The following is a 70,181-nucleotide window of genomic DNA, read 5'->3' as shown; positions in this document are numbered from 1 at the left end:
CACGTACTCCCAACTCTAGCCGTCAGGTACTTTAACCAAAATCCACTCGTCCCAAGGGCCAGATATAAAGCCGCAGGGGCGATCCCTCTAGTCAGGCTTTGACAATGGAACAAACTTCCTTTGTTTTTCAAGGGGGCAGGTCATGCAAGATCCACTTTTTTTATCCATTAGATACATTTTGTTGTGTATCTGGTGTCTCTAGGAATGAAAAAATTTTTTTTTATGTAGTCCGTTCAGGAGCTGTGTAGAAATCTTCATATTGTTCGATTATGTTTTTCAAGCCATTTCGTTTTCTTTGTTCTCTGTTACATTTCTTTTAACAATTACATCACAGTATTTGCTGCGAGAACTGCTGAACAAGGTCATGGACTTCCAGCTTACCAATTCTGCGAATCTGCAATTTCAGTTTTTTTGCTGCAATTATGTAATCCAAACTGAAGGATGCTGAAGCTACATACAAGTGGAAAAGTCAAAATGTTTGCCCGTGGGTTGTACAAACCCTCACAATTCATTACATCCAAGCATACCACAAAAATGGCCGAGTGGGGTGGAGTGGAATGCTCTGCGACCTGCAGGGTGGCGGGAAGTGAAGTGCCTCGTTTGCATTTAAAGAGACAGCACCAAAACGAGTTGCTCTCAGACGCACCTCAGAACAAGGGTAAAAGAGGGGAAACAATAACGAGGAATTCAGACCAAAGCATTGCAGTTCCACTTTGTACAGACCACAACTGAATGAGCTAAATGTGAAAAGGAAGAAATTAAAGGCATGATTATTCCCCTTTAAATTGTCTTGAGAGTCTGGATTCTTAGAAAGCAGTTAAAGACGCTCTTATTCAAAACAGTTTTTTTTCCTAAGCACATTAAATTTAATAGTGTAGCTTTTTTTCCAATTATCTTTACCATTGTTTTGGTTTTCTGCTTTTCATCATGTTTCAGCTTTTATACTTTGTTAGTCACTTAAAGGTAAATACGTTGTAATAAAATTTGCTCTCCTACTTACAAAGTAATTTAATAACACCATAGTGCAACACGTCCAGTGCTACCCTTTGTACTTTTACATATTTGAGTAAACCTTTCTTACGTAAATAAAGTTATATGTCTCTTTCTAAATAGATATACCTTTCGTTTAGTCATTCAAAGCGTCTTATTTAGAAAACTGATACTTTGGCGCCCTCTTGTGGTTTCATTGGGTTTTCAGTTTTCTTTTTTATACCAACGCTTGAAGTGTTCCTTGCGTGTGGCTCCTTTGGTTATCTACAATTAAACATGTTGAGGGAAAGCAACAGTGACTCCCTCAGACGCGCATGGATGCACAGGGAACCATTTTTAACTCTTTTGGTGTATTTCACTTGTGGAAAGGTTTTATCTCCTTTGCAACATCCTACTGATTATGTTTTCTAATATAGTACGCAACACTTAACTGTCACTCACAAGGACGTTTTATTTATTATTTGCCTGGTTATGTTCATTTTTAACTTTTTATTTTCACCTTTTACCTTGGAATTTGGTTAATGCTCAGAAGTGCATTAGTCAGTATAAAAGCACTGTTAGGTTAGAAATAAGGTGTAAAACTAAAAGAAAGGTGGAAAATTGCTTCCCCTAAAAGCATTTTGGACTCTGTAAGGATGACAAAATCAAAACAAACACACAGGGACCATACAGATTCCCAATCAGAAATCTATTTTACACAGAGGACAAAGTGTGCTGAACCACTAGAGCTGCTGGATCCTGCAGTCTAGTCACTCAATTTCAAAGTGAAAAAAAAGAAAAAGATAAAGACTGACCACTTTCCTTATACAAATAAAATTAAAATGAGAGTCAGTATGTTAAGCGATAACAATCCCTTCACAGTGGGGGAAGACAGCTGAGCTGGGAGGAGTTAAATGCACCACAGTTCAGCTGCTCTCCTCCTCAGATCAGAACACATCAGGAGAGAGTCAGAAAGAAGCGATGAAAGAAGACGGGAGAGACCAAAAGCTGCTTCCTGCCTGATCCCAGTAAGGTGACAACCCTGTGGCAGTTTTAGTTCTGGGCACTGAAACCTGCAGGAGCGGTGTTGTCCTGCAGCGAGGAAGAGCTGCAATGAGACACGGAGACTGAACCTTTGAACAAAAAAAAAGGTAAGAACTGTGTACTGAAGCTGGGAATGTAGGAAATCCTGGAAAGCCTAACTCTCCCAGGCTCTCTAGTAAAAGAAATGAGAGATAAGACTGGTTAAATTATGCATTTTGGATCAGTTTCACAAACTCTTAAAATGTTGTGAAGCCAACTAAACAATGTCCAAATTTCAGGATAACTAAATGAGTCAGACTTTCTTGTTCTTTTGATCAATAGTTCTCTTTAAAAAAAAATTTCCTTGGTTATTGACCGCTTCTTCACTGACCTTTGCCACAGTGGTGCTCAAAACTTCCCATTCCTTCCTTCAGTTCGCAGTGAGTCATTAAAATATTTCAGAAAACTGGACAAGAATCAAAGTATTACATTATGGCAGAGAAACTGGACCAGGCGAGGAGAAATGACATCTTGTTGCAGACAAAAAAAAAAACACAAGTTGCTACATAACTTTTTCTGTTGTTGGTGGCGGTTTTAGTTACAAAGTCAGGATTTTTGTTTCTACTTGCTATAACATTTTTAAGTCTACATGATAAACTTTATTTTTGTGCAATGACGTACAACGGCATTAGTGTGGAGAGTCATAATCTCCACTGAGGACCAGTGGTAAAATATCAGCAAGTACACAAAATCTGATGATCAGTCAGTAAGAGGGGGAGTGTTGCACCTCACTGCCGGCACACTGTACTGATCCCTTTCTGTCTTATCTTTTTTTTTTTTTTTTTTTTTTTTTTTGCTGTACAGTAGCATTATTCAACATTCCTAAATGATTAAAGTCACATAATTTAATATGTAAAGAAGCACAAACATTGTAGAGCTTATCAGATGTCTCTTTTCTTGGCTAAGAAATACTCAAAGAGGTTAATATACAGTAAGGAGAAGATTTTTTTTTAAATAATTTTTACATTTAAAGGACTAATCTCTAAGATATGATATAACATTTATTCAGTTTGTGCTAAGATTTAAAGAATAAATGTGAACAAGCTGAAGTTATGTTCAGCAGCGTTACTAAAAATCATGCAAAATGCACACAAATTTATTACGCAGACTACTTAAAAATAACAATATAGCTTTCTTCTGTAGCATATAAATCTGTTTTGTGTTTAAATGTATCTCCCTATAGCACTAACAGGGAAGGAGCATGACATTTTTAATGTATGTAGTACTAAAACATATATTGCTCTATATAAAATAACAATGATTGTCGACATATTACTTCTACCTTAATAAATCACACCCACAAAACTTTGATTTCAAAGTATTCCACATTAAATTTACTGTATTCTTTTATTTTCAACTTGCCAAATATTACAGATTTTATTTGTTAGAAATTAGACATATTGAATCCATCTGTTATGTTTATGTGAGAAATACAGAAATTGGGGACTATCAATTGGATATATAATTTACTGGAGAATATTTCAGGTATCATGAATTCAAACTCTACATGCCAAATGTGATTCACAGGTTATTCATTTATGTTAAACCATTTTTTATTTCAGAATGTCAGCACCCCTTCAACTGCTCCAGACTTGTACCAGAGCGATGTCATGTCATGTAACCTGCAAATAAAGTGCACTTTAGACAGTTTTGATAGATTACATCTCTTATATGTATAGTATAAAAAGCATAGGACCTTGCGGTACTCCACTGCTAAACCTGTATGAATCTTTTTTAACAAATCTTCTAATAATAAAAGGACTCAATGTTGGAATAATGTGTCTCTACCTTTTTTTTTTTTTTTTTTTGCTCAATGACACTATATAAAAATTGTCCTATGATCCTGTGACAGTGGTAGTCTCTATTATTTAATCTAGAAACACGATGATACAGCTTCATGTGGTGATAGAAATGTTTTGAAAACCAATGGTAGGATTTGCGTTAGCATAAAATTCCTCCCAAATTTGCTTCATTATGCCTGCTTTAAAGACAGCAATTGTTTTTGGTTTCTTGCGTGAGTTAAGCAACTGTAGTCATACTCAAAGATTTTAGCACGCTGGTATCCATGTAGCCACTCTTAAGAAGTGCATCCTGGTTGTTTCCTAAAGAAAGATGCAAACTGGGATGAATTTTCTTTTCTCCTGAAAGTCATGGTGTTTTCACACCCTGATTGGTCCTTCAGGTGTGAAGATCTGCTAGCTCCCGACATGTCCATGTGGGCGATCCTTCCTGTCAGCCTGCCGGTCTTCACCATCACAGGAATATGGGTCGTGTGAGTATATTCAGACGTATTCATAGGTACTATTCCGCAGTGGGGAAAGTAAAACAACAGGTGCAAATTTATGACAATCTAATAGTCTATTAAGTACCTTAAGGTTGGCAGCAGTATGTAAGAAAACGTACTGGAACAAAAGATGTATATTGCTAAATGATGTTCCCAAGGTAGCCATCTGGCAGCAGAGAAAAGTAAAAAAAAATAGGCACAGAAAATGCATTTGTTAGTTTCTAGTTAGTTTTTTTGAATACTTTATTTTTAGCAAACATTTAAGTCTAACCTTAATCTTAAAAACTGGTAAAGATACTGTAAGAACCTAGAACTGACATGGGGTGTACTTTTTTTTTTTTTGCTTTAACTGTGCTGGTTAAAATACAGCCACTGATATTTGACTAATTTCAGTGGGAGAAGGTGCCGCAGGGCATGTGGTATGTAGAGCTGTTTTATGAAAATGGTGAAGTAAACAGAATTGCTAACACAACTAAAGAAAGGAATATTCTTTTTTTTTTTTCTTTTTTTTTTTACTGTTCTGTCCCACTTTTTTAAGCTAAATGTTTTTATTTTTATTTTACAGATATGCAATGGCCCTCTACAACCAGCATGTCTGCCCTGTGCACAACTGGTAAAACACACAAACAGTATAACAATGTAAATAGTGCAATAGTCTTCAGTCGGCCCTCCAAATTTGCTTATTTGTTGTCGGTTTTTTACTCTTAGCAGTTAGACAATTATAATTTTGTGACCCCGTCCTTATTAATAAATAAAATGTCTGACTTTATTGTGGTAAAACATACAAAACATGCAATAAGTGTGCCCCCCCTTAACCTAACACATTGCTAAAAGATGCTTTCAATTCAGTTTCAGCATGATTTCACACCTGACATAATTAATAGGAAATCTGATGAACCTGAAATAAATTTCAGTTGTCCAAGCAAGAGTTTCTTGACATTTGCACGTTATACTTTAGCTAACTATGTAATTAGTAAAACTGCATGTTTCTACTAAAAGACAAGACAGGAACTAATTAGGGGTGGCCAGGAGCTGTGACACTGAAGCTAAGGGTTCATATTGTGGTTACTCAGCCGGTGTTTGTGGGTCTTGTGGACCATTTGATTGCTTGATATTCAACACAAGCAAACTATTTTACATCAAAATACTAACCACATGTTTACTTCCCAACAATTACATCCATTAACACCATACGGTTGAGTTTTCCCTTTTAACTTTCACTTTCAGACTCCCATTTCAGAAACAAAGTCCTGACATTCTAAGACATCCCCATATATATAATGTTATCAGAAAATTCTTCACTTCAAAACTAATGCAAGACAATTTCTGCAGAAATTATTGACATAACTTTGATCTGATACAGGGTTGCCCTCACTTTACTGTTAATAAAATGAGAAAACCCTGTGAAATGGCCAGGTTTTGGATGTTAAGACGGAGCAGCTGAACTTTAAAACCTAACAGTCGATTAAAAAAAAAGAAACAAATATAGGTTGTCATTCAGTCTGGCTCTTTTCTGCTTTAGAAACACAGAAAAGGAGCTAATGACACATTTATTTGCTGAACAATCCATTCTCAACAAGTCCTCTCTGGATGGTTAAATTATGAACTTAATGCAAAGGAATGAAGGGGAAAAAAAACACAGGTTGAAACTTTAAGAAAGGAAGAGTTTTTTTTCCTGAAAAGGTTTATGTGAGTGGGTTCAAAAGAGGGAGTGATCCTTCGGGATTCTGTAAACCAACGTTTAGATAAAGAATGTAAGCAGATAGCTCTACAGACAAATTCGAAGGAGCTCTGACATGGAGGAAATTGTGTTGTATGGGAAGCCTGAACATTGATTTAAGTAACTTGTCAGTTTAGGCAGAGTTTGGAGACAAAACTTGTTTAGTTTACAGTAATTCTGGGGTTTTAATGCGGAGTTGTGGGTTGAAGGTATGAGTAGTCAGTATCTTATCAGCTGTACCCATGATCACAGTTTGAAGAATCAGGGAGACAGTTAAAAGCTACCAAGAGCAAGGAGCAAATGCTACGTAAGAGAAACAGGGCAAAGATCGTGTCCTGGGGTTCTTTAAATATAACCTCAGTAGATGAGGATTTGTAATGATCAAAATGATGACAAATAAAAAAGCAATCTCTATAAGATGTCCATAAAGAAGGATGTCTGGTTAATTTTCTACTGTCATTTGTGTAAAAATGGGAGCTGTGATGACATAAGTGTTCAAACCCATCTTTTAACCATTAACAGTGTGTTCAAACATTTGTTTCCTTCACCTGTTCTGCATCATAAACTGTTTTATAGTGAGCCTTTGAAGTGAAAGTATAACTGGATATTCAAATGATTTTCTTCGGCGTAGAATTATCTTAAAATGTGTTTGTTTTCTTCTCATCTGCTGGACATATGGGGAGACAAGCTAAATGTAAATTTGATGCAAACACTTTTTACTGAAAGATGTCTGAAAAGCCTAGAACTAAATTCAGCTTTTACTGCAGCTGCTTTTTTTTTTTTTTTTTGCTCACAGAAAAATCTGGAAAAAAAACACCTTTAAGTGGAGCACATTTGTTCTGTGAAGGACAAAAAAACAAGTTAAAAAATAATTGCCTTGAGCTGACTATGGAGCAGTAGACACTGTGGAACGTTATTTAGAAAAGTTATGGTGGCTCGTGAATGATTAACTTATACTTTGCTTTTCGAGTCGATCAGATTTTCTCCATCTGCAGCATCCTGGCATCAAATTTAGGTTTAAAGTAATCATTTTAATTTGAACAGGATCTTTTTTCTGACTGGAAGTTATTTTTGGTTTTAATTTGGGAAGTAATATTTCGGTTGGCTTAAGTAGTGGCCCAGTCTTGTGATAAATCTGATAGAGAATCTGTTTAGGAGGATAGAGATTAGGGTGTTTAATGAGGCATTCAAGCCCAAAGACTTGGTGCTCAACACCATAGATAACTTGTAAAAAAAAAACAAAAAAAAAAACACAGTGAAAACAAAGAAAAAGACAAAATAAAAACCCCAAATAAACACCAGTAGGAACATGCAAGAAGCTGATCGGCAATCATAACAAGAGCTTTATTGCTGTAATACCAATAAAGAGATTCACATTGATTGTTGAGAAATGTATAATTTATCAACAAGCCATTTTATAAAAATGTTAAATACAATCTAAAACTGATACTCTTATTGTTTTACTGTTTGTTCGATTGTTTTTTGAGAGATGCCTGTCTCATTTCCTGTCGGAAACAAACTGCTTGGTTGGATATAAATCATTAAAATTTTAAATGAATAGATTTAATTTTTACGAGAGCCTTTCATCTTCCTTTTAACCTTGATGTATCATTTACATGCCAGACGGCTGATTTGGAAGTGATGACAAAACATGTCCTTTTCTGTCCTACCCGCACAAATGCAAAATTGAAAGTGATTTATCATTGCATTTTGTTAAACAAAAATGTGATGCAGAATATGTTGCCAAATCAACAGAGACTGTTTATTTGAACAAAATCAGCCTTCTTGAATAACCAACACAGTTTTCATACATAAATTCTATTAACCTATGGGATAAAGTGAGGAGAAGAGAGTGGACCCTGTACTCTCCAAAATGATCTAAAGGGATTGAGAGTGTGCCTGTATTTCTGCATTTATGTTCCAATTTATTATTAAGCCCAACCCTGAGGACGAAAGGGAGCGTTGTTAGGGCTGGGCGATAAATTGATTTAATCGATTAATTTGAATATTACAATTCTTTAAGATTTCATTTTTGGAAAATCTGGATTTTATTTTGTCAATACACTCATTGGGTTTCCATGAAGAGAACAGCATGTGATGCTGAATTTATGTTTAGGCAAATAAATTGTCAAAATATTGTTAAGTGGAAACTTTTTTTTTACCATAATACAAGGTACTTCATTTACTTATTTACCTTTTTTTTTTAACTTAGTTTGAAGTTCACAAGTGCAGTGAAGCCTGTTCTTAGCTCAGTGTGTAATACCACTAGCAGCAAATGTTTTGTTATATTTTCATTGTTTATAATGGCACGGCTGCCATCTTGTTTTACAAGCATGTTTCAAAGCTTGTTTTTAGTTGCACTTTGAATTCAGGTCAACTCCCTGACGAAATGCTTGACATAAAAGCAAGGTTTTAAAATAATTTCTTTAATTTCTTTTTATGAAACAAAAAGGAGGAAAAAAATCGATTAATCAGTTTTGGTATGATAAAATCCGAGATTTAATTTTTAATCCATATCGCCCAGCCCTAAGCGTTGTACAACATACTGATAGCAAAGATACTGTACCAACAATTGTGCAACCAATGATTTTCCTTAAAAAAAAATATTGACAAGGGGTTTAATCAACATTTATTAGATGTATTGAAATGAAGTGATAGAGTTTTCTTCAGTTTACTACAATCTTCTAGTCTCAGTGAGATCCGAATTTACATCCATTTAAAATTCAACTCTAATTATGATACAGTACAATCAACTCTAGCCGATAAAGCTGTCTGTCTGGGGAAGGCCAGCTGGTTGAACTGAGATATTCAGTAAAAAAAAAAAAAAAAAAAAAAAAAAAAAAAAAAAAAAAAAAAAAAAAAAAAAAAAAAAAAACTGGCTCAAGCACACAACTCTGCTGTACTCCAATAACTGACTGGTGTGGGAGATTTATCATTGATGTGTCTAGTACGATCTGATCCAGTCAGGAGCTCATGTTGAAATTATGCTACTAGAAAAGGAATTAATTTTAAAGGCTTTAAATACATCTTTATTAATGAACCACAATTGCAAACTGAAAGAGTCGCCTACAAAGATATGTGTCTTTGCAGGTTGTATAACGACTCCTGTGAAGAACAGCTTCCAACACAAAGAGGACCTGAACTGTGTTGCACCCTAGACAACATACCACTTATCAGGTCAGTAGTGTCAAGCTTCTTACGTAAAGAGTTCAGCCCTGCTTAATGTGTATTTAAATACAAAGGCAGCAGTTTTATTCCAATTCCTGTTATGTTTCTTTTTTTTTTTAGTCAGGGGGAGCACATTATGGGCACAAACTGAAAAAAAAACCAGTTCAATAATGCTGCCTATCATCTGACATGGTGGTTTGTTTTGGTGCAGTGCGTTTTCTGGTCACTTTATGTCTGCTGATTTCTTAAAATGAAAATAAATGGGTACTTGGATATTTAGTCATTACGATTCCTCTTCCACAACCCCTCAGATCCCTACAGCTGCATAAGCAAATTCAGCTAGTCTCCTGGCTTGCAACTGGCGCACTATCAAGCCGGGTAGAACGTCCTTTAGAGTTTCAACCTTCATAATAAATAAAATTCCATAATGAGACCAAGGATGCAGGAATGAGGATCACAATATTGGGGCAGATGAGGGACCGTTCTACCTCCACAGGAACTGGAGCTCCTGTTGTAAATATTAGATCCTTCAGCAGTCTTTGAAATGCCAGCACAGAATGCAAACAATGATGTTCCCCCTGTAGAGGAATGAACGACTAGTTTATGTTAGACACATTTTCAGTTTTCTTTTTTTTTTTTCAACTGTAGAAGCAGGCTGCCATAATGATGCAGTTTGTTCATACTTCTCACATTGCTGTTGGTAAAGACATCCCTCAATATGTTCTTTAAATACAACTAAGTGGCCCTTTAAAGCCAGATTGACGAAGAATGTATAGAAAAAGAGTTAAACTAATGACTATATCCAAGAATGCTGCTCAGTCTGATTTAATCTGTGTCTAACTGAACTCATACTTTAACCTACAGCACTTTAGTTTCCGCTTGTGTGATTCTCTCTTGCAGTAAATGTGGAACTCTGCCACCTGAAAGCTGCTTCTTCAGCCTGATATGCAGCACAGGAGCATTTATGGGTAAGTGTCTGCTAAATGTGTGGACAGATATGATACACATCAAACCCCCCCAGACTTGTTTTCCTAGCGGCAGCAACTCCAGCCTACTCTTTTCTCCCCAGAATCCAAATCTAGATCCAAATCTCAGTCCACAACCTAAACGGGAAGAATGTACTCAATTCCTTGAAAGGGGATTTTTTTTTATGCCCCGCATGAACCACAAACATTCCTACTCTGGACAAAAGGGGCAGCTTTTCCATTCCACTGTGTGCCAAAACGTCTTTAAAACATCTATTTTGGGTGGTCCTCTCCAAGTTCAGGACCCATTCTGCTCTGTGTATGTTGGTTTAATGCCTTCAATTTACGATATGGTCCACATTGATTTTTTTTTTTTTTTTTTTTAAGGGAGGCCTTTTTAAGAGTTGGCAAAGAGAACACAGGAGCTTTATGAACATGCTTTACACAGCATTTCATGTCTTTCGGTCAAAGTATGGAGAACCTGACGTTTGACCTGAGTCTTAAAAGGCATATTTAGAAGGGTTCTTTCATCCTAGAGCGCGCACATGGGTTTCTCGTGTTACTAGACAACATAGGTTCCACATGTGAAACAGAAGGAGTAAAACTGTCCACATTTGGAAGGTCTTCAAGGTGTTTCAGGAGTGAAAGGATTTTTGACATGTGAACAGAACACTGGAACAGAACTCGTTTCACTGTAAGGCAAGGCAAGTTTATTTATGAAGCACTTTTCAGTGATAAGACCATTCAAAGTGCTGGACATGAACAAAACAACAAACAAACGTAGGAAATAAAGCATTACCGAGACAGAGGACAATCCAGAGCCAAGCACATTGCATTGGAATAGTAGCAGCAGGTCAGATACAATATAAGACAAGTTGGACTCCAAACTTCAACATCAACATTTAAAGGCAACTCTAAACAAATGTGTTTTTAACCTTCATTTAAAGGAACTCAGGGTTTCAGCTCTTTTACAGCCTTCTGGAAGTTTATTCCAGGTAAGCAGAGCATAGGAACTAAATGCCGTTTCCCCCGTGTTTGGTTCTTGCTCTGGATATGTAGATTAGATTTGAGCCAGAAGACCTGAGTGGTCTGGGGGGGTTGACATACTGATAACAAGCCTGTGATGTATTTAGGTACTAAGCCATTCAGGGATTTATAGACTAATAAGTTTTTTAAAGTTTATTCTCTGAGATACAGGGAGCCAGTGTAAGGAGTCTACGCGGGCAGCAGCGTTCTGGATCGGCTGCAGTTGTCTAATCTACTTTTTAGGCAGACCTTTGAAAACACCGTTGCAGTAATAAATTCTACTAAACATAAACACATGGAATAATTTCTTATAAGGATTTACTCAACACTTTAATGGGTTCATAGTCACCTGGTAACATGGTGATGTAGAGCTGTGTGTCGTCTGCATAGTTATGGTAGCTGATGTTGTTGTGTTTTATGATCTGAGCTAGAGGGAGCATGTAGATATTTAATAGGAGGGGACCCAGGATGGACCCTTGGGGAACCCCACATGTGATTTTTGTGGTCTCTGTTGTAAAGTTACCCATTGACACAAAAACGTCCTTGTCCTTTAAGTAGGATGTAAACCAGTCGAATGCTGTACCAAAGTGGCCGACCCAGTTTTCCAGGCGCTCTAACAGAATGGAGTGATCGACCGTATCAAATGCTGCACTGAGGTCCAATAGTACCAGCACTGTGGTTCTTCCATAAGTCTGCATTTCAGCTTAAGCAAGCAACTTCCTCAGGTCTTTTGGTTTTGTTCACACATTTCCTACCAAAACAATTTCATCTCTGGGACACAGAATCTGTCTGCTCCATGATCAGTATGATGGCTCCACTTTCCAATTGTGTTTATACTTGAATATAGTTGCTTGAACAAATGAATATGGCCCCTTTAGGCACCTGGAAATTGTACCCAAGAATGAAGCAGAATGGTGAAAATCCCCAATAATGTATCTTTCTGAATTCTTGGCTTTGTTCGTGTAATTTAATATGATGTCAAACCAGACAGCAGCAGGTTTGAGGTGTTGCATTTCAAAACTGATAAAGTGTCACGATAGGTGTGAACCCGAAATTCAGCCAAACACAGAGTTACATTATAAAGGGTTTATTGGAAATGTTTAAAGCAGACATCATTGCTTAGAGGCAATTGATTGTACAGAACTGTAACAAAATAACATATGCATCAAAATCGCACAGTACTATTTAAAAATCTAATAAATGTAGGGATAAATAAATACTTAGCCTATTATACCTGCATATTGGCAGTAGATATCTATCTATACATTATTGCAGTCTAAGGGCTGGATCTACAGGATCAGTTTGGCCTTTTTCACTGGATTCTCCTTATATAAATAAGTCAGTGAGGGCACTCAAGGATGTAACAGCAACTACCCTAACAATTCCCAACGGTTCATTCCTGAAATAAAAGAACAAAATGTGAAAAGGTTCAAGGGGTGAATACTTTTTCAGGTCACTGTAAACAGCTGTTCACCCAGGCATTTCTGCTCTCAGAGAAAGTCAGAGGGTGGGGGTTTCTGGAAGTAATCCAGGCATTAAATAGTTTTCCTCCTTTTTTAAAAAAAAAATCTGCTCCTGTGATAAGGATTGCTTTTAACGCAAAGCTGCGGTGTTAGTACATATTTGAAGAATGGTAACTGCTGAAGCTCTGCAGATCAGAAAGTCAATGGCTTGCTGTCCATCTGCCCCTTGAAATGTTGAAAATATCCATGACCTCGAACACGGTTCCCTATCCCGGTTTCATCATCAAAAACGGGCCGCTACGTTCCCTGCTGGACTGCCAACAGGAACGTTCAAACAGGCGCCCTGAGCAGTTTGATGAGCGCCAGATGTGAACGACAACTCTGCTGTGAAGCTTTGATGGAGCTGTTTGATAAACAGACACCAGGAATCTGCAGCATCGTGTCACGCCGCAGGAGAAAACCATGAGCCTGCGGCTCCTTCTGTCACAGTTCATATGCAGGATCGAGCAGGCTGGAGTCACTCTAAGCTAAACTCTTTTTTTATTAAGCAAAATTCAACTGACTAAATGTTATTGAATCCAGAAACTGACAACAAGCATAAAGCAAATAATATATTTGAACCAGGACTATAATACCCCCACAACTCTATTTTGTTTATATTTACCTCCAAGCATTCAATAGTAGGTCTAGCTGTTGGTTTAGAGTTGTTGTCCTGCTGGAAGGTAAATATCCACCTAAGTCTCAAGTATATTGCACCCTGCAACAGGTTTCCTTCCAGGATTGCATCGTTTTTTAATTAATTCTATCTTCCCATCAACTCTAACCAGCTTTTCTGTCCCACAGCATTATGCTGCCACCACCATGTTTAGCTGTGGCTTTGATATGTTGAATGGAAACAAATTCACCTGAGCTGTGGATCTGTGTAGCTCCTCTAGAGTTACCATAGTTGGTAGCCTCACTGATTCATGCTCTACTTATGTCAGTTTACATAAACGGCAAATTCTTGCTAGGTTTGCATTTGTCATATTCTTTCAGTTTTCAGAAGATGGATTAAATAGAGGTCGAACTTCTCAAATTGGTAAAAAAAAAAAAAGGTAAATAAAACCAGTTGCCTTGGAATGACAAGATGTGATCACATAATGATATTGTGTGTAATTTCTTTCTTCCTGTGTTTGATTTTGTTTTCAGTGGTGCTTATAACCCTGCTGCGTTACGCTCACGTGATTGAGAAGCACCAGAACTGCGTTCTGAACATGGCCAGCCTCTCCACCGGGTGGATCTGTGCTGTCGGTCTCACCATGGTGGGGAACTTTCAGGTAATCGACCGCACATGAGGTCAGCTTTTAGGTTTCACCTTTGCTTGCGGCCGTCTCTGTGTCTGTAATCATAAACTTTGTGTAAATTAAAAAATAAGATGAACAAAGGTGACCGGTTCTGAATTCTGCAGGATCCAGAAAGTCTCCTCACACTGATGTTAGTATCTTTCAGTTTAACAGTTTGATCGGAAACACCGGTTAACCATTGGGATGTATTCTAGGCAAAACTGCAGTCCTACCATAATGTTTGCCACCTTTCATCTCACATATATCCACAATTCAGTCCAAAAACAAACAAACCTATTAGAAGGAAAAAATTTAATATATGAAAAAGCTGCAGTAACTTAGTAGCATAACTCTGCACAACCAAAAACAACTCACTTTTGATTAATTTATCTACATACCTGCTATCAATTTTAGTGAATCTGGTGAAACTGATGTAAAGCAAATGTTAAGGATTTCCTTAACATTTGCTCATTTGAATCCTTTAGTTAAAGCCACAGTTTGCACAGTGGTTACAAAGGATTAGAAGGATCTCCTTGTACAAATATACCAACCGGGAAAAGACTTAAAAAGACACTTATCAGTAATCAAAGACACTGTGGACCAACAACACAAGATGGAAACTGATTGTGGAGGTTGCAAAGAGCTTGAGAGCAACACTGAATGAGCTGCTGGGATTCAAAGTAAAGGGGACCCACATGCAAGAGGTTTTTTAAAAGAAATCTCCCTGACCATTTGTTCTATTGGTTTTATGTGTGTTAGATCAGTCAGACGCCCCTGCCTGGTTTTAAGAACGGGGCGACTAGGTTGGCAGAAGCAGAGGCTAACCCAGGGTGCCGTTCGAGCTAGAGGGCATGATTTTCTGGTTAGTACTGGTTGTCTTCTACACGTCTTAACACTCACCTTCATTCTCCATGTAGCTGGACTAAGGAGCAGGGTTGAATGCCAGAAGCTTTTTTTCTTCCAATGAGACCACCCCAGATAAAACTAGATTTATTTATTTTTTTGTCGAACTGGAGGAAATCTAACCTGACAGAAGCCAGACGCATGTCGCTCCGCCTAGCTCCACTCACATCCATCTGGAACTGATCCATAGGAATTGCCTTTATTGAAGGCTGGGCCTTATCAAAAATCCTTGCATATGATTGGATAAGCCACTTGTCTGTCATCTTTATCGACGTGCTATTTCAACCACTCACACCGAAGCTAACCCGTGACGCTGATGAGACCGACGCAGGAAAAAAAAATATTTTTTTTTATGTTTGTGGCTCTAGTGGCATGCATTTTATTGACAGTGAGCTGACAGGAAGAGGGGGAAGACAGGCGGCAAAGCGCCGCGGGACGGAGTCGATTCCGGGCCGACCGCGTTGAGGACTAAAGGCCTCCTAACATAGTTAGCGCTAACCGCTCGGGGCACGTCCGCGTCTGCGTGTTTGCTGCAGACGCGGACGCGCCACGGAAAACAAAACTTGCCAAATCCAGTCGGGAGAAGGGCGAAAACATGGTTTCCACCAACAAAAGCCTTCTGAGGCGTTCTCTGATGTTCTTTTAATGAAACAATATTAGGTAGATTGGACAACACGGAAGAAATAGCAGCATCAATGTTAACGCTTGCTTCCTCGACGAGCCGCCATTGCTATCAAAACAGTCTCACGTCATGGTCTCGTCTCCACTACATCACTTCTATGAAATGCCAGCCCTGCGTCCTGATTGGCCAGACCATAACATTGGTTGGAGAAATCACTTTCAATGGGCGATGTCCCAGATGTATGTGAGTGGAGCTAGGCGGAGCAACATGCGTCTGGCTTCTGTCAGGTTAGAGGAAATCATGAACAGTTCCGAAAACCGGTCAGTTTCAGCCCAAAACCTTCGGGCGCCCGCAAGAAAGCTGCTGATGAAAATGATTTCATTTTTCAGCAACATCAAGCAGACATTCAAATCATCAAAACCAAAATGGATTCAGCAGAAGAAAATGAAAGCTTATGAATGGACTGACCAAAGTCCATAACTAAATATGGATAATATAAAAATCTGCGGAGTCCCCACGTAGAGATGACGTCGCAAGCTGCAACATTTAGAGAACGTTTGGGAGCCGGAGCGGGCCAGAATTGTCAAGAAGTGAGACACTGACAGATTCCTACCATAGCTGACTGAATGCTGAAGCCGAATCAAGAATCCATCCATCCATTTTCTTACTCGCTTTATCCCTCATGGGGTCGCGAGGGGTGCTGGTGCCTATCTCCAGGAGTTCAGATTCATGCATGGAGCGGTTAAAAGTTGCAGCAGCTGCACAACAGACGTTGGGCCTTACTGGAATCGCACGTTCTCTTGTGCTGTGAGGAAAAAAAACGCGACTCTTATAAAAGATGAATTCATTTCAGGACTTTAAAAACATCTATAGGGTTACATAATTTCCAGTCAGACTACAATCTCCGTTCTAGTTATTCACATCACTTCCGGCTTTTGTGCCGTTGGTTTATTTGAAATTGATGTTTGATCTTTTCTGCACGAATTCCAAGTCTAATCAGAGCAAAATACGAGTAGGACGTGTGTGTGTGTGCATGACAAAATGACCTTTGATCTGCGGTTGGAATGTATATTTATAGCGATGTGATGTGTAACTGCACACCTAATTGATTTAAAAAATATATATATTTAATTCAATGTCTTAAATATTTTCTCTACAAATCCCAAGCAGATGTCGATGCTTAACTAAAGCATGATTTATGTGGCAGTGCCATCTAAACCAAAGGGGAGATCATAAAAAAAAACATTTTCAGATCATCCAGCCTTTCTGTGGATAATCATGTTAAGTTTTTGACAATTAGCATTATAAGGAACTTTGCTCATGTGTCCCAAAGATATAGGTGGCATCAGAAGGTTGGGCAGTAAAACAAGAACAGATGTAATGTCTCAAAGGCTGCTGCTGGGATTGATAACCCTCTCCCATCACAAATATTCTGCTACATACCGACTGCTGAGCCCATCTTGTGCTCTCTATTGTCCATTCTCTGTAGCCAAAGTAAATCTCCTTTCATGTTCTGTTTGATCAGTCCGAAAACAGCCTTGATGTGGTGGGATCTTAAAACAAACCTTTCTGTAAGGAGTGTAGCATAGCTGGGCAGATTTATTGAGGAGTCACGTTCGCCTCTCTCCACTCAGATGTTACAGAGTTGAGCGTCTTGTGGTTTTCCTGCAGAATTCATACATTTGGACCAAAGGGTTGTCCAAAGTGCGGCCCCTTGATAAAAGATTGCCTTAGATGTCATATTATAATTCAGTTTATAATCATTTACATTAATGATTTAATGAATACAGCATTGTGTTAAATGCTTTAGTATTTGTTGGATTGAAAAGAGTGATTTTTTTTTTATTTCTTTTCACTTAAAAATCCAAATCATCGTTCAAGTATTTTGTGCACATCTTCAGTCTATAAAAAAAAAAAGTTGGTATTGGCTGGCATGTCAACAAAAACCAAAAAGCTATTTTTTTACATATTCCCTTCACCTTTGTCACGTTGCATCCCCACCTTCAATGAGTTACATAGTTACAAAGTTGTGCACATGACGTACTGTAAGTACGGAGAAAAGGATACATGCTTTTAAAAATGTTCCATGAATGATTTTGTGTATTTGTGTCTGCAGTCCCCAAAAGACTTTCTTCCGGTATTGCTGCTTTTTGTTTGTTTGTTTTTTTAGATTAAGTCTGAGCAGCCTTGCTTTCTTTGCTAAAGAATAGCATCTCCATACCATGCTGCTGCCACCGCCGTTCTTCATCATAATAGTGGCGAATTTGGAGCAAAGCGCAGCGTTCATGTTTCGCCACACATAGCATTCTGCACGTCGGCCAAAAAGGTTCAGTTTTGGTGAATGTGATCCAGGGCGTGTTCTTCCAAGGGTTTACTTTGTCTCTTAAATGACTTATGGGAATCTGCAAACCAGACATTTTATAGGTTTCTTTCCAACGATGGTTGAAAAGGTCAGATTTGTGGAGTGGATAAATGATGGTTGTCTTGTCAGCAGATTCTCCTACCTGATTTGTGGATCTCTGCAGCTCCTCCAGAGTTGCCACGGGCCTCTTCACTGCTTCTCTGAATAATGCTTTCCTTGCCGGTCAGTTCAGGTGGAAGGTCTTTGCAGGTTTTAGCTGTGCCGTTCTCTTTCCAGTTTCATATGATGGATTAACCGGTGCTCTGTGAGAGGTCAAAAGCCAGGGATGTATTTTTATAACCCTGTTTAAACTTTTTTGCAAAGGTATCCTTGACCTGTCTGCTGGGTTCTTCGTTCCTCGTGATGCTGTTTGTTCACTAATGTTCTCGAAACAAACCCCTGAGACCCTCACAGAACAGCTGGATGTGTGCTTCAGATTTTTCTTTGTAAGAAATTTGGAAAACTTTAGAAGATTTTCGTTTTCCTTCCATGTCACAATTATGCACGACTTTGATTCGGTCTGCCACATAGAATCCCAACGAAATGCATTGACATTTGTGGATGTGACAAGACAAAATGTAGAAAAGTTCAAGGGGTATGGATGCTTTTGCAAGGCATTGTATTATTTATTGTTTATATGCAGCAAACAGCAGCATCACAATCTACAATTAGATCTAAGAGTGAAGGGATCGATGTAGTGTGCTTTTTGTTTGAATATTTAGGGTAGTCGCCTGTTTCTGTGGCATCAGCTCATCAGAAGCTGATTTTGAACCATTTATGGTTGCAGTTTTTTATTCCTATTTTGTTATTTGCACAGTTGTCGATTTTCTTTTTTAAGTTTAGACAGAAAACTTAACTGTGATGCATGCTGAAACCTGAAAACAAACTTAGTGTGGTGTGTTAATTGTCGGCCTCGTGTAAATATTCTTCTGCCATCAGTTTTTTTAAGTTGCCGACTTTGGGTCTTTGGGACAAATTTAGGTTTTTAATATTATTTCAAACTCGCCGTAAAATCGATGTAATAAAGGCAACTGTCTTGCGCAAAATAACAAATAAAAATATGCTTTTTGTCGATTTTCAAATGTGCCGCTTACACCCCAAAGTGAATGAGGGCGTTTTAACTGACAGCGGAGTCAGAGTCACCTCCTGCTCCGCCTGGAGTTTAAAACCTGCTGTAGAAATCAAGAACAAACCCTATATGTTTGAGAGACGAGTGCATGCTACTTCTGCTGTTTGTTTTCTCTGTAACTGAACAGCTGTGCTTTTCTTCTCTGCAATTTCCAGTGAAATTCATGTTCAGGGTATCATTATGTAACAGCTACTGGCAGCATAAGCATGTCGCCTGTTGTAGCAAGAATACAGGGCATCTCATGGACAATGCAGGGTAGGTGGGGCCTTTCTTGCAGGTAATCTCATCGCCTACTAGACCCTAAATCAGAGCCGACGCTGCATCGTGTCTAAGGATCAGAGATAATGATGTAGATGATCTGGTTACTGCTGTAAATCATTTAATTAGAGCAGGGGAGTCCAAAAGTGGACTGATTTTGTGCCCCCCCCCCCCCCAACCTCAGTTTAAGAATGATACAAAAATAATAAAATCATATTTTGCATGGTCTGCAAGCACTTTCTGTGATTTTGACCCACATAGCAACGTTTGGACACCGCTGCTTTAGAGTGTTAGCTTTTTGTCTTGTAGGACTGATGAGTCAAGACATGTGGGTTAAGATAACCTGTAAATTGCATCTTAATCACCCGCAAGAATTTCTGCAGGAGGTGCGATTTATTCTCCTGATCATTAGAGATAAAATAAATATTTACCCTTTCAGCTGTTTTTCCATACTGGCTGCAAAGCAATGGGCAAAAGTTTGTTTTTGAATGTTTGGACTGAGGTTTTTGTCAGCATTGTTTTGAAAAGCAATCGGTACTCAAAGATCAATACTGATCACATGTGAGATGGCTATCTTGATTGGACAACAATGTCAATCCATATTTTGGGGTCAGAGGTGACAACAGAACAGGGTTCATGTATAAGGCGAAATAAGCCACATTTCGCTAACCATGTTGGCAACATGTTTGAAACACAACGCATTCCGTTAGCATGTTAGCAGCTAGCGTTTAGTTGTCTCTGTAGTGGGAAGTAAGGTTTGCACTCCGTAGCTGTTTTTAAACTGTTTTAGCTGCTTATCAAGAAAAGATGTTGTTTTAGTGATTGGAGGTGTCGAGTTCAAGCCCATTTTCTGTGGAGTTTAAGAATAGTTTAACTTAAAGGGGTGGTGCTGTCCTTTACACATAAAGTTACTCAATGCAAAAAAAAGATGTGGATTTTCTGTGTTATAATATTCTAATGTTTTATACACACCTGTAGATCATTTTAAATGGTCTCCAGCTTGGCAGCACTCAAGCACAATTTAAATGAATCAGTCAGTTTAGAAACTACCTTAAAGCTTTCAGGGTTGTTGTATGACTAATATTTAAATTTATTTGGTTGTGTTGTTTTTTTTAACATTGTTTCATTATAGTATTGTAGCTTATTTTTTAAAGTTTGTATTGTCACTCGCTGGTTAAAGTTGAATGTCCAAGAGGCTGATGCCTATTAGTCCATGTAAGCATTGTCTGTGTTGTTGTTAGTCCATGTTAGCATTAGAGCATGTTAGCAGCTGTCTTACACAGCGACTAACTGTTAAGTTAAGTTTATGCAACGCTTAACTATCTTGCTGGGCGCGCTCGCAACTAAGAAAAAGAAAACAAAGAAGGCTTGAAAGTTTCCGATCGTCTCTGTTCAGAATACAAATGATTTGTGCGTTTATTTCAGGTGGATTTTGCTAAAGTCCTCCATTATGTAGGAGCTGGAGTTGCCTTCCCGTCCAGCCTGCTGTTTGTGTGTCTCCAAGCGGCTCTGACCTACAGACTGGCCAAAACCCAAGAGGAGTACCGGGTGGGTCACATACGAGCGGGGATGGCTCTGCTGGCACTGATCACCCTGGTTCTCAGTATCCTTTATGTGTAATTTGACATTTTCCTCCAGATTTGCTCACAAGGTGATGCTTCAGATAGTCTAGATTAGCATCACCCCCTGCTGGAGAACAGACTGCTTTACATGAGAGTTTTGGATTTCCTACACTTGAAATTATGGCGTGTCTAATCATGAAGTCTGGCAGCTGGAAACCTCTCCTTAATTAAAATGTTAATATTTAGAAGCAAAGCAATAGTTCTTGAACCACGTGTGCTATCTGTGTTTGTTTCATTGTGCCGTAGTTTGTAATATCCTATTAAGCTGTCTATAAACTTGCCTGCAAGAATTCTCGCGTTATTTGTGCGTTCACAAACACAACAGAGAGTGCTACACATTATAAATCTGGCTGGCTAGGTTGCGCCATCTAAGCCTTTTCTAATGTAAATATTTTCATAACTTGCAGGAAAAGTTAGACATGAAATGACCGTGATGTAAACATCTGCAGTGCCAGCTTTCCCTCAGATTGCCAACAGACCTGAAATAAGCTCAAAACAATGTCTGGTAGCAATTATTATGACAGTTTGGGATAGGCAGCAGGATCTGGATCAACTAATCAATCAAACTCTGTGTTTTTCCGAGTGTCACTTGGCTGATTCAGGTGACAAACTGCTCATTACATCTTGGGTGACCGATTGCCATGGTGTTATTCTCCCTAACCTCCCATCACCAGGTGGAGTTTTCTTCTGCCAGGAGAGCTTTGCCCTGCAGCACACCTCTGCCATCTTCGAATGGGTCTACTGTATGATCGTCATGCTCTTTTATGGGACGTTTGCCTTTGAGTTTGGGGGCGTATCGGCCGACACCTTCATTATTCTCTCCAGAGGAGGAGGAGGACTACCAAGCTTCTCCCTCCAGGCAAACAAGCCGGAGATCAGCGGAGGGCCCGGCCACCACCAGGCAGAAAACCTGTCAATTCTGTAGCACTGGAAGTCACTGTGTAAAACATGGAAGACGCTAATTACCGTGCTCAAGTTCATTCAGTAGCCTCAGCTGCAAAAAGGCTAAAGATTCACAGACTTGTAGCCTGCTACGCTGCAGAACATTGCGCAATATCACAAGTGCCTTCCTGAAGACAGAGGCCGGTTAAGATCAGAACTGTTTGTTTTATTCTGTCCTTATGTAATGATCACCCTCTGAATCCTCAGCTGGAGTCACCTTTCATCTGAACAAACGTCTTGAAAAAAAGCGCCTCAGAAGTCTCTCGGAGTTTAGATGTTTAGACACGGTGCCTCGGTATTGTTTTCACTCAGGAAGTTCGGTTACATCACCAGCTTTCGCCCTTTCTTGCTGCGGCAAGGTGAGGTTTTCCAAAAGCTTCAGACAATAGGTGGATGTAACTGAGTGCCAAAAATAATTTTCTTTCATCTGGAATGGCTTTCCACCCAAATCTTATGACATTCGTATTTGTCTTTTTTTATGAACAGCGCATATGGCTTGTGTTTCAGATTATAATAGGCAAGCAAAACAAAACAAAAAAACGGTAGATACAGAAGTAAATGGGATCGTTTTACAGGTGAGAAGATAAAGCAAAATGAAAAAATGGGTTTGTTGTTTTATTATTAAAACGTGGCAAAAGAAAGAGTGGCCAGATTAAGCGTTACAGGGAAACTAAATGAGTCCCCCTTTCAGTATGACAGAGGCCATCTAGATCAGGGGGTCCGGACCACCCAAGGCGTCCTCAGGCACCTCTTGCGGGGTCACAGGATTGTTTGATGCTGATGTGCTAAAAAGATTTTGTATTTTCTTTATTTGTGAAACTGGTACCAAAGTTTATCTTTACAAGATGCCCAACATTCCTTATTTTACCGCAGGAGGAAGGCTGTGTTTTTATTAAAAAAAAATACTGCTTTATTCAGAATTGTACAAGTGTATTATCAAGATATTATGACTTTATTCTTTTTTCCCCCAAAAGAGAAAATAAAATCCCACCTGCCAAAAGGGGGGTCACCAGTCTGTGGCACTGTTATTTTGGGGGTTGCAGGTTGAATTGTTTGGGAACCCCTGATCTAGATCAAGAATGCTCTCTGTCCAGATGAGACAAATGGAGCGATGAGCTAAATCGCTTTTGATGCATTTGCAAGTCTGATGTCCTTCAGCTGTGCAGCATCTGATTCAATCACTGTTCAGTGCAAGATGCGCAGAATCTTTTTTTTTTTTTATTAAACCGAACCGTTTCCTCTACGCAAACTATTTGCATAGAGGAAAGCTTCCAACCTGAACAGACCTTGCATACTATGAAACATAGTTGTGGCAGTATATCAGGGGATGCTTTTCTTCAGATTGCACAGGGAAGCTGGTGAGAGTTGATGGGAAGATGAACAGAGCTAAACATATGGTAGTACTGGACGGAGAAGTTGAGACTGGGGTGGTGGTTCACCTTCCAATGGGACAACAATGCGCAAAGCTGGACGTGCAAAGCTGATGGAGACACAAAGACTTGCAAGAGGCTGATCAGGAGTGACTGCTAAACAAGGTTTTTATTTGCAGATTGTTTTTAAAGAGTGTAGCTCTTAAAAGAACAGTTTGATTGTTTGACCAGACCACATCCGCCAGCATTCACTCCCCGTGTGCATCAGTGAGCCTTAGCTCTCCATGACCCTGTTGACGGTTCATCATTGCTCTGTCCTCAGATTCCTGACTGTATTTTTCTGCTTCTAACGCATCAACTTTGAGGGCAAAATGTGTACTTGCTGTCAAATAAAATGTTATTTTGTTACAGAAACAATAACTCCTGCATCTTATGAATCAAACTGCTAGCACTTTATTTGTTTCAGTGGTTATTTTGTTATTGCCATCTGTCTGGTCCACTATGAGGTGCGCTGCTGCCTTTCTCGGCCCGGTCAACCTTGTGAAAGAGGTCTTGATGTCATTAGGTCTTTTACCTGATTAAGTAGAGATTTTATATTTTAGAAAGAACCTATTGGTGTTATCCACCTCACCTGTCGGTGTTCACAATATTATAATCAACTGGTGTATTTTACTCTTTTCCTAATTTTGAAAGACTTGCATTTTTTTTTTTTTTAAACATCCACGGTTCAAAACCCTCTGCGGTTTCTGCAGGATGTTTCTTTCGGTTTGGGCAGATGCAAAGGGAAAACCTGTCCATGTTCTCTTCCAGTTCAGGGTTGTGCATAGGGTAGCTTGTTTTTGAGCAAAAACATGTCACCTGAAAACCTTATTGACTAGCGAAGGGGGGAAAAAACTGAAATGTAGAACCATTAAATTCACCAGGAAGTTGTCTTGAAGAGATTTTTGTTCTGATATTGGTAGTGAGGTAAATCTTGGAGACGGTGAGGAGCATAAAAAGTTATAGCGGACTTTAAAATTCGGGAAAAGCTGTTGAGAAAGCGTAGCGGTGGTCCTATCCGTGGGGGTTTAAAAGCAAGTCTGAAATATAGAGAGTGAAAACCTAAGATTACATGATTTAATGTCAAATGCAAATAAAAAAAAGTCATATCTCACATGTAAAAATGAAATGCAAAAAAGCAATAAATACATATTAGGAGCTGTAGCTGGATGTGGGGCTGATAAACAATCATTGTTACACATATGCAGAGCAATAATCAGGACAGCAGCAGCAAAAACATCACCACTCAAACTGGAAAGACTGCAGTAATCAGCATTTTGAGTTTGTGTGGGTGCCATGAAATCTAACCGCTTCAACCCACAGCCAACAGAACTGAGCAAAAGTCTGTTATATTTGAGAAGAGCAAAACTTGCTCTGACTGGATCAGATTGAAAGGCGGCGGAGAAGAAAAACAGTTCAGGGGAGGTACTTGCAGGAATTATGGGAATATTCCAAATTCAAGGGACACTGGTTTGGATGGGCAATTAAAAAGCTTGCTAAAAGGTCTGAATTTAGAAAACCAGAAGTTTGCCAGGTCCAGCTCAGTCAGCAGCATCCCACCGTGGCTTTGCCCAGACGTCATAATAAACAAAAACATTTTGAAAATGACGACAGATTGGTACATGGATGAAGCTAGAATAAAGAGTGCTTTATATCTCCAAAAACTATACCTCAAAATATTTACAGATGGTTCAAAGAATAAACCGCGTTGTGTAGGTATTGGTAGACACATCTGAGTTCAATGTATCGATCTCTAAAAGACTTAACAGATCAGCTTTCAGTATACACAGCAGAAATAGTCTCTTTTATTTGATTGCAGTGGGCTGGAGGGGTCAGGTCAGATAGAGTGGCTGTGTGCAGATTCACTTTCAGAACTGGAAAGCCTACAACCTACAGAATCTAACAGAGAGGACATCCTTATTAAACTCAACCACAGAGGTGGGATTGCGTCGCATATTTGCCAGGTCGCAGCTCACGAGGGGGGTAAGGCAATGGGCATGCTGATAATTTAGCAAAACAGGCATTAAATAGAGAAATGTCAGTTACAGTCCAACTTGTCAAAGGTAGAGGAAAAGCTTTGGTCGGGTACAACGAAATGAAAATCTGTTAGAAAGGATAGGCTAAAGGTTGAAGAGGCAGGGGGTATAAAAAAGATACAAAAATACACAATAATAAGCGGAAACAGAAGGGAAGAAACAATCAGAACAAGAATTAGGGTAGACTAGGGCTAGGCGATATGGAATAAAAAATAAATCTCAGATTTTATCATACCAAATCCGATTAATCGATTTTTTTCCTCCTTTTTGTTTCATAAAAAGAAATTAAAGAAATTATTTTAAAACCTTGCTTTTTATGTCAAGCATTTCGTCAGGGAGTTGACCTGGATTCAAAGTGCAACTAAAAACAAGCTGTGAAACATGCAAAACAAGATGGTAGCCGTGCCATTATAAATAATGAAAATATAACAAAACATTTGCTGCTAGTGGTATTACACATTGAGCTAAGAACAGGCTTCGCTGCACTTGTGAACTTCAAACTAAGTTAAAAAAAAAGTAAATAAGTAAATGAAGAACCTCGTATTATGGTAAAAATAAAGTTTCCACTTAACAATATTTTGACAATAATTTTGCCTAAACATAAATTCAGCATCACATGCTGTTCTCTTCGTGGAAACCCAATGAGTGTATTGGCAAAATAAAATCCAGATTTTCCAAAAATGAAATCTTAAAGAATTGTAAATTCGAATTAATCGATTAAATCGATTTATCGCCCAGCCCTAGGTTAGACCACACAGGGATAAACAAAGTTTTATTTAAAATAAGAGAAAGGAATACTGACAAATGTAAGAAGCGACAAAGAAAACTCAACTAAACATATATTACAGCATTGTGCGTATAGTCCAGAAAGAGTAGTAGGGCGCACATGATCTAGCAAAATGACATGATGGCACATTAATTGATAGGGATTAAATACACCAGGAGGCCACTGTTCAATTTGTTTAAAAGATACAGGATTAATGACTGGAATGTGACACAAAGAACTAGAAACGTGTCGTACAGTAGGTGGCGGTAGGCAGTTCAATGTTGTTTACAATCCGCCATAACTAGAGAAAGAAGAAGAAGAATCTGGCGTTAGGTAGCAAAATGAAAACACACGCTCACGTAAATATTTCTGAACCGGAAGACGACTAGGATCGATGGGCGCATGAGAGCGACCCTTGCACCTGGATGCTTCTTCCGCCGGTTTGGGTGCCTGCAGCCAGGACCGCTTGGAGCTTATGGCCGCAGCGGTTCCCCGGAGGTTCCGCGGGGCTCCAGCCTGCCTGTGCGTCCTCTGCGGGCTGCCTGCCGCGGGGAAGTCGACGCTGACCCGCGCGGTCCTCGGTGCCGCCGCGGAGCGCGGCTGGAGAGCGGCGGCGGTGTCCTACGATGAGCTGATCCCCGAGCAGGCTTATTTCACGGAGGCGGAGGAGGTGCGTGTGAAGCTGGCTGACATGGTTGGAGTTCAGGATTTAAATGGTGCATGGGGCAGTTTAACAAATTATTGTAAATAAAGGTTCATTTATTTCATTAAAAAAATAAAATGAAGCCTATATTTATGTTTATTATAATGATTTTCCACCTACAGCTAAATAAAACTCGATATATAGGACGTAAATATTGCGTCACACCAATAACAAAATCCTTTTATAAAAGAAATGGGGGCTTAATTAAACTATACAGATATACGCAGGGCCTGCCATATATATATATATATATATATATATATATATATATATATATATATATATATATATATATATATTAGGGCTGGATTATATATAAACAAGCATATCATAAATATAAATATAATTATATTGATATAAAAATATAAATTCTATTGATCAATATTGATAATTATCAGCAAATTCAAAACATATATTTTACGTGTAACCCTGGCCATTTTATGCAGTTGCTTGGCGACCTATTTTTAGATACAGAACACTCAAACACTGAATTCAATCTCAACCCTTTATTCAACAAGCTTTTTACCAAAACTGCAAGTTTTAAAAAAAGAGTAAAGAACGCATGCTCTCTGAACCCTTTGAAGGGGGCGGGGCTTCAGGGCGGAGCTTAGAGCCGGCCTGGGTCTGCGTTTGTGATTGGTTGGGGGGAAGTAATGACTATTATATACATTATTGGCTTAAATGCAAACGAAAGGAAAACTGTTATTCTATTGAACTTTTTATTTACCCTTTTCATCTATCATCGACATACGTCTATCGATCGATATTGTTATTAAATTATCGTCCAACCCTAAGAAATATTTATTCATGTGTGTATGTATATATATATATATATATATATATATATATATATATATATATATATATATATATATATATACTCCAAATTGTTTACTGAATATTAGCATCTCTACTAATGTTCATATGATCTTTTGCTCCTTTCCAGCACACCAATTGGAAGTCCCACAGACAGGCGGTGTTGCAGAGCATCGAGCAGTTCTTGGAGCAGCGTGAAGGGGCGGTAGATCTGCCAAGCAGCCCTCTCGTCAATGAAGCCACGTGGCAACTATGTCTTCGATCTCTGCTGCAGCCCGAAGAGTTGAACCCTGATGGGGCGCCGCTGCTTTTTCTTTTAGATGACAACTTCTACTACCCGAGCATGAGATACGAAGTGTACCAGCTCGCAAGAAAGCGTAAGGACTCTTTGTCCAAAGTGATTATGCTCCTGAGCGGTCTTTTTGGGGTGGGCGTTTTTAAATAAGTGTCTGCTGTGGTTGCAGTTTCGCTGGGTTTCTGCCAGGTGTATCTGCGGTGCGACTTGGAGACCTGCATCAGAAGAAACCAAAGCAGGCCTCGACCCGTTCCCGTCCAAGTGATCGTGGAGATGGAGAAGCGTCTGGACTCTCCGAATCCACAAAAGAACCCGTGGGAGTTCCGGAGCATCTCACTCAACTCGACAAACGACGTGTCCAAGTCTGACATGTAAGACGGCAGAATTAACCGTTTTTTTTTGGTCAATTTCAAGGTAGTTAATGAAGCTTTTTCTGGATGTATCTTCATGTTTGACTTTTTATCAGCCAGAGAGTAATGGAGTTGATCTCTACGGCGCTTAATAATCCGTTGAGCCCAGCTGAAGAGAACACTGAACAAAAGGTGTGTTGAGGTTTTTCTTAAATCAGAAAAACACAGTAAAGAGGAATTTGAAGCTGAAAGCTACAGATGTAGACGGCTTCTCACGATCCTTTTTTTTTTATTCATGTTGCAGGAAGCTGATCGTCTCAAATGTGCCCAGAGCGTGGTCCACCAGGCTGATCAGGCCTGTCGCCGCCTGATATCCGAGGCTATGAAGGCTGCCAGAGGTCAGCTGGGATCTTTCCCTGATAACATTTCCAAAAACTATTTGTCACGTTTCATGACGATGACCTCTCACTTCTAGAAAGCCACGTCCCTTCTGAACATATGCGGGCTCTGGCTCCTCGGCTGAACGAATGCAAAGCGGCATTCCTCCGCGATCTGCGGCACCAGTTCCTGCAGGAGACGCGCTTCCTTCCAGAGGAGGACGTCGATGTGGAGCAGGTGGTGAAGAGAGCAGTGGAGAGCGTTTTTGATGGCAGAAAGAATGAGATCATTTCACAATTTATTGACAACCATGAAACAACGTGATTTTTCCTTCTTCTTTTTTAAGATGATCTCAAGGAGCTTATCGTGAATGTTTGACGTCTGTATATATTTATATTAAAATAAAATGTATTTTTGCTGAGTATTTGTTCTGAAGTTAGCAAGACAATCACCTTAATTATGTATATTTATCAAAATGCATTGTCTGTATAATTTCTACAAGAAATAACTAATATTTTCCTTTTTTTTATCCAACATGATCATGTGCAAAGTTTACTGAACTAATTCTTTGCTTTCAATCAAGTAAAAAAAAAAAAGTCAGGTGTTTCAGATCTACTACCTCTAAATTACAGGATAATATATAAATATTGGAGTAAAAAAAGCCTGAGTTAAGAAGGTCTAAATGTAACTTGATTATTATCGAGTATACCGTACATGTAGTACCCTCCACTCTTTTTAGCACCTCTGACAAAGATATGTCAGAAAATCTTAAAACGTGTTCATATTTTATTGCAGTAAACGCTGGATTATGTGTGAGGTGAGCAATTTATGCGTCAATTTGTATTGGTATGTTTTATTGTGCTGAAAGAGGCGTTGATGACTCATCTTAGCTGGCCTGTTAAGTCCACCATATTTCTAATTCAAAAACGTTCTAGTATTTCAAAGCACAGGCCCACACCATCACTCTTCCTCTATCGAACTCAACAGTTAGATCTTCATTTTTTTTTCTCTCCAAATGAGATTGAAACCTGCATTAAGAAGCAGGTGTAGTGCCTTGTCACGAAGGTGGCGTCTAACGCTTACTCTCGTTGGTAACCAGGAAAAATGTGCCTCTGTGTCACGTCATATTTATACCCCCGAGAAACAGGAAGTCATGGACTGACACGGTTTTAAAAATGCGTCACTTGCATTGATTTTAAAGGGATCATTTGTGTGTTATCTGTGATTTTGAGTTATATCTTTACATAATATATATTTTTACAACCAACTAAAAGTTGGCTTTGTCTCAATTTTTTTGTGAGTATATGCTACTGCAATAAATCTGAACTTTAAGGCTTTTTACACATTGTGGTGCTGCATGAAAACTTTTTATTCCTTTTGTTTGAAAATAATTATATGTACAGTAGCTTCCTAGGTGGTTGATGGTAAAAAAACAAACCAAAAAAACAGTTGATCCCACCACCTATATCAGGTTTGTCCAAACTTTCCGTGACGTGGGCCAAAATAGTAAAGTCAAAAGTACACGAGGGCCTATATATATATATATATATATATATATATATATATATATATATACTAAAATGACCTAAAAATTCTTGTGATTTTTTAAACCTTCTCTATAAAGTATGTGCATGAAGTATTTTAATTAAATTAGTCAGATTCTCTTGGAAAGAGAATAGATACAAAACTTAAAAATAGTTTTGCACATTTGCCAAGTTAAAATTTGGTCATCCAAGTTTTAAACTCTCTTGGAAATTGATTGACTTTTTATTTGTTTATTTGTCTATTCTCAGTAAACGGAACAGGATTTGGGTCAGTCTTTCTCTGAAAACGCTTGCTGTATTCAACCAGTTTTAATAAACAAAAGCAGAGTTTGTGCACAAACGTCTGCTTTTAGGTCATTAGATAGTTGTGGTCCCATTTGCTATGAAGTTAAAGAGAATATAAAAAGTGTAGTTATTAAAAGACAAGTATTTTGTGTTGTTCTTAATATATTCAATTGAAAGGTTTTAACTTGTCTGTAATAGTTTTTCCCTAATTAAAATAAAATTTTAATTAGGGAGACATTTTTAATTAAAATGTGATTTTAATTAGCGGTGGAACCAAATTGTTTGACAAAATGCAGGGGGGGACGCAGAAAATCAGTCCAGGGGCCGCACTTTGGACACCCCTGACCTAAATGATAAAACATAATGAGATGCTAAACGCGATACAGAATAAAGTTAGTAGTCACAACCAAACACAAGGAGTGGAATGTTTCAAGCTTGGCTGTATTTCAAACTGAGGGGTTATAAACCTTTATACAATGACAAATTACATGTTTCAGCACTAAGACAACGTCCCAGTGCATGTAGACGCTAAAATACATGAATATTGTTTATTAGAGCTGATCAATAACAAAACAAGTAGAATCAGGAAAGCTGATTGATATGAAGTTGTGGAACATATTGTGCTTTAGTGGGTTTCTTTAAATACTGTCAGCATCTGAATGAGGCAGGAAGTTATTTCTTAGTGCTTAAAACGTCCTTCTAGGTTTTACAGTGAAAGGAGCCAAGTCATTCAAAAAGTCTCCTGAGTGACGGAACGTTGCAGATCCCTGCTCTCTTAAGCCTGGCCCACGAAAAAAAAAAAAAAAAAAACTTTCTGATTTAAAACGACCACTTCCCCAACAGCCCTTCTATGCTTATTGCTAACATGAAATCCAGAGACCAGGTTTTCATAGTTGGACGCATTTCCGTTCAACCGCCCCAGTCCCAAGTAACTGGCCCCCTCTGACATTTTTTCTTTCGGTTATTTTTTGCTCCTTTCATCTTCCCATCAGCTATGAATGGTTGTCTCTGTCCCTGCTGAAGAAAAGCATCCCCACGGCAGGACGCTCCCATCACGTTTCACTATGGGATCTGTGTTTTTCCTTTCAACCTGAGCTGTGGATGTCTGCAGATCCTCCAGAGCTACTTGACCTGGCAGTTTAGACGGATGTCTAGATTGCAGTTGTGCTAAAATCTTTCCATTTCGGATAATAGAGCGAACAGAGCTCTGTGGTCACAAAAGGTAAATGGTTGCTCTGAAGTTTATTATGTATAGTCATATGAAATAATGTATTATTCCTCCCACTTTAAATTGATTGGTCTATTGCATAAAGAAAATGGATGAAAAACATTGAGGTCTGCGGTTTCAACGTGACAAATCTTTAAAGTTCAAGGGCCATGAATCGTTTAGGAAGGCACCATAACCCCCCCCCCCCCCCTCCGATTTTAATTACTTGCGTCAATTTTATGTTGTCCCCGAGCAAAGTGGCATGCAAAATTGTATTTGTCCATGCACATGTGGCCGCATATGTTGCATTGGAACGGATGTTCATAGCCGTGGCAGCCCATGTGAATAGTATAGATGATGTTGTCAGAGAAGTGAATATCACAGTGCTTGCATCTGTGTAGGAGGTTCTGGCCGTCTTCGTTCGGGGTACTTGCAGCGGGAGTCGGCGTGCTCGCCTGGCTGTTGCTAACGCTCCCACTGGAAGCGGTGGCGTTAGTCTCCGTGCCACAGCCAGACGCAAAACTGCTGCTTTTCTGACCCGAGGTGGGAGATTCTTCTTTCGGGGGAGACGTCTGCATGCCGTCGGAGCGCACCTGTTCCGCGAGGATGGGCTTCTCGTCTTTTAAGGACTGCCTGTCAGGTGACGCAGGACTCCGAGAATCGGGGTTAGCGTTGCTCAGATGACCTGCGAGAAGAGAAAGCTGATCCAGTGAGCTTCTAAAACCATTTGAGATCCGGCTCCAGCTCTCGTTCTCGTCCGTCTTAGGAGGGGTTTTGTGTTCCCTGCCGTTCAGCTGCGGGACTTTGTGTGAAAACTCGTTGAAATAGTCGGACCTGGGCACGACGGCCGAGGTGGGGTTGAGGTTGATCAGGAGCCGCCGGCCGAAGCCCAGCGAGCCGGTCCTTTTCTGCAAGGAGCTCAGCATCCTCTTACTGGAGAAAGGCGAACGGACCACCCTGGTGGGCAGGAGCTTGTGGCGGCGCCGGCGGTGGTGCGACAGGTTGCTGCGGTCGCTGCACCGGAAGGCGCACAGGTCACACTTGTAGGGCTTCTCTCCCGTGTGGGAGCGCACGTGTGCTTCCAGATGGCGCTCGTATGCAGAGGCAAATGGGCAGAGCTGGCAGCGGTGAGGCTTTTCACCTGCGTGAAGGAATATTTCCACATAATATCACCAAAAAAAAATATATATATATATGCATTTTAAATTTAACTCATTTACAATTCTTGAATGAATATGGGTAAATAAGACATAAAAAATGAAGAAATCCGAACCACTAATTTCAGACTGCAGGTCTGCTGGTGGTTCCTAGAGTCTCTAAAAGTAGAATGGGAGGCAGATCCTTTAGCTATCAGGCTCCTCTCCTGTGGAACCAACTCCCAGTTTTGGTCCGTGAGGCAGACACCCTGTCTACTTTTAGGACTAATCTTAAAACTTTCCTTTTTGTCAAAGCTTATAGTTAGAATGGCTCATGTTACCCTGAGCTACCTCTATAGTTATGTGGCTATAGGCTTAGGCTACTGGAGGACATCGAGGTCTATTTTTCTCACTCTACTGATTTCTACTGTTCTCCAGTTTTGCATTGCATTACATTGAAATGACTGTCGTCATTTCAGCTTTTAACTTTTTTCTCTCTCTCTTTTTTCTTCATAGTAGGTACACCTGGTCTGGCGTTCTGTTAACTGTGACATCATCCAGGGAAGACAGATCATCCGCTATTACCATCTAATGTAGAACATATTACTGGATCAATGTGTGCTTCTGTGCTTTTTTGTCTGTCTTGTTGTGTCTCTGCTCTGTCTTTTGTAACCCCTAGTCGGTCGAGGCAGATGACCTTTAACACTGAGCCCGGTTCTGCTGGAGGTTTTTCCTTCCTGTTAATGTGGAGTTTTTCTTTCCACTGTCGCTTCATGCTTGCTCGGTATGAGGGATTGCTGCAAAGCCATGGACAATGTGGCGACTCTCCCTGTGGCTCTACGGTTCTCCAGGAGTGAATGCTGCTTGTCGGGACTTTGATGCAATCAACTGGTTTCCCTTAGATAGGAATTTGTTTGACTAATCTGTATAATCTGACCCAATTTGTATAATCTGATTGAATTTGACTTTGGAAAGTGCCTTGAGCGAACATGTTGAATTGGCGCTATATAAATAAAATTGAATTGAATTAAATTGAATTGAAAACATTTTAAACTGGAAATGTGCCAAACACATGACCCGAGTCTGTCTTACCACCAACGCTGGTGTGGAGGACGCCAAAGGAGGTAAAGCGTTGTCAAAGCTCACTTAGAGAACTGCAGCAACGAGGCCATATTAGGTTCACCAAGTCCAAATAACATTTATAGACTATCCACAAACCGACTACTTGTTTTGGAGGCTTGCCAGAAAAGAGCTTTTTCCACTCTATCAGCATAAAAACAAACCATTTTCTAAGCTCTACTGGGACTTTACCAGAGACTGTGCTTTGGCGAGATGACGGGTGAGCTTTCTGACAACACTTCAGGTGTTATTAGATAAGTAGTACAGTATGGTGGTGGTCTGTGCTGCTGTGAGCCTATTTTTTCCTTCCAGGGGCCATATGGGAACCGTGCCAGAGAGAGATGCTTTAGGTAATAATCTAGGGGACTATTCCAGTAAGGCAAATATGGGTCTGTCGATTAAAAAAAAAAACATTTGTCTAAATCTATTTCTGTTCATTCAGTGAGCTCTCTGACCTGTGTGGATGCGGATGTGCTCTATTAAACGAGCCATGCCCTTGTTAGCATAGCTGCAGTAGCTGCACTTGTATTTCCCATCGCAGGTTCTCTCCAGACCCTCCACCTGCGTATCCGATCCGTCCTCCGCAGGCAGGCTCACCTCCACAGAAGCAGGGTCCAGGAAAGTCTGCTCACATCTGGGAGCAGCTGCACACACACACACACACACACACACACACACACACATACTGAATGTATAACCATTTGACACACATCTTGGTTTTTGCATTGCATTATCTCACCAGCTTGAAACTGCTCGGTCGTCTCCCTTTCCCCACAGATTGAACCCGAGATCATGTTGACATGCTGAGTTTGCTGGGTTAGGTATTCTTGAAACTCTCTCACGAAATCCACCGGCTCGGTCTTGATCTCCTCCATTTTTGTTGTTTGTTTTCTCTGTTGAACCTGGAAGAGCAGCCACAGATGCCTAGAGAGAGTCGTGTCGCAGCCGCTCTTATTGTGTCCAGTGGCTATCGTTAGCAGCATTGCTAGCAACATGCCCTGGCTACTTCCTCATTTTACTGAAGTTATTCTAAAAAAAAAATCGATTGAAAACCATCTTTACACGGGTTCTTATTTCACGTTTCAGCCTCTAACGCTCCGCGCAAGCTAAATATCGGGTAAAGCCGTTGCCACAGATACGTACGGTACGTCTATGTCGCCGCCATATTGTGAGTGGAAATACAACACATTATTGAAATGTAACATTTAAAAACTATATAAATTTCAGATATAACTGATTATAAATCCTGAATAAATATGGATACATTTAAAAATAATGATTAGAAACAAGCCTTATTCCTTACAGAGTTAATAAATAAAGTGTTAATACTGTAAGTCTTTATATTAGTTTATTGTTTTAGTAGGAATCACTATAATTAAAAACATCTTATTCCTGACTAAAAATAAATGGTATATTTTCCCCAGCAGTCAGTTTAGGATAAGACCTCAGGATATGATAATGTCCTGAGGTCTCTCAGATACTAAGGTAAACTTGCAAACACCTTAGCTACTTCAAGATGTACTATCATGCATGTTATGTTATCCTATTTCGGTAAATAGGCAGGAGGTTATTATCAACTGTTACACTTGAATATTTCATCTTATTTTTTTATCTCAGTATACCATATTATCAATAACTGGGCAATGTTTACTCTATCTACTTTTTATTATTGCCATTTCCGTAGAACTAACTTTGTATGAGAATAACTCGCTCTTTTTTTCTTATTTCTTCGTCATTATTAATTGTGTGTAACTCTGTCTATGTCTTGGCCAAAATTTCTCTGTTGTGGGACAGTAAAGGAATTTCTCTTCTTATTTAGGCCTACTGTGTTATTTTTTGTTTTGAATGCCTTTACGTTATTGTACATAGTACACTAAAAATAAGAGTGTTTTCATTAAAAAGTGTTGCCATAAAGTTAGATATGAAAAAGTACAAACACGCTTACATACATTTGGTATTTAAAGTGCTTTATTTAAAAAAAAAAACTGATTATGATGATGAGTAGATATGGTTGAAAAAAAAGAATAATTCACCTTGCACATGACCCTTTACAATGAAATAAGTTTAAAGGGTGCACGTGATTATTTGCAGATACTTTTAGATGTTTATAAAACCGTAATTAGTTTTTGTGTATTTTCGGGGGCAAATCAAGTTAAGTGTTTAGGCCTTAGTGATTACCATTATTGGCCTTACAATGTCTATGAATTATTGTATCTAAAATTATGGTGTGTTTTTTAGCGTAAACTTTAATGGAGAACCCTTGTGCTGATATTCGATAAGAACTTGCCACTCAGAATATGGCACACGGTGACGCTAAGAGAAATGTGGCGTCTATCCGTTCGAACGGAAATGCTGCCTTCGTAGGTCATCAGGACAAAAACAATTAGGTTGAGGCAACATTCTTAAAATATTTAGAAAGTTTATTTCAGCGCCTCAAAAATGTTTTATATCTGTATAATTGTATGATTCGATCGGTATAAAAACCCCAAAAAACAGACATCTTAACAAGCACCCGTCATTTCTACCTGAAGCAGGAGTTTCCACGTGTTCGTGAAGGCATCATCAGCCTCCCCCCTTCTTGTAGTCACAGTTTCATAACAAACCATGGCTGCCCCGTTCGTCAGGGTTTTGTCAAAGGTGAGACAGGCTGTGTGATGATATCAACGTATTTCGTGTAAAATAGCTACGAAAGGAAAAACGTGTATTTTTTCACTTATTTTGTCCTTTATTTTCAATGTATGTAACCTCGCTAGCTTGATACCCAGTGGATGCTAACGTTTGCTAATGAACCAACTAACTTGTTTCATAGCATAAACAACTGTTTCCAACTTTATTGTTAAATAAACACAGGTTTTAAATAGCTACGTAGATATTAACGTAATGTTTTGCTCTCCTGTTGGCTGTCAGTCCCTCAGACAGCTCTCTCGACCAGCATGGGGGGCAGGTCAGTCTGGATTGAGGAGCAGGACCACCTCTGCCCCGGCCGTGGCTCCAAGCCAGGCAGGTGGAGTGATGTCCTTCCCTCCCCTGCAGACGTATTCGGAGGAGGAGAGCATGATGAGGGACGCAGGTGAGCTCCACAGCTGCAGACAGCTGGAGACAGGACCTTCTCATAAACTGAACCTTTTTGTTGTTGTTGTTGTTGTTGTGTTAAAAACAGTGAGGAAATACGCACAAGAGCGCATCGCCCCGCTTGTGCCAGCCATGGATGAAAATTCTGCCATGGACGAAGAAGTCATCAGATCCCTGTTTGAGCAGGGGGTACGTACAGCCGCGTCGCAATCAGTTAAACCACAGGGGAAAGGCTAATTTAGTAAATCGGTTCAAAAAGCAAATTTTATGTGTAGATTTGTTACGCGCAGAGTCGTATCTTTGCTGAATTCAATTCTTAATCTTGTTAAATATGCCTTCCAGACAACGAACGCCTGAAGTTCAATGGCTCAGATGATAATATTATATGAGAGCAGTAAAAAAAATGTTTTCTGTACAAACATTGTCAGCTTACTGAATAGCACAGTGGCTATAAAAACATTCTATACTAATTACTTCCACACTGTCTAGGTTAAAGAAAAACATGGCCACAGTCTCATGCTACTGTCTTCACGCTTCACTACAGGTAGCATGACTCATCTGGTGATGTACGGTGTACCTAACGTACCTTTTGGAGTTTAGGGTAAACAGAATTTAACCACGGTTTCATCAGACCACAAGACAGTTTCCCGCCTGCTTTTGGCTAACCCTCAAATGTGCTTTGGCACAGGTGTAGCCAGGCTTGGATGTTCTCCCTAAAACATTTCAGTTCAGTCCTACAGGGTAAACGTCACATGTCCTCTGGACTCTATTATAGGACCTTAACTTCTAAAAACCTAAATATGCTTACATCTGAATAGAAGACTTTGAACTACAGAGCAGCGGTTCAGCCTTTTTGTCTGTGTAGTTCTCTTAAGGCACTAATTTTCTCACTGGTTCCGGACTGATCAGGACCCCTTTCTTGACTATGTCTGTCTTGACATGAAGCACTGACTCCAACCGCCCCCAGACTTTTTAATGGGCTTTGCTTCACAGTCCTTATTGAGGTTGCGGTTATCCGTGTTGTTTGTGCATCTTTTTCTACCGCAGGTTTTCCTTCCACCCAACTTTCCGTTAACGCGCTGAGATGCGTCACAGCTTCTTTTGCAATGACAGCCTGTGACCGACTGTCTGCAGGACAGCTGTTATGTTAACAATTGTTCCTATGATTGTAGAAGCTACTATATGACTAGCATAACATCTCCGTGTTAAAAACGATTTTTTTTTTTATTGGGTTTCATGTAATATGTTGTCTGAGAAACTGAATTTTGGAGATTTAATTAGCTTTAAGGCAACAATCTGGAAAAAAAAATCTGTTTCTGTGTTCTGTTTCATTATTTAAAATTAATTGCTAAAATAAACTTTTCAGTTGTATTCTAATTTATCGAGAAGCACTCGTAATTCTTCCAAAAATCCCTAGATTAAAGTTATTAGCATTTATTTTCCGCTGATGCCCGCATCCTCACTAAGATTAAGAAAGTAGAGAACATCACCCCAGTTCTAAAGTCCTTACACTGGCTCCCTGTATCTCAGAGAATAGACTTTAAAATACTTCTGTTAGTCAATAAATCCCTGAATGGCTTAGCACCTAAATACATCACAGACTTGTTATCAGTGTATCAACCCTCCAGACCACTCAGGTCTTCTGGCTCCAGTCTACTCTGCATACCTAGAACCAGAACCAAACACGGAGAAGCAGCATTTAGTTCCTATGATCCACTTATCTTGAACAAACTTCCAGAAAACTGTAAAAGTGCGGAAAGCCTGAGTTCTTTTAAATCAAGATTAAAAACACATTTGTTTAGGATTGCCTTTGACTGTTCTAGTTAAACTGTTTTACTGTTTTTAATGTTCTTTTTTGTTTCTACATTTTATTCCTACTTGCTTTTATTATGTTGTATTTTCCTATATTTTAATCATGTAAAGCACTTTGCATTGTCTCTGTACTGAATTGTGCTATATAAATAAATTTGCCTTGCCTTGCCATGCCTTGTACCTTTTACCCCACAGCTTATGGGGATGGAAATTGACCCAGCATACGGCGGCACTGGCTCCTCATTCTTCTCCTCCATCCTGGTGATTGAGGAGCTGGCAAAGGTGGATCCGTCTGTGTCTGTTCTCTGTGACATCCAAAACACCCTCATCAACACTCTGTTTGTGAAACTCGGGACGCCGGCTCAGAAAGAGAAGTACCTCAACCGGCTGTCAACCGATATGGTGAGGCATTTATTGCTCTAACAGAGAAGAATCTGAACTGTGATAAACCAGTAATGTGTTAGGTCATTTCCTGTGTAGTGCGTAAATACACTAGTTAGAGTAAGATAAATTGTATAATTTTCTATTGAAAGGTCGTCTATGTTTGGGTTTCCCTGGATTAGGTGATCATGTTGATCATAGAAATGGTTTCAGGGGCTGGTAAATTTCCCATTTCCCATGTAGAAATGCAGATTTTAACTGCTATCCACATATTTACATAAAGTCATCACACTACAGCTGTATTTATATCGATCCATGGGTATGAATGATACAGTTGAATCCAAGCCTGATCTCAATATGCGAAAACATAACAGAAGGGGTGAAAGAAAATTAAAAATAAAACCAATAGAAAAGAAAAGAGTAAATATCCTTACACGGGGAAAGTTACAGTCTCAAATTATCAGTATAAGAGATTCAATTTTGTTGCAGCACCTAATGTAAAGACTTTAAAACAGGGATGTCAAACTAATTTCAATGTTGGGCCACTTTGACATCATGAAGTCATTAAACGGGCTGGTTGCACGTGTAAAGATGATACTTTTGATTTCAGAATTTCATTTCATTCACATAAAAATATTAAAATAATGCACAATGACATAAAAGTAGCAGCCTCAGGCCCAGTTTATACAGTTTATCTGCAAAAAAAGTTGTTATTGGGGTGAGTTACTCTTTAAACTCTCATGTTTCTGCATCATCTTTCTATTTTTGGACATTTCTGGGTTGTTTTAATGTGTTGTGGAAAAACTGACATCGAGTGGCAGGATGCTGTTACTACAATGTTAAATCAACATTTTCTACAGGAGGCACAGTTTTAGCCACTTTATACACTTTAAAAGGATATATGCCTCTACTTTATGACATGATATGCCTTTTTTGGCTCTCGAGGGCAGGATAAATTGCCTGGACGGGCCAGATTCGGCCCACGGGCCTTGAGTTTGACACGTGTGCTTTAAAATATGTCAGGAAAGTCCCCGAGGCTTCGACGGCTTTTTCATTTGATTCTGAATTGGACAGGTTAGATTTTAAGGACTGGGAAAAGACATGATGTTTAAAAAAAAAATGTGAATACATGTTGGTGGGGCTGTAGTCTGTCTCAGTAAAATGGCACACTTGTCCAGAAGAGAAACATTCTCTACCTCTTAGACCTCAGCGCCCATTACTAGGGCCTGGCCAAACGTAGCCAGGATGTTTTTCCTGTTTGTTTGTTGTTGTTTTTTTTGCTCAAAATAACACGCCTAAATCCAATTATGTTTACATCAGCAATTACGAACTACATTTACATGTGCAAATTGTTTAAAAAATACAATTATTAAGATGAGGTTTATTTAAAGTATTTGTAATTGCTGAAAATTACATTCCTCCCCCCAGTATTTGGGCCGGTCCGAGGATTGGGGCTTCAGCAGATAAAATAAAAGATTGCACTGTTATATTTATCGTATTGCGCTACAGTTGCTGTAATGCTTTGCGCCTTGTGACTTTTGACAGATCGGAAGCTTCTGCCTCTCTGAAGCTGAATCGGGGAGCGACGCGTTTGCTCTGAAGACACGAGCTGAGAAACACGCGGACCACTACGTCATCAACGGATCCAAGATGTGGATCAGCAACGCAGAGCATGCTGGGGTTTTCCTGGTGATGGCCAACGTGGATCCCTCTGCTGTGAGACACGCTAAAGCTTCTACGTTGCATTTTTAATGATAATTAATTACGGTATTGGCTTTGAGAATTCCTAAAGACTCGTAACGTTTATGCCACATGTGGGGTTTTGTGTCTTGGGGCGTTTTGTCAGTTAAAGGCTTTTTTTTTTTTTTTTTTTTTTTCGTTTTGCAGGGATACAGAGGGATCACTTGCTTTATCGTGGACCGGGACACTCAGGGCCTCGAGATTTGCAAGAAGGAGAACAAGCTAGGCCTGCGTGCATCCTCGACCTGCCCCCTTAACTTTGACAACGTCAAGGTGGAGATGAAGGCTCTGAGCCGCACTGGGCTGATGCAAATCAAGCTGTTTGTTTTATCTTTACAGACTTCCCGTTGTCTGTTGCAGGTGCCAGAGGAGAACATCTTAGGAGAGGTCGGTCACGGATACAAGTATGCTATCGGAATGTTGAACGAAGGCAGGATCGGAATCGCGGCACAGGTGTACAGCAACGCCTTTTTGATTTGGGTTAATGGTTTTTAATAAAAAGGAATTCAGTGTAACGCAGGGATGTGTTTACTTCGCCTCCCTGGCTTGCAGATGCTCGGACTGGCCCAGGGTTGCTTTGACCACACTGTTCCTTACACCAGACAAAGGGTGCAGTTTGGAAAGCGCATCTTTGACTTTCAGGTATGGAGGATCCTCTTCTTTTCCGTGTGCATTCGCTCCCGGAGGGCAGTTTATTGACAACTGTCACTCCTTGGCGCCCCCCAGGGAATGCAGCATCAAATAGCCCACGTGGCGACGCAGATCGAAGCGGCGCGTCTGCTGACGTACAACGCGGCGCGTCTGAAGGAAGCCGGGAGGCCTTTCATCAAAGAGGCCTGCATGGCCAAATACTTCGCCGCCGAGGTGTGCTTTGTGATTGTTTGAAAATGGGATGCTGTTTTTGAATTGTCATCATTTTTTATTAGTTTTCTTTTTTTTTTAACCATTTCACTGAATTTATCCTTGATTGTCTTAATATGTGTAAATTGTCTCTGTTATTTCTTATTTCTGAGATATGCCTCCGTTTTTGGGAAGAAATCAGCCAAGTATCTTTAAGCATTTGTGTTTTTTTTTTGTTTTTTTTACCAGGTTGCCACTCTAACTACATCAAAATGCATTGAATGGATGGGCGGAGTTGGCTTTACCAAGGACTACCCCATAGAGAAATACTACAGAGACTGTAAAATTGGTGAGCCTCGACTTCAACCAAATTGCCGTCATTTGATGTGATAGAACAAGCCAAAGCAGCATTGAGGAAGTGGGAGGAAAGGGTTGAACGATTTGCAGTTTATACATTTTTACATTTATAAATAGAAAATCTTCCTGAACACACCATCACCATGTTGATACACGGTGATGGTAGCACCATGCTGTGTTGATGGTTTTCATCAGCAGGGACAGGTAGGCTAGTCAGAGTTGGAACATGCATGGAGATAAATTAATAATAATAATAATAATAATAATAATAATAATAATAATAATAATACATTTTATTGATAATGCGCTTTACATTTCAAATAAAATCTCAAAGTGCTACAATAGCAGGGGGTTAAAAACAGTTCCCAAAGTGTAATAAAAACTAATTCAGAGTAATCCTGGAATAAACCTTGTTGGCATCTACGAGAGAACTGAGCCTGGCACAGAGATTCAGCCTCCAGCAGAGCCACAGCTCTTAAAATATAGAATAGGCTACAGTGGAACATCATAGTAGCTGCGTTTACATTGACCGTTAAATTGCGCAAAATATAATGACAAAAATAAACGTGTTTATTGGAAACAGTGCAATTCGAGAACTCGCAGTTTTTGATGAAAAGTGTTGGATGAGGTAGCTTTTCAGCCATTTTGAGTTCATTTTTTTCCCCGCATCAAACATCACGTGATCAACAACCGGATGTGACTACTGGCAGAAAAGACAAAGAACACGACAGGAAGTTGTAGGAGGATGATGGCACAACATGTCGCCGCCATGTTTTTAATAAAATTACCGCGTGAGCAAACCTTTTTTTATGTGATCTTAATTACCGTACATTTCGTATTTCAGAGAAACACCGCGATTGTGAAAGTGCTTTTTTTTTTTTTTCAACATTAGCAGGATGTCAACAAAGATTTGGGCACATTTGTAATGGAAAGCAACTAGTCGTTGTGTTAGAATGGCCCACATACAAAATGCAATTCAGAATCTGTATTAAGACTTTAAAATGAGGGAGACGATGCATCTAATCTTCCTGAGATTTGAGCTATTTTGCAAAGAAGAACATCCAAAATCACACATTTGGCCTCTTTGTGCACTCCTGGACTGAAATCTAATGTTTGCGTTTTGTCTCTGTGTGTAGGAACCATTTATGAGGGTACAACAAATGTCCAGCTGTCTACTATTGCCAAGTTCATTGATAAGGAGTATGACCACTGAAACCATCGAGCCACAAGCTGAATGATCCCGTCTTGCTGTTACCTTTTGCCTTCTGGTCATTTCTGTGAGGACTTTAGTAGGTTCAGCCAGCACAAATGCGTTATTGTAGACCTTTTCTGATAGACTTTTGTTGCAACTTTAGGTCTCGTAAAATAACTCCTATCGCTGATGTTACTGACTTAGTGATTTCTTTATCAGCAACTTTTGGTTTTCAACTTTATTTGTTGATGTTTTTTGTTTGTTCTTTTTTTTTTTACAACCCTTTGTCTGTACAATTTTCTTTTTCTCCAAATCAGTGCAGAAGGACATTATGTCACACTTTGACCTTGACAATATCATGCCTCTCCCACATTTGTTTTGTCTCTTGATATCTTGTAATCTGTTTTGCAAGCATGGCCACCCCCATGGTAAATGTTTGAAGGAAGTTGACCAAGAGATTCTCCAGATGATTCAGTGCCTTCAGAGGGTTTTGTCTTTTAACAGTTTGATTGTAGTAGTTCAACCGTTTGCATCCTTCCCCATAGCTGCAGCACTCTGTAGACTGGCTGATTTTACATCGCAGTAATAAATCTAAAGGAACGTGTTGACATGGGTTCTCCCTGTTGTAAATGTGAATAGATGGTCATCTTTGCTGCTGTTGAGAAGGGGTCTGAGGCAGCCTGTAATAATATGGGAATTTATTGGATAGGCCTGAATCAGAGTGGAAACATTTTTATTTCAAAGCTTTGTCCTCCCATGCTCTAAATATTGTATCCATAAATCCATCCATTTATTCTGTCATCACTCTAATACGTTTCCCATTTTCAAGCAAGTATTCGTCCATCCGTTCATGTTTTTTTTTATCATCCATCTTTGTTCATCTATCCACTCCTTTTCCCCCTATCTGTCTGTCCGTCCTTCAAGCTTTGTCTTATATCATTCATAAATCCATCCATGTTTTTTTCCATTATCCATGTCCAACTAGCCACTGAACCATCTCTTCTTTAATTGGCCCGACTTTACGTTTGCCCTTAGTCCATCCATTCATCCAACCATAAATCCATCCGTTATTTCAACCGTCCACCTTTCCTCGCAGTGTGTTTGTTTTGCAGGTTGTGTAATTTAACTGTTAAAGTAAAAACATATTTTCAGTAAAGGGAACTTCTGTGTTTCAACCTTCAAAGTGGACTATGAACTCCTCTAATTTGAGTAATGGGAAAGTCTGTGATTTAAAAACAGCAGAAGAACCTCGTCTGAAGGACAATACCAAACTGACACGCTAGATGGCAGCACTTCCCCAAACAACTGCAGCACCCTTTAGTGGAGGATAGCTGCTCAATGAGAGTTCAGTCAATTATTGTGTCTTTTAACAGCCTGTCACCTCTAATGATATTTTATATCAGCTTAATTATGCTGGTGCTTCAGATGAAAAGAGACTGGCCAGCATAATTCACTCACTGATCATTTTGTAGCTAGGGCTAATTAAATTTCCGCAGCCTGCCTTCAGCTGTGCGAAATAGGCTCCATTGTTTAAGCCGCAGACTGTTTCCGAGGAGCACAGACCCAGTTATTCCACGCAAACACTTAGAAAGAATTATGTTCTTCTAGCAGGACCAGGCCTAAACATCCAGCCAGAGCTATACTAGAGTGGTTGAGATCAAAGCATCTTCATGAATCACGAGTTAGAATGGCCTAGTCAAACTCCAGAAATAAGTCTAATCGACAATCTTTGGCGAGCCTTTAAGATTGCTGCACTATCCCATCTGATCACATTTAAACACATCTGGAGACAGAAAACTTCAGTAAATGTGCCTTTTAAAGTCTTTCATGTCTAACCTGATCTCAGTCTGCTGTTTTGGAAAGGATTTTATAGATTTCACACATTTTTTTTCCCTTTGGTCAGGTGGTGGTTTCTAATTGTTTTAATCTACTCCTATATAAAAGTAGTAAATTGTGGGAGGAAATAAAAAAAACCTTTTAAAGAAACCAATCTGAACAAAAAATATGGAATTGCAATCTAATCTCAGATTTGGTCAAACAGAATATTAATCCTTAGTTTTCTCTCTGTGACACCTATCTAGATAATCCCAAAATAATACTGGTGCCTCTGTTGCTCAGATGGAAAACCAAAAGGTGCTCCGGAGTTATTTCCCAAAATTCTCTTATCAAATTTGGCCTCCGTTTCTATCACGGAGTTCTCATTCACCCCCCCCCCCCCCCCCCATCCCTCTGCTCCATTCAGTCATCTGTGTAATGAACACAATCTGCTGAAAACACACAGCTGCTTTTCACTTTGCCTCCCTAAATGCTGTTCAGCTAGCCTCTTTTCTCCACCCCCAACTTCAACACAGCTATGAGACCTCTAATTATGCAAGGATTCAAGTAGCTTTTCACAAAACACTGTGTTGTCCTTTCGCGTTGGAGAGCGCTCGACGAGTTAAAAGGACAGGCCGTGTGCATGCAGGTTGAGCAAATTCAATTTGGTTGATTAATTCTCTGCGTCTGCTGCTGGTTTGGTTTGATTTAAATGATAAATGCAAAGGGCAGATTGTGTGTTCTATTGCTTTGGTTTTCTCACTTTTTCTTCAGTAAGAAAAGAAATAAATCTTAGGCAAAATAACATGTATAAATGAGGCTGTGCATGGCTATCCTTGCCCTGTTTCAGTGGCATAAGTAAGCACAGAACATATCTGATCTAATCCTGCCAACCTAAGTCCAGTTTCACCTTTTCTAGCTAATCTGGAGCCCTTAACCCTTAGTTTCTTAAGGGTTAGGACATCCTGACTGTTAATATGGGGGGAAATTACAGTGTAATGGCTTTTTTGTTTTTTTACCAAAACACTTTCAAAAATAAATATTTTCCCAGCTAATATATTTTAAATTAGCCCAGTATTTACATTTACATCCACTTCAAAGAGTTCCCATGTCTCAGTTATTTTTTATCAGCATAAAAAAGACGTTACTCGATTTAAAAATCATTTAACACCACAAAAAGTGTTAATTCAAGGCATACCAAATGTGTTTTATTTGATTTAAATTCTGATCAAATCAAAAAAGAATGTTTAAGTTGGTTCATTCTTCTAAAGATGGGCCAAAAAGGTGGCTTTCACATATAGGGCCGTATCCAGTAATACTTTTAATATGGAAAGTTGAGTGGAAGGAAAAAATATATTATAACTAGCCACGAGAACAGCTTGGTCGAGATTTTAAAGGCAAGGACTACAGTTGGAGGGAGAGTTTCAAAACACACACATGTGTGTGGGCATGGGCTACGACTGTGGCATTCTTTATATTAATCCTCTCCTGAACCAGAGACAAGATTATGGGCCTTTTTATCTCAGCTCCCCCAACATCTCACACAGGTTGACTGTCCCCGTGCCACACCGCAATGCTGCAGCATTTCATGCAAAATGAGCCCCGACCGACTATTGAGTGCATTTGCTCTGCGTTACATTGACATGCAGAGGACAGACATTCTAATGGCCGTCCTTTCTGGGAAAACTCAGTTTGGAATAAATCAACGTCAGAAACACAGCAAACGCATATAGAAACCAATTAATCCATCACAGGGCTTGTATTACGTGAACTAAATTGTATTTCAATTTACTAATATGCACTTGATTATGACATATTTGTGTTAGCATATACTGATACTAAATGCTAATACTAGACCTTCAAATAGATTTTGACTGGGTTACTTGTTGCACTATATTATTGTTTCTACATAAAAAAAGAACAAAAACAATGAAGAGTGCAAGAATTAAGCAACACACCACACATCTTATAGGTCCCACATGCTTGCAGGCAAGAAATCAAGTTCTCTGTGGATTCAGCCCCAATGTCTCATTCGACAAATGTAACCTGCCCCATTCTTGTGCTTTTATATTTGACAGGAACATTGCTGTTGTCATCCGCATTAGGTCACCTGTTGGGGTTTTTAGTACGAAGCTAATCTGAAAAGCCTTTATCAGGATGGAAGGCATTCGGTTTGTAATTTGCCTGCAGCGTTTCCTGTCTAATAAAATTACACTGAAGTCAATACGCTCTGGTCCAGGTAAACTGCACATATTTCTCTGCTGAAGGTGGAACAGACGAACCACGGCTTGCATCGGAGCAGATCCCACTTAAACAAATGAAATCAGTAATTATTTAATGGCTTTATGTTTATTTTTTAGGTTTACAGACACTATCCAGAGGTCTACTTTTGCAAATGATATTAGACTGCCAGTAAAAGCATGGCATGGGTAATGAAATATTCCAGTGTAAGATTTAAAAAAATACAAAATTTACCTAAAATAAACAAAAAAAAAAAATAGCAATGTTTACTTAGAATATATTTATGTCAATGTCACCGCAATAGGAAACAATCAGCTTGCGTTGGTAGGCACTGTGGAGGACAAGCAGGTTTTCACACATTCTAACATGAAAAGTATTTGCTCACTTACAGACATAAGTAGCTTCGTTTAGTATTTAGTCTCACTAAAACGTGTCAACTTCTGAAACCACTTTTAAAATCAGATAAAGATAAGCTAAGGGAATACAAAATGTAATTTTCAAATTAGTATTTCATGTATAAAACGAAAACGCTATCCAAAGTAGCCTGACCCTGTTTAACAAAATTACTACCCCCCCCCCCCCCCCCCCCCCCCCCCCCCCCCCCCCCAATTTAAAAGACAAACTGACTTATTGAACACGCTTTTGGTTGAATTTCACAAGCCACACCCAGGCCAGTTCTTCTCTCACCACGTGAAAAAGATCTCATAAAGCAACACACCAATTTAAAGGAATTCAATAACAGATAAGGAGCAAAACTATTGACTTCTGTGAGTCTGGGAATGGTTACATAGTCACCTCTAAGTCTTTGGGATTCCACCCAACCACAGTGAGAGTTGTGATCAACTAATGGGCAAGACAGTGGTGGACATTCTCCAGGAGTGGCCGGCCTAATAAAATGATACAAAAAGGCTCATCAAAAACTCATCCAGGAAGTCACAGAAGAGCCCAAAACAAGATACGAACTCCTGCAGGCTCCACTTGCCTGAGTTAAGGTCAGTGTTCATGAGATAAGGGGAAAATGTTCTATGGACTGACAAGAGAAAAGTGGAACTTTTATACACCAAATAGCTGCAGCCTAACACGGTGGTAGTGTGATGGCTTGGGTCTTCTTTCCTTTTTAGGACCTGGACAACTTGCTTAATTGATGGAACCCCAAAATTCGCTCTGTTACAGAAAATCTTAAAGGAAAAATGTCTGGATATCAGTATTTGAACTTAAAATCAAGCACGCTTGGGTTATGGAGCAGGACAATGAACCGAGAGGCACCATATCCGCACGGATGGGTCAAAACAACCAGAATGATAATTTCGAATGGGCCCGGTCAAACGCTGGGCCAATAAAGCCTTTAAACAGTCTCAAATAACCCCTTCAGGTTTGCAGAATCAAAACAATTCTGCGAAAGAAAGCAGAGAGGGATTGTTTCGTGTGTTTTAAAAACTCTGAGTAGATACCATGGCGTCTTCTGTGTATTTGCTCCAGGTTTTCATATCATGAGACTCTCATAGCAACCCACTTGGTTGCATCTTCCCCGACAAGAGAAACATTTTGATCTGGGTATTTTTCATGTGTTATTTCATTCACAGTTACAACATCGGACTTGATTGAATAGATCAAAAACACGGCTCAGTATTCAAAAAAAATAATGTGGAAAAAAAAGATGTTTCTGCTGTGCTGGAAAACATTAAAAAAATCTTAAAACATCTCCAGACACAGATGGGAAGTGTCAGGAAATTTACAGATTTTCTTCAAATGTTGTCTTTGTTGAAATAACAGTAACTCATGGGGAACAGTTATGCTTCCACGCTTTTATTTTTAATTCCCAATAAACTTACACTTAAACAAATATACAGTATGAGTACAGCCAACTGACAAAAGCAAAATTTTATTACTTTAAAACAATGGTCATTTGCAAACACATTGTTAAATAGGGCTAATGGATGCTATAAATGTTTACTATTTTATTTTCTCTTTTTTTCTGGGGTGGTGGAACCCCTCCCTATAGGATCAATGCATAGGGCACAAAAACTGGCTCCAGCCCATGGACCGCATCTCCCTCCTTCCGGCCCTGGTGACAACAGAGTTTGGTGTATTGTTTAGTAAAGTTATCTGTTTTAATCCGGTGGTCAATGCTGTGCGTAAATGTTGGAACACGCGGTTTACATTATGAACCAAACCTTCTCTGTGTTAACCAGATGTATTCAATTTACTGGCAGGTGATTGTTATTCGCGCCCGCACCAAAGCCCCGAGAGATTTTCCTCTTTAATCTAATTGGATGATAAAGTGAGTGCGTTACGATTGAGCCCGGAGCCAAAACGCTTGCGCGGCCTTCTTCCTCTGTCTGGACTCTGTTCCCGTCACAGCCCCCATCGCGTTTCCATCTCAAATCCCATTTGCTATTGTACCTGCCCAATGGCAGAGACCGAGCGCGCTTTAAGTCAGATGGCATTTCCATTCTCCGTCATTACAATACAGCGCGTGTTTGACGCACTGATCCCTGCGCGTTTTCACTCCAAATCATCCTCTGGAGAGGCCGGGGCGCGACTTCTTTTTTTATTTTTAAACCTCCACTTTTATTATTTTTCTTTTGTTTAAAAAAAAAATTGAAAAACTTCTTTTTTAGCTCTTTTCGACCCCTAAACGTTTTTTTTAATGGTCATTCCTATCGGACAATAAGCGGTAATGGCAGAATCTGACACACAGGAGACTCGCCAAGCCGCAAAGGATTCACCGTTCTCCATAAAGAACCTGCTCAACATCGAAGACAAGCCCCCGAAGCCGACGCCCCCGCTCGGGTCTTCCAAAGGAGTGTTTGAGGGCAGCTTTTTCTCCAGGCTCAGCGAGCTGTCTCTGCCTCGGTTTGAGCTGCCCGGCCAGAGGATCGGACTGTCAGCGCAGTATCTGGAGAGAGCGTCTGCCTGGTGGTACCCATACACGCTGGGAGCGCATTTTAGAACTGCTTCGGGTAAATAGTTTTTTCCCCCTACCAGTTTTATTTTCTAAATTTCGATTCCATTTAAATTCAAAAGGGCTTTAAGTCGAATAGATGTTTAAAAGCATAAATAAATATTGCTTATTCTAAGAATTTTGCGCCACAATAACACACCGATTCGTGTAGCATTTGATTTAAATGAAATTATTTCGATATTTTCCCTCGTCAGGTTCGGAAAAGGTCAACCAGAGGGAAGAAGACAGGCGCACCCCGGATCTCCAAAAAAACGAGCAGGATGCCAAAGAGGAGAGCGCCGACGACGACCTGGCTCTGGACGAGAGCGACGTCGACGAGTCCAAGAAGGAAACAGATCAGGAGGAGGACTGGAGGAGAAAGCAGGACGAGCTGGACCCGGACAAGAAGCCCTGCCGGAAGAAAAAGACGCGCACGGTGTTCTCCCGGAGCCAGGTCTTCCAGCTGGAGTCCACCTTCGACATCAAGCGCTACCTGAGCAGCTCGGAGCGCGCCGGCCTGGCCGCGTCGCTGCACCTCACCGAAACGCAGGTGAAGATCTGGTTCCAGAACCGGAGGAACAAGTGGAAGAGGCAGCTGGCCGCCGAGCTGGAAGCGGCCAACATGAGCCACGCGGCGGCGCAGAGGATCGTGCGGGTGCCGATACTTTACCACGAGAGCGGGGCCTCGGACGCAAACGGCAGCCCCGGGACGAACTCACCGGGCGGCCAGTCACTGCTGGCCTTCCCCCATCACATGTACTACTCCCACCCGACGCCGCTGCTGAGGCCGGTTTAACGATGATTGCGTTTTTAAATGAGAGCAGGTCAAAAGAAAAAAAGGGATTTTGTACATTTTGTATATTATTATTATTATTATTATTATTATTATTATTATTATTATTATTATTATTATTATTATTACCAAAACACTGTAAATAAATTATTGCTGTTCAGTCTTAAAAAAAAATATTGCAGATATTTTAATGTATTTTATGTTTATTTTTATTTTTTGGCGGGGGGGGGGGGGGGGGGGGGGGGGGCTATGGTCATCTGTCTGTAATTCAAAAATTTGCGTCAATGTTTGTATAAAAAAAATGTGGGGATATTTTGATATCTTTAACACGTGCAATACCGTTGGTTTCTCAGCTTATCTTGTCAACTAGAGCTCAGTTAAAAAGAAAAAAAAAACACGAAACATCCATGTTTCTGTTTTGTTTCGTGAGGACAATCATGTGATTCTTAAAAGAATGCCTGTACAAAACAATCTTTTTTTTTTTTCTCGATTTCTTTTTTTTATTATTATTATTTTTACGGCTGTAGTTTAAAAGCTGAAGGAGCCAAAAAATAGCATCGATTTCTGCCTATATGTTTTATTTCCTGTTACCAAAATTATGTAGATATTACATAGTCCTAAGCTCAGTAAAGGTTAATTAAAAAAGGGTTGCTCATTTGTTATTATTGTGATGTAACCTGAAATAATCGTTTTATCATTTCCAGTTTAATCAACGGTTGTGCTTATAGTCTTCAGACTGCAACAGGGATCAAAATTATCGCGTGATGTAAAAATCATGGTCAACATGCCTCATTTGAAGACCTAAAGAAAAACCAAAGTTAAATGTTTTGGGCCTTCATTTTTAACTGCTATTTTCTTTCTTAACTTGTCTCAGATAATAATGGATTACATTTATATTTATTTCTTTAATCATACCAGAGGCTTAGCAGGGGTCAGTTTTATTAAGTTTATTTATTTAGTAATGGCCTTCTGTATTTAAATGGTTCTGAAAGCAACAGGAAAGACCATTGCCATAAAACCATTCCAGAAAAGCCTGTCATGTACATTGTAAGCCATTAAAATTCATGAAATTTTAAAGAAGCACCGTTTGTAACTACATTCTGCAATAATGGTTAAATACTTACAATGAAATATAAGGAACGAAGGATGTTTATTAGTATTTAGCTAAGAATATTTGTTCAGTCATTCTCATTCATCGTGTGTGTCCAGCGGCGGAAGGTAAGGATAGTGTTGACGAGGGTTTATTATGAATGAATAAATCGATTTCGTAATTGTTCAGAACTATCGTAACACTTGTGGTTAAGGAGGTTTCTGGTATAGAACAGGAATGTAACCATGCATCCAGGTTTTAACTTGATTAGAAACAGCGCCACGGTCAAATTTGCTAGCAGGAAAGTTGTTCCCAGATAGCAGTGCTTTTTGAGCAGTCCGGTAAAATTAATACATGTAATATTGTTAGAATAGATTTAAAAATAGTAAATAGATTTAGTAATAGACTTACTTTGTGCAACATTCCATGTCCTAATCACAGACCAAATCTTAGTGTTGGTTTCTTTTTACCACATGGGATATATTGCATGAGCAAATTTATGTTTTAAAAATGACTGGAAATGAACTAATTCTAATGTAATGGTTGCAATTTTATAAAAAAAATGTTGCCTTTAGTTTCTTATTGTTTAATCAGCATAGGCCTAAAGAGACCCACTGTGCAGAGATTGTGAAAAATGTGGAAATCGGAAACTTCCAACTTGATATCAATTTTATTATTATTATTAGTATTATTGATGATAATAATAATAGAAGTTGTGGCGGTAATAGTAGTAGTACCAGTATGCCATCACGCACTGATAAAACAAACTGTTATTATTTATAACATTGCTGTAGAAATGTGCAGACTTAATTTGATTGAATTTTCAGCCGTATTTCTTCTACTAGTTTACAGACACTAGTTTACAGACACAGTTTTTGTGCCCAATATGTCTAAGCATTTTGCAGACAGATTTATTCAAAACGATTTATAAATGAGGATATGACAATGCAGTCAATGTCAAAGATGACAATGGGCTACTTAGAAGGAAGATCATCGGTATACAGGCCATGTCAAAGGTGACAGGGGTGACAATGTAGCAATAGAGTGCATATGAGGGGGTGTGGGTGCTAAGAGAGAAGATGCTCTCTCAAGAGCTGAATCTTCAAAAGATTCTTGAAAATAGACGGGCACGCCCCTATTCTAGTAGCCCTCGGTCATTCCACCATCATCGAACGCCACATGAAAACAGCCTGGTTTGTCCTGTGCATGGTGTAGGTGCTGCTAACAGACAATGCTTTGATAAATGGAGTGATCGAGCGGTGATATAAGCCTTTGCGTAACATTCAAAATAGATGGGAGCTGAACATTGCAGGTGGCTAACCGTAGTCAGTGGAGCTGTTAAATTGCAACCAATGTTTTTAAAATGTACTGACTAAACAGAAGTTCTTAAATTCTACCAATTTATTATTATTATTAGGATAACTTTTGTTAGTATCGCTGCCACTCAAATAGATGGTTGCAGGTACAAGCTTTTTTTTTTTTACATTTCCGACAGGTTGCATATCACTGAACTAGTGTAACCTCGATTTGTAAACATGCCCCTTTGTGAAAAATCAAGATAATTTAGCACTGGCACCCTCCAGAAATGTATTCTCTCCCCACTTCTCTCTGAACACAACTGACGGCACCTCAGCGAACCATCTGTGACACTCCTGGAGTTCGCGGGCGACACCATTGTCCAATGAGTCTGCAGATGGAGTGGAGATGATGGTGGACTTGTGGAGAACACCACCCCTCACTGCCATCCCTCACCATCCTCAGCAACGCTCTGTCTGCTGTTGATCACTTTCGGTTCCTAGGAACCACTCCGTCCCGGGACCTTGGATGGTCCTTACACATTAACACTGTTTGGAACAAGGCCCAGCTGAGACTGTACTTTCTGCAGCAAGTCAAGAAGTACAACCTAGGGCTGGACGATAATGCAATAAAAATATATATCGATCCATAGATGTATGTCGATGATAGAAAAAAAAGGGTCAATAAAGAGTTCAATAGAACAGTTTTCCTTCCTTTTACATTCTAGCCTATCATGTAGGTTAATATTACAGTCATTACATCCTCCCAACCAATCACAAACGCAGACCCAGGAACGCTCTGCCCCCTTCAAAGAGTTCACAGACCACGTGTTCTTTTTCGTTTTTAAAATATTTGCAGTTTTGGTAAAAAGTTGATTGAATAAAGGGTTGAGTTTTAATTCAGTGTTTGTGTGTTCTGTATCCAAAAATAGGTCGCTAAGCAACAGCATAGAATGGCCAGGGCTGCACTTAAAATATGTGTTTTGAATTTGTTGATAATTATGGATATCGGTCAATATGATTTCTATTAAATCAATATGCTTTTTTTTCTATATCGTCCAGCCCTAGTACAACCTTCCACAGGAGCTGATGGTCAGCTTCTATTCTGTTCTGTCATTATTCAGTCTGTCCGGTGTGCATCACGATGTGTTTTGGTTCATCCACTAAACAGGACAAGTCTAGACTGCAACATACAACAGGGCATTTCTCAAATGAGTCTGATAAGCTCCACCCCCGCGGAATTAAACTCCAGTTCCCCAGACGGTTGGACAAGCAAATTACAAACAGAAATGGCAACATTTGCAATACCAATAATTTTGGAGGATAAAGATGTCCCAGGAGCTTCATTTCAACGTGCTTCAACCGAGAAGCACAGCGTCGAACAACTGAGATTTTGGTTGAAATATAAAGTCCTGAACGTTGGCGAAAAGAAAACTGTATTAGTGGATAGGTACGGTTTTCTTTTGTTAGAAGTATGGTTTGGCTGTGTGGTAGCTAACACTTTCCAGAATTATGTGAGCCATTTGCAGTGTTTGCAGTGTTCTCCCGAACAAAAATATATAATCCTAAACATTCCACCTAATGTTAACCAGCTCAGTGGATTCACCATGCTGGTTCTCCAAGTTATCCCCGCCAGAATGTGTGTGGCCCCCCGTGTCTGGAGCGCACATGCAGCAGGGAGAGCCAATCCAGTCCGTCTCATTTTCAACCAGCTACATGTGAAAATAGAGACGTTTTATTTTTGTTAGCGGAGAAAAAAAAAATAGAGGGTCGTTACATTACTGATCAGTTAGTGGGTTAAAACGGAAGATTTGACACATCGACACGGGGTTGTTTGAACAGATCAAGGACCTTTGGCTAATGGATAATCACGTCTGTTTAAACTCGATTGATCCCTCAATAACCAATACTCAGAAAGTCAACGGCTCTGTGGTCATTTGCAGATGTCTCGTGAAAATATTTGCTTTGTGTTATCAGATTGTCTCTCTTCTGAAACCAAAAACTGCCCCTTCCTGAGTCCGTCACAGCTGTCTGCTTGTTCGTGTCTTTTTTTTTTTTTTTTTGCTAGACAGACCCTTATGAATGGATCATATATAACAGATTCCTTGCAATCAAGTAAACACTGAATAAAGTTACAGCTGATGGCATTTCTCGGCATTATTTTGGGGTTTAGGAAAGGGAATGAAAAATACTCCTTTCAAATGGTCACCATGACCATACCGAGAGTCCCTCCGGCAGACACCGAAGCAGCAGTGTTTCGTTGTTACCATTATATTTGCTGATGCATTATTCGGGACAGAGCTGTGCGCTTCACCACTCTACACAGCTTGTCTGACCACAAGATGGCCCCGACGCAGGCGCACTGCCTGTTCTAAATTTAGTAATTTGACCTCATTTGAGGAAGTCCCCATTAGGTCTGCAGGGCGGATCATCAGGGCTGACCTTCCCTCCATCCAGGACTTGTACAGCGTAGGGTCAGACAAAGGGCATCTCCACAGACGCCGCACATCCTGCACACAAACTTTTTAGTGTTACTGTTTACCTTCAGGTCGGCACTACAGAGTGTTAGTTGCTAAACACCAGCTGCCCCAGGGACAGTTTGCTCCCCAGGGCTCTTAATCTGATGAACGCTCAAAGGCCAGATTTCATTCTTTTCAATTCTTCTTTTTCACATTAAAATCGTTCAATTTTGGTCTGTAACAAGTGAAGCTGCAATGCTTTGATCTGAATTCCTCGTTAATTTACCCCTTTGTACTCCTGTTCTGAGGTGCATCTGAGAGCAAGTCGTTTTGGCGCGGCCTCTTTAAATCTAAATGAGGCACTCAACACCCCGACCCCTCCAGGTGTAGAGTGGCTGCATCCGAAAACGTCTAATTAAAGCTCCTAGGTGCTGTCCCTAGCTCTTGTTCCTTGACCTTTAAAGGGTTCAACAGTAAGAACTCTATTGTTGGTAGAGAAGGAGCTTCAGACTGCTGTGCCAATTTTGGTCAAATCTGGGCCCACAGCCTTCTGAAAATTAACTTCAAAGTGTGCACTCTCTTCTCTCCAGACATTTTTATTAATTTCTGTAAAGTGGGCTGTGCGTATACGTTATGTCGCGCTACTAATTGTGGAATTCTTTGACGCTACTTAGCTTCCTATGCTAAATGATCTATAAGAAGCGTACAGGCTCCTTTTCCTACCTCCTTCATGATTGACTGCACTATTCGGACAGCACTTCTCATGGTAACCGCTGACGCACTTCCGCTTTGAGTGTCCTTGGCCAAAAGACGTTTTCGGAAGCAGGGAGTGTTTCCACTGCACCGTGTTAGGCCATTTTTGTAGTATGCTGAGGGACGATGTAACGAACAGCCCGAACATTTTGACTTATCCACTTGTAGCTCCGGCATCCTTCAGCTTGGACTACAAAATCACTTCAACAAATCAAAATGGCCGATTCACGGAATTGGTAAGCTGGAAGTCCTTGACCTCGTTTAGCAGTTAGATAAGATAAGTTAAGATAAGATAGTCTTTATTGATCTCACAATGGAGAAATTCACTCGTCACATCGGCTCATACAAGAAGGTGCAGAGTAGGGAAGGTGCATTCAGTTATATACAGTGAATCTTCATATATACAATGGATCAAAAAGAATACCAAAAAATACAAAAAGAAATAGGAATGGGCATATGATGTCTTTTTTACATTCATAGTGGTCTATATATATATATAGCAGCAGAGGTCACTACATCAGGATAATTGCACGGGTTGTAGTACAGTGTATTAGATATATTATTGCACATTAGTTATTGCACATTAATTATTACAGTTATGGTTACAGTTATAGAGCAGCATTGTATAATCTGATAGCAGCAGGAGGGAATGACCTGCGGTAGCGCTCCTTTTTACAGACTGGATGTCTAAGTCTGGCACTAAAGGAGCTGCTCAGTTCCGAGGCAAATACATGTAAATTACTTCACATAACTGTTCCAAAAAAAAAATTATGAAGGAAAGAAAAAAACTGAACAGCTTAAAAAGTATGACCCAAACGAATATAAAGGTATCTGCACAGCTCTTCGATGGACTACATTTGCATTTTCTGCTTTGATAAAGGCTCCAGGTACACAACAAAATTTATTCAAGGGCTAAAAAAAAGTGACTTTTGCATGATATGTCCCCTTTAACAGTCAGAGTACTATACAGAGAAATATTAATAGAAACATTTATATTTACCTGTTCTTAAAATCTATTCAGTAAGAGCAAAGTATAACCAAGAACAAATTCCATATGTTGTATGAAGCAATTGGGCGATTAAACCTGAATCTGAAATTTGTTGATCATTGCCTTACTACAAATAGTAGCACTACAGCAATTAGTAAACCTTGCTGTTTTAAGTTTTACTAAGTGGATAACAGCAATGCCCAAATGTATCAGCTTCTTTTCTCCTCACGAATGACCACTATGGTTGACTGAATCTGTGCAATGCACATAACAAATGTCATTGGACTGTATGTTGCAATTAACATCATATACGTAGACGCGTCATAGGGCGCAGGTTCGCACGTCAACGTCACCGCCATATTGTATGTGGCAGAAAAAAGTCGAGTTCTGTTATTGTGAACGTGAATCAGAAAAGATGCCTCATTCCTGTGCTGCAATAAATACACACACACACGCACATATACATACACACATATATATATATATATATATATATATATATATATATATATATATATATATATATATATATATATATATATATATATGTATGTATGTGTGTGTGTTTATGTGTTATGAATATAAGGATAAATTTGTTAAATCTAAACATTGTGGTCTTCATTATTTCATAAACCCGTGTCACATGTGAACCTTTAGGAACAGACTTTTTGGGTGAGTATTAAAGAGGTAAAATTAATAATATGAGGAAAAAAAAAGTCCTAAAGTAAAAATAAACTAACAAACACAAAAGTGATAATGTTATGATAAAAACATCATATTATGAGAATTAAGGGGGAACATTTCCAGAATAATCACAGTTTGCAGAATTATTTCACTCCTGGAGTAATAGGGCCAGGTTAGATTATTTTAAATATTTTTATTCTTTAGGAGAATAAATTCAGGAGGATGAAGCTAAAGGGATACGAAAATAAACTTGTAATATTACAAAAAAGAAATACTACGAATACAAAGTATATTCAGAGATTAAAGTCCCTCTGATACTGTTTAAGTGACTGAGTAACTGCAGATTTGCCACATTTAAGATGGCGGACGCTCTGACGCATCGCAGCATAGGCAGAACCCGCCCAATGACGCGTCTACTCTTATATTATGTCTATGGCAATTAACCTTTCCTGCAAGATGAATTCTCGCGGTATTTGTGCGTTCACAAACACACGAGATATTGTGCAATACGCAGAGTGTTACAAATTAGCAATTTAATGCTGCCACCTTGAATGAAAACGTAACACTTAACTCAACTTTATTTATACAACACTTTAAGATAGATCAGTCGGCCAACGTGCTTTACACGTTTTAACAGGTGAAAGCAAAACACAATAAACTAATGAGCCCTAAAACTCAAGACACAACAGGATTTTACAACCTAGCAAACACACGTCTTCCTTTCTATCTCTAATAACTGCCTGATTCATTTCCCAATAATCACAAAGCAGACTAGAGATAGACTCATGTCACGTGATTTGTGTAGCTTCAACGGAAATTCACGTGGTTTTGAAACCAACCAATGACATTGCAGGCGCGATTTTGAACGTTGACATAAGCCAATCGGCTTCCTTGGTGTGTTGGTAGCGTTCGTTGAGCAAGGAAGCTAACCGGCTACACGCCACCGCCGCGCCCGCAAGCATTTTCTACGTTCATATCTCATATCTTACACAATAATAATACTTGGCCTTGCGGGGTATATTACAAAGTCACTCGTGGACAAGACACATTTAAAGCGGTAAGTAAAGTGAAAAGGCGTTTGACGTTACTTGCTAATGCTAGCTGAGCGGGGCTAGGTGTAATTACTGGAGTTAGCAGAATGAGAACATGTATGAGTTTAATCCCATTGGAGTGAAAAACGAATAGTCCGGCAACGTTTGCATGAGGTTCTGATGTGTATCAAGGCTTATGTTTGTATTACATTTAGGTGGTAAATATTCATCTAAATTAAGTTTTAAGTTAGTGCCTTGAATTCTTTCTCTCAAGATTAAACTAGCCCGTGGTTAATCTTTACCCCATTTATCCACGTTGCTTTACGTCTACCACAGTAGAAATGTCTGCCACAGATCAATGGTAAACATGTGTACTTAAACTTGAAAGAATGCACAAAGACATCTGGAAATCCTGGCCATGAAAAAAACGTGTTGCCGAAATAATTTACCCTTTCTATCTGCTTGTAAGGCATTTCGCAATGCTGTTTGTTTGGGTTCAAATCTAGCTCTACGACCTGTATGCAGTCGTAATCAGCGTTGCCAGAATTTTGCGAACCGCTAGCAACCAGCGCTATAAAAGCAAACTCAAAATAAGGAGCAACCCACCACACATCCGGGGCCGGGTGATGTTTACACAGGGTGTAAATACATACCTGTTTTCATACCGAAATACTTTGTTCATACATGGTATTGCGTATTAATTATTCATTATTTATTCTTTTTTCACTATCTCTCACGCACACATCTGATCCTAATCTAATAATCTAATCCTGATCTTTCTGTACACACCAACAATTATTTCTTCATATATTTATTATTATTATTATTATTTTATTATTATTATTTATTTATTTTTATTTTTTTTTATTTTATTTTTTTTTAAGCCTGCAAAGGTGTTTTAAAATTTCCAGGTGATTTGTCTCACACTTGCTTGCAACTGCTGCAGAACCGTTTTGCACCGCTTCTTGCATGTGCCAACACTAACTCCAGGGTTAATCATTTGGCAATATAATTCAGCCTTAGTTTGTCAAATACAGAGACAACAAACTAATAACCATTAAAGTATGGTTTATGGGTTAAGTTTCTGCAATATTATCATCGCATAAACACTAATCTAACAGAATCTCAGCCCAAAATGGTGTTCATTCTGCACAGTGTACTCTACCTTCAGCAGTTATTGCAGCCGTAAACTGCATAAAATACGGACAAAATTGCTCCATCTGCCTTTCCTTCCTGACGGCTCCTATGCCAGCCTGGAGTAGGAGAGACCCAGCCAATATGGCGGCGACACAGGATACACTCCAGCAAGTAATGAGACATCTAGTATGTTTTCTTTAAGGGTAGGAGGATATGAATGCGGAGAGGTGGAGGGATATTTCAGCCAGTACTGTGTCTGTGCAAACGAGTCTCTTAACATGTTTATCGTCACTTATTTTGGAGTCAAAATAAGAGACTTCCCTTTCAGAAACAAGCCCCCCCCCCCCCCCCCCCCCCCAAAAAAAAAAAAAAAAAAATCACAAGGGATTTTAGAAAGTCCAAAGTCTCTTTATAATAAGTGGACTTGGCAATATTGGTTGTAATTCAGGCTAAAAGTCATGTGCTAAAAGGTTAAATATCAGGAAGCTTCTAAAAACTTTAGAAGGGCTGTTTTGCTGAGTTCTGGTTGCTGAACTCCGTTGATGATTATTAATTGTTCCAGTCAACATTCAACATATTTGCAGTTAACCATTGACCTCCTCACATAAATGGTTGCGAAGTGTAGATTCACATAAAGGCCACGTTTTCCTCTTTCACAGATGACGGGCTGTAACGAGTACAAGCTAAACCAGGGACCTGAAGACGGCATCTCTGCTGTGAAGTTCAGCCCCAGCACTGCCCACTTCCTCCTGGTTTCCTCGTGGGACTGCACGGTCCGCCTGTTTGATGTTGGTGGAAACTCCATGAGGCTGAAGTACCAGCACGCGGCTCCTGTTCTGGACTGCGCTTTTTATGTAGGTTGCTTTGCCTTTTGACTTGATGATGCATGGACTTATTTAAGTCTGCTGCAAGTGGATAACGGCAAGTTTGTTTTTCAGGACCCGACCCATTCTTGGAGTGGAGGTTTGGATGCTAAGTTAAAGACTCACGATTTGAACACAGACCAAGGTACGTCTTAAACATCCCTTAAACTTTTGCTTTTAGAACCACAAAAAGCTTCTCTACTTTGATATGTTTTATAAAGCTCTGACCTGCCGAAAAACATGTCGGGTAATTCCATTTTCTCCTCCTAATGGCAGACGACCAATCAGGGAATTGTAAATTTGGCAGATTTTCTTCAGCCGACTTCTTTTGTTCCTTTTTTTTTTTTTTATTGCAAAGTATGGAACTTGTTTAATTTTATTCTTTTGAACAGACACAATAGTTGGAACGCATGACGCTCCCATCCGTTGTGTGGAGTACTGCCCGGAGGTGAACGTCATGGTAACGGGCAGCTGGGACCGGTCAGTCCGACTGTGGGACCCGCGGACACCGTGCAACGCTGGCACCTTCACTCAGCCTGACAAGGTAGCAAAAAACACATTGGGGGCTAATTTATAGATTTTATTCCCTTTTTAAACCGTTTCGAACATCATTTTAAACCTGCCATCTTTTGTGAAGGTGTACACCCTCTCTGTGGCCGGAGACAGGCTGATTGTTGGGACGGCAGGAAGGCGAGTCTTGGTGTGGGATTTGAGGAATATGGGCTACGTACAGCAAAGAAGAGAATCCAGCCTCAAGTATCAGACTCGCTGCATAAGAGCCTTCCCCAACAAACAGGTACTCTTTGTGCACGACTAAAGCTCCAAGCTGGGTCAAATTCAATCAAGTATTTATCATCTTAGCAGAAAGAGATGTTGTGGAGTACAGGAATGAATACTTATTGAGAGGAAGCGCGATTGCCATCTCTTTTTTACGTCTTTGCTTCAGGGCTATGTGTTGAGTTCAATCGAAGGCCGTGTAGCTGTGGAGTACCTGGATCCAAGCCAGGAGGTTCAAAAGAAGAAATATGCCTTCAAGTGCCACCGGTTAAAGGAGGAGGGGATTGAAAACGTCTACCCTGTCAACGCCATTTCCTTTCACAGCATTCACAACACCTTTGCTACAGGTAAACTGCATTGTAGTTTGTGACTTTACAAGGCGCTGTATTGTGACCTAAAATTGGAAAAGCAACAGTTACTTATTGGACTCCTAAAACGGCAAACTAACTTAAGTAAACTACTTTTTTTTTCTTTTTTCAATTTATGCAAGTCTGAAATATTCTGATACTCTTAAATTTGAAAAGCTTCCTGTGACCTTTTGCTGCCAAACCTTCACAATCTGTTTAATAAAGACCTGATCTCTGTAATGTCTGACCCTGACCTTGACCCTCTCCTCTTGCCAGGTGGCTCAGACGGCTTTGTGAATATCTGGGATCCATTCAACAAAAAGCGCCTGTGTCAGTTCCACCGCTACCCCACCAGCATCGCCTCACTGGCTTTCAGCAACGACGGCACCATGCTGGCCATTGCCTCCTCCTACATGTTCGAGAAAGGAGATATCAGCCACCCGGAGGACGCCATCTTCATTCGTCAAGTTACGGATGCTGAGACAAAGCCCAAGTAAGTTTTCCAATATTTCTTTTTTTAGCGCAACAAGGCACACCATGGCAGTTTACATCGTCCCCCTCGTCTAAGGACAGTTGTATTTGGAGTAAGCACGTCCAGCTGCAGCACGCATTGATCTGTATCTGTCCACTTTTCAATATCCGACAGCTGAAAGATACAGACGAGAGCTCCAGCTTTCCCGTTTGGTATACCGGTGGCTCTGGTAATAGACCAGATTTATTATGACTGCAACCTGATTTAAAAATGCAACCAAACTGACTATTTTTATATATAAAAGCTTCTAGCTGTTTTTTTTCAGAAATGCAAACACACTTGAGGCGAGTAGGAGACGGGTGTTAAACACACAGAGCAGATCCAATCTGAAGAACCACTTGTATATTACGGTTTATGTCTATATGAATCTGTTTCAGACCGCGATGTTTCTGCCCATAGTCTCTTTTTCTACAAGTAAACATCTCCATTGGTGTTTAGGGTCAGTCTGTGACTTAGTGAAATGACTTAGACAACTTTATTTGTCATATTGTATGCACAGAGTGCGTACAGCACGAAATTTTGTTGCATACAGCTTGTAAATTGCAGTAAAGTTAAATTACAGTATAAGGTGCAGCATTGATTTTAAAAGTAAACAATTTAAATGTAGACAATGCAGGAGAAGTCACAGTGTACAGGTGAGTATTTTTAAAACCATTTGTATGTGCAAAAATTGATTGAAAGGTGCATTTATCATGTTTTTCCTTTTGCAATTTTGCCTTAACAAATCTGACCCATATGCTACATGAATTATTTCACTCCCTAAAAGAGGACCTGTCTAGTCTAGGGATCAAAATTTACAATCCAATGAGCTATTTTTAAAAACTTTTGTCCACAGCCCAACTGAATAAATGTGTCTAGAGCGTTACAATCTGCATGACGTTTGGAAATGTGATGAATTAATGGGTTTTAGAAATGCCCACTATCTAAATGTAGGTTAATTGTATACAAAACCTGATGTAATTCAGTCTTAGGTCTTTAATTTGTATATAATGTCCATATTGATGCATTTCTGTGACAACAGCCCAGTACTTTTGTCTGAGGGGGAATGACATTGAAACCATTGCTTGCAGGAGCATTTGCTAACAACCTTTTCACATTTTTGTCACAACAAACACAAACTGAAGGACACAACTTAAAAGAATATTGTTCTAAAGATTTTTTTTTTTAAATAATAATGATTAAAAAAAAAAAACAGGCATGCATTTGCATTCAGCACCCTTCATGTTGACACCCCCAGGTGTGTTTGGATGCATCTTATCTCTCCAAAATGGCTGAATGATTTTAAATGGCTCGTTACCAGGCGTCTGCAGAGCTGCATAACCTGCTGATTCAGCTGGTTGGTTCAGGTATCTTGTAGTAAGGAGGCATCTAGAAGTTGCATGACCGTAGCTCTGGAGGATTGGATTTGGGCTTCCCTTCAGCAATGATTTAAAATCTATTAATCCTGCTGTGCCATGGAGGCCTCAAAGGCTTGTTGGAAAACATTAGTAAATAAGAAGCAGAATGAGGACCGAGCAGCACAGCAGACGGGTCTGGATAAAGTTGTAGGAACGTTTAACGTCTTGTATCACGGGTCAACACATCGTCTGATTTAGCAGGAAAACACTAAACATAAAGCCAGAGCTCCAGTGGAATGGTCTAGATTGGGTGTCAAACTCATTTCTACATTGGGCCACTTTGGCATCAGGAAGTCATTATAAGGGCCGGTTGCACCTGTATAGATGACACTTTCGAATTCATAATTTCAGTTAACATAAAAATGTAAAAAATATTGACAGTAACAAAATGTAGCACCCTTAGGCACAGTTTATACAGTTTATCTGCAAAAAACAGTTAATTTACAGTGAGTTAAACTTCAAACTCATCATTCTGCATCACTTTTTCTCTTTTTAGACATTTATGGGTTATTTTAATGCATTGTGTGAAAATCTGACATCTAATGGCAGGATGCTGTTACTACACAGTTAAAAAAAAAAAATCAACATTTGTTACAAGAGGCACAGTTTTAGCAACTTTACACTATGCAAGGATATATGCCTCTACTTTGACATGATATGCCTTTTGTGGCGCTTGAGGGCCAGATAAATTACCCGGACGGGCCCGATTCGGCCCGCGGGCCTCGAGTTTGACACGTGGTTTAGATGATGGTGAAGAACATTACAGACAACTCTTAAGCATCTTTTTCATTAACAATAGTGTCTTCAGTCAGAAGTGTCTCCAGATCCGTAACAGCAGATCTTTCCTGCCTTCAGCCATCAGCGTCCACAACAACTGGTGGAAGAAAGCTGCATGATACGAGTTACAACATTTAATGTCAAGGTTAATACAAGTGTTTTTGAGTTAAATTAACATCTGGACCGAAATCAAATGAAGAATGTACTGAAATTCAAAAATCAATGTTCACAGATGCCCATCCAAGCTGACTGAGGTGGAGCTATTTAGTGAGAAATGGGAGAAATTTCAGTCTGTAGTTGTGCTAAGCCGATGGCGACAAACCCCAAAGCACTTGTAGCTGAAAATGTTGGAAACGAGTACAATCCTTTTATTTCACACACATGCGCTGCTTTGTGTTAGTTTACCAGAAGAAATCCAAATGAAGTTTGTGCTTTTAGCTTTACGAAATGTGAATGTTCAATGGATGTGAATACTTTGCTGGATATTACATTGTTTTCCTGTTTTTTACTGAAGGATTTCTAAGGGTAGTTAATTTTTCTTCTTCTTCTTGTTTGCAGGTCAACCTAAAAGTAAAATGTTCTGGTTCTCACTGCGTTCGACTCCTTCACCATGTTGGGTTTCTGCGGGCCTCCAGCGTGCTACATGTCATCTTAATACCTGTCTTTCTTTTTCTGCCTTCTGTACACAACTTTTTTACTTGTGATGTTTGCTGTAAATACACGCTAAATACTTCCTTGTTCCTTTTGTTGTATTTTTCCTTATCTGAGCTGAGTTAAACTCTTTTCTCTTTTTGGCTCCGTCACTGACGGGGCTCCACGTTTTATTACTGACTGACGGGAATAAAACCTTTTTCTTAAACTTTGAGCATTATCTCCATTTCTTCACCACCGTTTGTCACAGACCAGAAGGAGAAAATGAGACAAGCTAGGAATGTGTCAAAGCTCTAGTTTTAGCCGTGAGGATGTGTCGAGACAGATCGACGGTGCGCTGGTTCCACTGGGGGCCACACTTGGCCCCAGACAGTGACCTGTGCTGATGGACGTCGCTGCTTTGTGGTCCAAGGTGAATTCTGCTTTGTGAGATTTTTTCTAACACCTTTTTATGACTTTAAGGATTGTGTTCACATTTAAAAATGCACCTGAAAGTTTCAGCGGACCAATGCGTCGTGTGAATTTGTGTCGTACGCGGCCTCAGAGCAGACCTTTTCCTTGTTGCTTTGGAATGACTCTGTCTGCTTCCTCAGCTTCCTGGAAATGATTATTATAAAACTTAATTTCTGGGACTGTCTGGAATAAGGCTGCCTGTGACGTCTGATTTGGACTATAGCTTTAATATGAAATGGCTTTCAGTTTCGACTAATTACAGCCAGCGAGGCAGACGCAGGATGGCTGGGGGCTTGTTTTATGCGGCTAAAGTGAATTACTTTGTTTCCTGTCATCTTTGGCTGCTGCTGAATCGTGGAGTTGAGCTTCAGGAGCACACAACAACCCTATTGGACTTCCTGCTTTTGGAAATCAAGGTATTTTTATTTATTCCCCCCCAGAAACACTGTTCAACTTGAATAGCCGTGAGTGTGTCTCCACTATTTTGTCACCTATAAGGTGTAAGACTCAGCTTTTTCACATCTTTCACCACAAACCTTTTATTTTTATTAGGATTTTATGTGATGGACCGGCCTCCAGTATTCTTAAGTGGAGCTAAAATGATGGTCTTCATGATTTGGCTGGAACATGCATGTACTTGTATCCAGCCCCTCTACTGTCATAGCCCTAAACAAAATTAAATGCTATTTAAAGTCGGCTATAATATTCCATTTTTGTGCAATTTAATCTAAGACGTAGAAGGAGGTGCTCTGGTTTGGTGAGACTTGGATTAAGATGGCTGATTGTCCTAGACACTGGGCAGCACAGTGGTGGCAGCATCATGCTGTGGGGAAGTTTTTCCCTTTAGTCTGGACGGAGAAGCTGGAGGCAGCTAAGCTGTTTCATTTGTTGGAGTCTTCTAGATAAAGTCCAGACCTTAATTCAACAGGGCATCTGTGGCCAGACTTACACACTGATGTTCAGAGACGCTCTCTTTCCAATCTGACTGAGCTTGAATTATTTAGTAAAGAACTGGGCCATAATTTCAGATTTGCAAAACTGTTACAAATATGCCCCAAAATTGGCCAAATACGGAAGATACGAAAGATTCATGGTTGTAAAAAATATTCTTAAATGCCATGTTTCACTTTCCATTCCCAATAAAATCCCAATAAAACACATTAAAGGCTAAATTGACAACATAACACAGTTCAATTGAAGCCGTTGAAAGGCCTTAATTTTGCTGTTAGTTGTCCGTATTTGTCTCCGAGGCTTTTACCAAAGCCCTCTCGTTTTTTTTTAAATGCTCATGTGGCAACGGTCCAGATAGCCACACCGGCGTGCGGCTTGTGTGGCTGAGCTCTGGTTTCCAGCAGCTGAAGTGTTGCAGACAGTTTGGCTCTACATGAAACCGTTACATGACAATTAAAAAGGGTGACTCGGCTGCAGCGGCCTGTCAGGTGCATTTAACCTGACCACAAAGGGCTCTTATGTTCACTCAAGAGGGCACTGATGACCTTCAGTCGGACACCTTATCCCTCAAGACCGGCTTCTAATACGAAGGCGATGATACCGCAGCTGATGAAGGGTGGTAAGTTATGGGAAATCACGCGACTCATTGGGGAAAACATCGACAACGTTTTGTCTCTAGTTTCATTGCTCCAGACAGTTGACAGAATGCTGACAATTTATTCGTTTATAATTGGAGGTAGTGCATTAATATTGTATTTCTCACTATAAATAAATGGTTTTAATTCATGGCTTCCTAACTTAACTGGACAGGGTTGTAATGCAAACAAAGCTCTTCCCATTTGTAAGAGTCTTGTTATACTTTCCTGGATACAACAGCTGATATTTCTGTGCAGATTGGAGAAATTTGTAAAGTTTCAGACCCTGCCTTTGCATCAGAATGTTTTATGTTGACCAGGTACTTTTTGGGAGCGAAAAACCCGTTAATATATTGAATTTTTATACTCTACCAACCATATTCATCTAACATTAATCAAAACAGCAGCCTTCTTTGTGGTGGTTAATGGATACAACAAAGCCAGTTTAAAAAAAAAAAAAAAAGGTTTCACATGTTCACCCCAATTTTGATATCAAAGATAGTCACACCAAATACAAAATGCGTCTTTTCTAATGAAGCTTTAATTTATTAAGAGGCAATGACTTTTCAAACCTTATGCCAATTGGATTATTTGTGAAGGAATTGTGTCAGATCTGCCACATCGAAGGGTTTTGGGGTTCATTGGACAGCAGCATCTCATTGAGATTTATGTCCAGACTTTGTCTAGACCAATCAAAAGCCTGTTTTCTGTGTCAGTCTTTCAGGATTGGGTTTGCTGGTCTGGTTCAGATTATTTCCCTGCCGCATAACCCATGTGTGCCAGTACTTCAGGCCCCAAACTGATGGCTGGACATTTTCCTTGAGGACTTTCAGCTAGAGAGCAGAATCCATGTTCTATCAAGTATGTTAAGTGGTCCATGTCCTGAAGCTGCAAAGCAGCCCCGCGACCATCATACTGCCATTGTTTGCTTTAATCTTTTTCTGAAATACTGAGTTTTACTCGCCATTTAACAGCATTCACCTCCCAAAAGGTGATACTTTGGTATTCTCAATGTATTTTTTGACCAATGTGGGGCAGACCTTTGTGTATTTTTGGTCAGCAGGGGTACTGGCCTTGAAGCTTTTCCATAGAAGCCATTTTTGCCCAGTCTCTATTTTTATTTATTTTTTTATTGTTGAATACTCAACAGTTACCTTAACCGAAGCAAATGGGGCCTGCAGAGCTTTAGATGTACTTGGTTGTTTTGTGACCCCCATGGATGCGTATTTGACGTGCTTCTAAATGGCTTAGGAACACTTTCAGAGGGAATAACTTATTTTTTTTAACTGTGTTTGATTTTTATTTTATTGTTTTAATGGGGGTACTGCTTCATGTTGTCAGAAGGGGTTTCATTTTACACAGGTCCTGCAGTGAACAGGCCTTGACGTTGAAATTGAACAAAAAAAAAAAAGTGAAAACTCGGGTAACTCATGATTTTACAAAGGGCTGTGATTACTGGTTGGGATAGCTTTTATAAATCAAATCACTATTTAAATTCTGCATTTCTTCTGTTAAAAATGAAAACGCTTTTACAGGGAAAGCAGTTTTCTAACATCAATGGAAATGATTAGAATCGGATGAATTTAAGAGTTTTCATTTGTAGCTTAAATATCTATTTGAAGACAGTTTATGGTCAGTTTTGTCACTTGAACGCCAAAGCATGATTCCACTCTTCTTTTTTCATTGGAAATTTAACTGAGGTCTAATCTCAGTCTTGATTTTGGCACTAGATGTGAGCAGTCACTTTTATTTATTTATTTATTTTCCCCTGCATTTTTTCCTGCCAGCAGTCACTTTTAAAGCTGTCCGCTTGTAACTAAATCAGCCACAATAATGCCAGATGTGAAGCTTTAGGTATATACAGTGCTTTTTCAAAGCGGATCTCAATTTGTCTCTTGGTTTCTCATTGAAGCCTTGTGAGAATGAAGTTATCCCAGTAAAAAATCAACATTGGAAAGTATTTAACATATATTTGTGAAATATGTTTCTCTTTCTGGGTGTGTGACATTTAAAATCGGATAGCCAATATGTTAATCTTCCGTTAGTGTGTCACAGACATAATTTGGGCCAAGTTGTAAATCTATTTCTTTATTTTTTTTTTAATAAACCATCAGCTTACTGTTTCCAGTACGTTTTAGCGGAGGACCAGGAAACCTGACCCTTTCACTTGGACATGGCTGTGGTCTGCCACAGGACCTCACTCCAAGCCGTCCCCTGCCTCAGGGAGGCTTTTAAAGAGCCTTGGTGGGCAAG

The 70,181-nt window shown here is 39.6% G+C and overlaps 6 protein-coding genes across 9 annotated transcripts; 5 read left to right on the top strand and 1 right to left on the bottom strand.

Annotated features, from left to right (window-relative positions):
* Positions 1-1,834: 1,834 nt before the first annotated feature.
* Positions 1,835-21,860, top strand: LOC105926421 (transmembrane protein 150A). 4 transcript variants are annotated; one of them, XM_036142033.1, is made up of 8 exons: positions 1,835-2,114; positions 4,197-4,324; positions 4,902-4,949; positions 9,147-9,233; positions 10,125-10,192; positions 13,867-13,994; positions 20,739-20,916; positions 21,610-21,860. In XM_036142033.1, the coding sequence occupies exons 2-8, from the start codon at positions 4,203-4,205 to the stop codon at positions 21,858-21,860; spliced, it is 882 nt and encodes a 293-aa protein (XP_035997926.1). In that variant the 5' UTR covers positions 1,835-2,114; positions 4,197-4,202. The 4 variants fall into 4 exon arrangements, with proteins under 4 accessions (XP_035997926.1, XP_035997927.1, XP_035997928.1 ...); XM_036142034.1 differs by having other exon boundaries at positions 1,835-2,117; positions 4,233-4,324; XM_036142035.1 differs by having other exon boundaries at positions 1,835-2,120; positions 4,235-4,324.
* A 4,538-nt stretch (positions 21,861-26,398) lies between these two features.
* On the top strand, positions 26,399-29,054 carry LOC105926407 (L-seryl-tRNA(Sec) kinase). The gene is made up of 6 exons (XM_012862718.3): positions 26,399-26,758; positions 27,738-27,984; positions 28,072-28,273; positions 28,369-28,444; positions 28,557-28,650; positions 28,728-29,054. Exons 1-6 carry the CDS (start codon positions 26,564-26,566, stop codon positions 28,952-28,954), a joined length of 1,041 nt encoding a protein of 346 aa, XP_012718172.2. The 5' UTR covers positions 26,399-26,563; the 3' UTR covers positions 28,955-29,054.
* Positions 29,055-30,879: 1,825 nt separating this feature from the next.
* On the bottom strand, positions 30,880-35,064 carry LOC105926406 (zinc finger protein Pegasus). The gene is made up of 3 exons (XM_012862717.3): positions 34,661-35,064; positions 34,377-34,565; positions 30,880-32,807 (listed from the first exon to the last, which is right to left on the bottom strand). Exons 1-3 carry the CDS (start codon positions 34,914-34,916, stop codon positions 31,885-31,887), a joined length of 1,368 nt encoding a protein of 455 aa, XP_012718171.2. The 5' UTR covers positions 34,917-35,064; the 3' UTR covers positions 30,880-31,884.
* A 1,233-nt stretch (positions 35,065-36,297) lies between these two features.
* On the top strand, positions 36,298-44,471 carry acadsb (acyl-CoA dehydrogenase short/branched chain). Its single transcript, XM_036142031.1, has 11 exons — positions 36,298-36,558; positions 36,829-36,991; positions 37,082-37,182; positions 39,001-39,207; positions 40,732-40,902; positions 41,074-41,199; positions 41,287-41,379; positions 41,479-41,568; positions 41,653-41,790; positions 42,016-42,115; positions 43,260-44,471. The coding sequence occupies exons 1-11, from the start codon at positions 36,526-36,528 to the stop codon at positions 43,334-43,336; spliced, it is 1,299 nt and encodes a 432-aa protein (XP_035997924.1). The 5' UTR covers positions 36,298-36,525; the 3' UTR covers positions 43,337-44,471.
* A 5,559-nt stretch (positions 44,472-50,030) lies between these two features.
* Positions 50,031-51,215, top strand: LOC118564356 (homeobox protein HMX3-B-like). The gene is made up of 2 exons (XM_036142030.1): positions 50,031-50,334; positions 50,531-51,215. The coding sequence occupies exons 1-2, from the start codon at positions 50,052-50,054 to the stop codon at positions 51,109-51,111; spliced, it is 864 nt and encodes a 287-aa protein (XP_035997923.1). The 5' UTR covers positions 50,031-50,051; the 3' UTR covers positions 51,112-51,215.
* Positions 51,216-59,265: 8,050 nt separating this feature from the next.
* LOC105926477 (BUB3 mitotic checkpoint protein) lies at positions 59,266-66,103 on the top strand. The gene is made up of 8 exons (XM_012862838.3): positions 59,266-59,434; positions 61,205-61,399; positions 61,484-61,553; positions 61,801-61,952; positions 62,046-62,204; positions 62,355-62,532; positions 62,809-63,025; positions 65,797-66,103. Exons 2-8 carry the CDS (start codon positions 61,205-61,207, stop codon positions 65,804-65,806), a joined length of 981 nt encoding a protein of 326 aa, XP_012718292.1. The 5' UTR covers positions 59,266-59,434; the 3' UTR covers positions 65,807-66,103.
* The last annotated feature ends 4,078 nt before the right edge of the window (positions 66,104-70,181 follow it).

This window comes from Fundulus heteroclitus, chromosome 10 (genome assembly GCF_011125445.2).
Source record: "Fundulus heteroclitus isolate FHET01 chromosome 10, MU-UCD_Fhet_4.1, whole genome shotgun sequence".
In the NCBI taxonomy this organism is placed as follows: Eukaryota; Metazoa; Chordata; class Actinopteri; order Cyprinodontiformes; family Fundulidae; genus Fundulus; species Fundulus heteroclitus.
This window is presented reverse-complemented; position numbering and strand designations above follow the sequence as displayed.

Bases quoted from the DNA above. Each gene is read 5' to 3' on its own strand.
- LOC105926421 (XM_036142033.1), top strand. From the start codon at position 4,203: ATGGTGTTTTCACACCCTGATTGGTCCTTCAGGTGTGAAGATCTGCTA. The intron at 4,950-9,146 runs GTAAAACACACA...GTGTCTTTGCAG, and splicing joins GTCTGCCCTGTGCACAACTG to GTTGTATAACGACTCCTGTG. The intron at 20,917-21,609 runs GTATCCTTTATG...TCCCATCACCAG, and splicing joins ACTGATCACCCTGGTTCTCA to GTGGAGTTTTCTTCTGCCAG.
- LOC105926407 (XM_012862718.3), top strand. From the start codon at position 26,564: ATGGCCGCAGCGGTTCCCCGGAGGTTCCGCGGGGCTCCAGCCTGCCTG. The intron at 28,274-28,368 runs GTAAGACGGCAG...ACTTTTTATCAG, and splicing joins GACGTGTCCAAGTCTGACAT to CCAGAGAGTAATGGAGTTGA. The intron at 28,445-28,556 runs GTGTGTTGAGGT...TTCATGTTGCAG, and splicing joins AAGAGAACACTGAACAAAAG to GAAGCTGATCGTCTCAAATG.
- LOC105926406 (XM_012862717.3), bottom strand. From the start codon at position 34,916: ATGTTGCTAGCAATGCTGCTAACGATAGCCACTGGACACAATAAGAGC. The intron at 34,566-34,660 runs GTGAGATAATGC...GTGTGTGTGCAG, and splicing joins GACCGAGCAGTTTCAAGCTG to CTGCTCCCAGATGTGAGCAG. The intron at 32,808-34,376 runs GTCAGAGAGCTC...TCCTTCACGCAG, and splicing joins GCACATCCGCATCCACACAG to GTGAAAAGCCTCACCGCTGC.
- acadsb (XM_036142031.1), top strand. From the start codon at position 36,526: ATGGCTGCCCCGTTCGTCAGGGTTTTGTCAAAG. The intron at 36,992-37,081 runs GTGAGCTCCACA...TGTTAAAAACAG, and splicing joins GAGCATGATGAGGGACGCAG to TGAGGAAATACGCACAAGAG. The intron at 37,183-39,000 runs GTACGTACAGCC...TTTACCCCACAG, and splicing joins GATCCCTGTTTGAGCAGGGG to CTTATGGGGATGGAAATTGA.
- LOC118564356 (XM_036142030.1), top strand. From the start codon at position 50,052: ATGGCAGAATCTGACACACAGGAGACTCGCCAAGCCGCAAAGGATTCA. The intron at 50,335-50,530 runs GTAAATAGTTTT...TTCCCTCGTCAG, and splicing joins GCATTTTAGAACTGCTTCGG to GTTCGGAAAAGGTCAACCAG.
- LOC105926477 (XM_012862838.3), top strand. From the start codon at position 61,205: ATGACGGGCTGTAACGAGTACAAGCTAAACCAGGGACCTGAAGACGGC. The intron at 61,554-61,800 runs GTACGTCTTAAA...TCTTTTGAACAG, and splicing joins CGATTTGAACACAGACCAAG to ACACAATAGTTGGAACGCAT. The intron at 61,953-62,045 runs GTAGCAAAAAAC...TCTTTTGTGAAG, and splicing joins CCTTCACTCAGCCTGACAAG to GTGTACACCCTCTCTGTGGC.